Consider the following 52,483-nt stretch of genomic DNA (forward strand, 5'->3'; position numbering starts at 1 on the left):
TATTCTTTGCCTGGGGTGGCCGCATGGAGCTCTTTCCCGTGTGTCAGGTACCATTTGGTCACTAGAAGAGCTCACCAAAGTTCAGGCTGGCAACATATTCTTTGGGAACAGAGGGTAAGCCTTGTCCTACACCTCCTCCCTGCTGGTGAGACCCTCCATGAGTGAGTGTTGCTAGTATTTCAGAAAACCAGCTGGTCTGCACGTGCAGTGCTTTATCTGACTGCACTGATTTCTCTTCCCTGGATGCGGATGCTGTACTTCGATAAACCAGAAGAGGATGAAAGAAAAGTTTGGGGTTTTTTTTACCTTCGCCAGGTCTTGGCGTTAGCATCTTCCTAAGTGGGGTGAGCTGACCAGGAGATATTTTTGTCTCTCCTCTCCACTCAGCCCTATTCTCACACACTCCAATCTGCGGGACTTTGCAGAGCACACTGTGGCTTCTGTTGGTTCAGCCCGAGCTCAGTCACCCAAAACCCTGCAGGTCTATTTTGAACCATCATTCAATCTGTCCACCATGGAGTTTCTTTTCTTTTTTTTTTTTTTCCCCCCACTCTTGCTTCTGACATCATTTCCTGAACACTATATTCACTGAGCTCTGTAGCCAGATCGTCCCCTCAGCATATGATGCAAGGAGCTCTTTAAAATGGATTTCGGCTCTCCTTTTACTCTGCAGTGCTTGCTGGTGATAATAACTGTTACTCATGGTAAGTGGGATTTCTCTTTATGGAGTTGGCACGGATTTGTCTAGATGAGCAGATGCCTTAATTTTGCTCCAAGATCTTTTAAGGACTCCACCAGGTTTTGGGGAGACATCAAACAGTGTAACGGCTAATGCATGAACGGGGCAGTCAGACCAAAGTAAGACAGATTATTTTTTTGGTAAACGAACGATAACTGACAGAATTGCACTTTCCGGGTGTACTGCGTCCGTGAGAGCATCTCAGCGGAGAACGTAAAGTCCTTGTACAACACAGGGCTGGCTGGAGAGCAATGTGGTCCTGCTCCTAATTCTTGGTGTGACCTTGGGTTAGTCCCCGAGCTGCTCTTGCCCTGCCATTTACCCAGCTTTCGAATTTTAAGTTGCAGACAGCAACTTAATAATGCGTGAGGGGACTGTGAGACTTGTTCCGGCTAAAGCTGCGACCTTACTCTTTGGGGAAAAGCAGCTGTGCAGGCAGCTGTTGTTTCTGCTACCCTCTGTACAGGATCCATGGCATCGATGCCTTGAGGATCTTTCTTTGAACAGTCTCTCATCTCTGATGGGGGGTGGTAGATGGTCATGTTAAATCTGGGGAGAGAAAGGACCAGCTGTTCAGCCTTTTGCTTCCCTTTTTGTGCACACCATTCCTGTGTTATCGAGGTGGGGGGAAGCTGACCCTTACAGGAGGCTTCCCACTCCTCTGATTTTCAATCACTGGTGATCCAACCTGTCACTAGGGTTGGGTTTGTCCCTCTTACGTCTCACCTGGGCATTTGCCTTTTTGGGAGGCAGCCGAGAGGGGATGGGTGGACACGGCAAGCTTGCTGCCCACGCTCTGTGCCTCTCCTTTCAGGCTCTGCCACCCGGATCAGTGTGCTCAGCGGCGGCTCAGCAGTCTTTTCTGTGGGAAACCAAAGCCTGCAGACCCTCTCCAGAATGAGCAAGGGGGACGGGGTGTGCTCCACAACTGTCTTAAATGATGCTTTGTTGGCCAAGTGCGGCAATTCTGCCAGTAGGTGCCTGAACTGGCTGAATGGCTCCCTAGAGCTGAAGAGTGTGGAGAAAGAGGACGAAGGAAAATATGAATTTGTTTTTCCCAACGCCACCAGTTATTTTGCACTGGAAGTATTTGGTAAGTGGCCTTCTTAGCAACAAATAGCTTTTGAACTTGTGAGCCTAGTTGGAAGCTTGGTGCTCTGAAATTCCTCCTAAGAAATTGCTTGAGCCTGCAGGAGCTATAGATGCCTCTGGAAGCAGCTTTTTTTAAAGCTTCTGGCACACTCAGAGAGCAGTAATGGTCAGTGTAAAATAAGACGTGCTCTTTGCATCCTCTTTGTCTCTCCTGTCTGTTGATCCTTCCTTGAAGTAGCCAGTCCGTTGAGTTCTGGGCTATTTTCCATGATGTAAGAGGCAGCAGCATGAAGTGTTTGTAAAGTTGAGCTTACACTACGTAGACATGTAGCTGGAGATTTCAGTCTGTCTCCAGAGCACTATTCCTGATGGCTCCCACAAAAGCTCCCACTGACCAACAGCATTTTGCTGCCTGTGGACACGCTTCCCTAAGGAGTTAACCCTGCCTGACTTGGCTCTGAAAGTGGAACTGGACTTCTGTGCAGGTCTGGGTTGAGGTGTGCTGGGGTTTCCCCCTGCTTCATGCAGCTGAGGAAAAATGCTAAAGGCATCTGTGAGTGATTCTTAGCAACCCTTGAGCAGCTTGGAGGTCAGCATCTTCTGGGTCTGTCCGGAGACCTCACCCATGCCAGCCTCCCCACTGTTCTCCCTGCAGCCTCAGAATTCCTGCTCCCTTTTATGTGCCTGCTCATCCACCTGCAGGGTGTGAAGACAGAAAAAAAGTCGCTTCTGTACAGGATCCAGCTCATTGCTCGGGGTAATAAGGAGAAGGCTTAAATGGGTTTGTCCCCCTGCTGAACGATGCTCCAGGCAGCCAGCGACCATTGCTCCGGTCCTCATCTCCACCGTTCCTTTTGCAGGGCTTTCACTTACACAAGCCTCCAAGATAAATTGAAGCGTATGAAACTGTAATGAAAATGTCTGAGCAAACTGATCTCAGTGAAGACAAATGAACGCTCACCCCTTTTGGGTGCAAACAGGCGGAACCGTGGTGGAGAGCAGGTCAAAGATGTGACTCCTTGGCACGAAGATCAGGGGCTTAGACTGGAAGTAGGCAAAGACTACAGAAGTGTCCTGGGTTTAACCCCCATTTCAGTGGATTTGCTTCTGGGGGCTTTTGTCTCCTCCTTGTGTTCTGTTGGCACACCTAAGGCAGGGAAACAATTTCACAGCAAAGGTGTTCCTGGAAGCATGAGTTTTAACTGAAGATGATGTCCCAGTTGAAGAAAGCGATTTCTGAGCTTATTTGCACAGATGGATGTTCTCTAATGTTACTCCTGCTGTCAAAAAACCACACCACTTCTCTGTCTAGTTTGTATTTGCAAAGTGGCAAATGTAGGAAAGAGGTTTGCTCCTTGTAGTAGACTGAAAGGGAGAAAATCAGGGAAATGTAGTAAGAGCAATGGTGCATTGCTTCATTTTAAGAAGTCATAGTCTGGGTATCCTTTCTCACCGCAGTTATCTGGTGTTGGTTCCCATGTTGGGCATGATTTGCACTAGTTCCTCTCTACAATGGAAGAAGAGGCAGAATGACAGCAAAACTACAAACCTCTGGTGGAGGAAAGGGCTGACTCTGCTCTGAAGCTATGGTTATCTGCTGATTACAGAGAAAGCCTCTGGCTGGCAGATTCTTTGGATAGTTCCACAATTCTCTCAGATCAGTGGTTTTATTTTTGGAGGTTTTTTTTTTCAGTATCAGTAAGGAAAATGAAGAGACGCCAGATTTTTGTCGCATTCCCAAAGTAGGGACCAAAGAGTCACTAGCAGGGCTGGGGAGAGGGCACTGTTAAGCATTTCAGGGTTGAGAACAGGCACTGAAGGGTCTGGCTACTTACTTCTGTGCTTCCTGGCTACCAGTAAATGCAGTGGCACTGATATTGCTGGCAAGGGAAGCTCCTGTTCAGCTCGTGTTCGCTGCTGAGTGCACTCCTCACCTCTCTCTTTCCTCCCTGTTCCCATTGTGACCAGAGCCGACCATTGGGATCCAGTGCTTCCCTAATGGGACTGCAGAGTTGTCCTGCAATGCGACCAGCACCGAGAGCATGACCTTCCGGTGGCAGCTGAGCGGCAAAGAGCTGAGTGCCCCCGGGGCCTGTGTTAAGGACGGTGGGAGGAAGGTCCGCCTGGACAAAACCGTGCCTGGGGAATTTGTGTGCGTGGTGTCCCATGGGAGCAGCGTCACGAGGACCAGGCCTGTTGCACTGTCTTGTAGCTACGGTGAGTAACCAGAAAATCCTCCTCTTGGTCTCTTCCAGCAGCAAACTGAGGAGTTGTCGGTGCCCTCAAAATGCTGAACTCTTCTGTCCTCTGGCAGCTGCCTTCCAGACTTAGCACATCCTGCCTTCAGAAAGCGACCTCTTGACTTCCTTCTCCCTCCTGTGTCTTGGACTGACACAGCCTAAAATCACTGATGGGATGAAAGTTTGTTCAGGAGGTCCTTTTACCCAGCTCTGCAGCAAGGATGAATCTCTATCTGTCTGTTTTCCTGCTTCCCAGTGATAGAGACCTTGCACCCTTCTGTGCACTGATTCTCAGTGCCAGTTTGGAAACACATGCTGCTTTCTACTCTGACATTCATCCATGACCCTGATGGCCTTCCAGTTTCTGTGCATCCTTATAAAAACACCTCTGCTAGTTCAGCCCTGTTGCTCCTGGACTCAGCTAAGGTGTTTTGCCTATCTAGGTCAGAAACACAAAGATTTGTGAGTCTGTGCAAATGTTTCTCCATCAGCCCCACACCATCAGAGGTGGGTAGAGACACAAGTCATTTACTTACGGAATGTCCCTGCTCAGATATGTAGCACTGCGAGAAGGCTGGGACTTCATCCATTTGCAAACTATAAATGCTTGAGTGAGGCCATAGTTTAATGAGACAGAAAATCTGGATCCTTGGGTATAATTTCATTTGCACCTGCAGTAGAGAAGGTTATTCTGCTCTGTGGCAGCAAAGATGGTTATCAAGAGCTACATCAGAGCTACACGCATAATTTAACCACAAGGTTTTTGACTAATTTAGCCGTAATTAATTTAATTACCTGCTGCTAGAGAAATTGTACTCTCTAATGGCACCTAGCATTTTAGAAATTGACAGAGACACTCCAGTATTGCAGCAGATACGCAGATACTGTCTTTTCTTCTGCGGTTGGCATACAGTCGGTGTGAAAGCAAACTTACTGGCCCAAGCCCCTTATCCAGCGTGCTGGCATCCAGCAGAAACACCATGGGCTGTTTGTGCCTGGTCACACTGGCACCCCTGGCCAGTCTGTGCAGGTTTGGAGTTTGTGGTTGTGGAGCAGCGATCCCGGTTTTGTCCGGTGAAATGGGCCGGAGGCCGCTCGGCGCAGCTGGACCCGAGTTGGCCGTGGCAGCGGGGAAGGAGGATGTGAACGCCCGTGAGCTGTTCAGTCGAGCCCTGTGACAAACCATGTGAGTGCTGACAGTTGCCATCGTTGGTTCTGGGTGGCTGCCCAGTCCCCTGGGTGCGATATCAGTTCCCCATTTCCTCTCGAAGAGCCCCCAGGGGAACTCAGTGGTGGCTCCGTTGGGATGGACATGCTCATGAACGCGTATTTTGGAAGGCTCTGAGAGAAAGAAAGCAGCAGTGATTCTACTTCAGTCACCAAATGCAACCACATTTGTAAAATGTGAACTAAAGCAATTCTAAATACTAGTAAAAAGAACTGAGAAATGAGTTCACGTAAATTAATTAATGTCTAAGCCATTATTTTTGTGGGTTATTATTTCTTCCAGGCCAAGGGCTTAATTTAGTTTTTCCTCTGTATGTGTAAGATCTATGTAAAAACACTTATTTGGGCAACCTGTTGACTGATGATTAATTTTGAATAATTGTTACTATAAAACAATTTGGCAGAAGTTCTGTGAGCTTTCCAGGCATCAAAGGGCTCTGAACACTCAAGATCTAAAGAAGAGGGTTCAGAACTTAACAAATCAACGTATATAAAAGACATTTATTGATTCGTTACTTGTTTATTGTTTATTTTTGACACAATAATTTATCTCAGAAAGACCTTTTCAACAAATGACAAATTTTTTGGAAAAAAAAAAATTCAGGAAAAAAAATCCAACTAATATTCATGCCTTTGATAATGTTCTCTAAGCTTTTATCAAAAAGGGAATAAAATTATTATGGAAATTATTTCTGATTTGCTTAAAGTTTTCTCTTGAGTATGTTGGTTTTTTTTTTTTAACTTGGCAAAAGAGACTGGAAAAAGGACTCTGAAAATAACATGAGTACATGTGGTTTCACACACAGGAGCACACACTGTCGTTTTTACTGTCCTGGTGAGTTGTGTTGACTATGACAGCGTGCAGTATGACTTGGAACATTTGAAATCCTTCCCAGCCTCTGGAGATATGGAGCAATTTGTGCTTTGGAGGGCTTGAAAATAAGCTCCAAATGATCCTGTTGGTTGCTGCAGTGCTGTGCTGTGCAGGCACGTGTGCAGCTGAAAACAAGTTAAATGATTCAGGAAAGAATGGCATAGGCTTACCTAAGGAGTTTTAGGGAATTTATATTGCAGCAATAGTGGAATTGCATGGGGTTTTTTCATATGAGAAGGAGAGTTTTCCTCCTGGCTGCCCCCGGTGAAGGAGCAAGTCTGGATGAGTTTCTCTTTCCTGCAAGTGTGTGATGCCCCCTACCAGCTCCCCTGCTCAGCAGCAGCGAACGTGTGCAGGTCTGACCCGTCAAAGCAACCCTGAGCAAGGGACGCTGAGCTGGGTAATAATTACCACTGACTTGTGCGTGGCCTTCTGCTCAGCCATCTGCAGCCTTCGCCTCCTGCTGGGGGCTTTGCATCATCTCGGCTGGGCAGGGGAACAGACAGAAATCCTTCTCCGAGCAGCAGTGGAATCGGCTTCCTACAGCTCTGGCTCTGGTGGCTGCAGCCTTTGGTGCCTGAGGAGAGCAGGCTCTGCTCAGACCTGCTCTGAGGTTGGAGCAGTCCTTTCATGGCTGTCCTGAGTGGATTCTCTGGGCCTAATACAAGCTCTGAGGGTAGACTGCAGCTTTTCCTTCAGCAGGTGATGCCTCCCTAGGTCTCCCTCCTCTTCTCGGCTGCTTGTTTCCATAACACTTTTTGAAACGTACTGTCTTTCAAATCACCACCTTCCCTCTTAATCTTGATTAAAACTTAGAAATTATCTCAGATGTTGCTGATCAGAGCAGGCAGAAATAAGGCACACAGCCTAGTCACACAGGCCTGTTGTCCTAATGAAAAGTTCCACACCATACTTAAACACTGTGATGTAACTCATGCTCTGCCGCAGTTCACCGTACCAGCTTCCCTGATCCAACCCAGAGCAACAGTGCTGCCCACGCGCTCTAATCCAGCTGCAGGGTTTCTCCCAGTGGGAGAAAGAAACTTATCCACCTAACAATGCCATGTCCTTCTTGCAGGAGACCTGCTGCAGTACCCGTGGTTCATTTACATCCTGGCAGGGTGTGCAGTGGGTGTGCTTATCCTGCTGGTGGTTGTGCCCTCAGTCATATGTTGCTGCGTGAAGAGGAAACACAAGTTCATCCCCGTGCCCTCAGGTGAGTGGAGAATGCTGTGACGCCCTGGGATGAGTCTCAGAGAGGACTGTGTTTATGCAGGCTGGGGTTGACACAGCCTCAGAGTAAACTGATCTCTGCTGGGTGGTTGCTTCTCCTCCAGCCCGTCCTCCCTCAACCTGGTGGAGCAGTAACTTGCTTGCTGATAGGCAACTGTTATGGCCAGGGGGATCTTGAATTAAACCTTCCTTTCCCTTTATTCACCTCACACTTGCTGCCACGTGCTCCTGGCCAGACAAAACCCACAGCAAAACCTTTTCTATGGGCAAGAAAACGGAGCCTCATTCCGGTCTGATCCCGGAATGACCCGAAGGTTTCTGATGGCAGTCCTCTGTCAGCACCAGTCCCTGAGTGCAATCTGCCCATGCCCTGTGAGGCCACCTCAAGCTGTGAAGCTGCCAGCATGGCCAAGCTGGTCTGTGACAGGTTGGCAATGTCCCTCTGTCCTTGGCATCTGTCTGCTCTGGGAAGGGAGCCAGTGCTGCGTGAGGAGGAGGCACAAAGGTGTTGGTGGTCTGGCATTGCAAGGGACGTGCTGAGGCTGGAGGGCTGTGGGGGGCCTCTTTCCTTCAAGTCTCCAGTTTTGGCTTTACAGAGGAGGAGAAAGATGACGGACTAACCATGTCAGTGGTGTCCAGTGAAGGTGTGAAGAGCCCCCCCAATGGAGACCACGTCGAGGCTCAAGCTGCCCAAGCTGACCGCCCTCCAAAGCCTGGTGCGTCCAGCGACTTTTCTGAAGTGGGGCAGATACCCTGTTCAGGAGGATGAAGGACACAGCGTATGTTTGTGGGTGATGGGGGTGGAGGTGACTGTAGAGAGGAGTCTGGGACACAAGGAAGGTGCTGCATCTTGTCTGGATGACAGAAGCTGCAGCAAGTCATTTATCAGCACCTTACTCTCACTCAGCTCCTGCACAGGGGTAACTCTCACCCCCACCCAACTCTGAGATGTAGCAGCAGCCATCCCATAAGCACCCCACAGAGGGGACTGCCAGTAACTATCCCAGTATCACCTGTGCTAAAACACATATCTCAAAAACAGCAACCCCTCGAAACTTAGCAGTTTTCCTGCAATTTTATCGCCCCTCTCCCCTTCTCATCGGTAACATTTTATAAAAATCAGCGTTGTTTTTGTAAGCACTCATCTTCAAGACAGCATGAACCAAAAATGCTGAGCTATAAACACAGCTAAATCCCATCAGAGCCAGAGGCTTGTGTATTTCCTTAAATTGAGACTAAAGTGGGAACATTTTAAATTCTTCAAAGAAACAAAGCATAAACCCCCTACAGCTTTAGCACAATATGGTCAAGAGAGCGCGGCGATAAAAACCCTTCAGAAATCTCCTGTTCTGTAAGTGCTTGATATTAATAGTCCCACTTTTTGCATTATGTTTCCCACAATTTTGTTTCACAAACAAAAATGCTGGCAGCACCTTCCCTACTAAGGCACCGCCATGAGCCGAAGTAGGTTTAGCAGAGACATCGTGAACTGGAGCAATATTACACAGGTCATAGCCTGGTCTCAGCACTGCTGTCTCCGCTTCTGATGTCCTTCACTGTACTGTGCACAGCCTCCTGCAGCTCAGCTGCGCTTTATGGCTAACCTTGGATGCTGCTTTACTCTGCTTTCAAAATATTAAAAGCTACTCATGAACATAGAGCAAGAAAGAAAGAAAGAAAAAAAAAAAAGCCTTTCAGGTCACTGTTTAATATTAATATACTTCAAGTGTAGAACTTTTAATAAAAAATTAACACATTGTCAGTTTGACTAAAAAAAGTAGCCCATATTTAAATTTTTTACAATTAAGTAAAAAGTGGAGGTGCGTGTGGAAAGTAGGTGAGAATGTATTAAATGTGTGCTGTTAGCCACCTTTAATTATTCAGATGTAAACGAATAGATTTGGCTTTTTTTGGTACTAAAGGTTTGGTACTAGAAGTACTAAAGTACTTCAGTACTAAGAAGCTGGAGATCTTCAGTGCCTGGGTGCCTGGAGACACGATGGATAGCTCAGTAAATGAGTAGTTCCAGGACGGTGAGCCGTGGTGTGGGCAATAATATAAACCATTTCTCCTTTTTCCAGATGCTGCCCAGGCTGGTCAAGGTGTTGAGCCCCAGCCACTGGCAGAAGAAAACTTGGCAGTGCAGATAGAAGCTGAGGAACTGCCAGACCCTGAGGTCATAGTTGATGCAGAAAGCCAGGAAGATGCCTCAGACTGTTTCCCGGATCCAACTGATGACTGACCTGACATGCTTGCTGTTCCACCCTGAAGCCTGTGACACTTGTCCTTTGCACCCCATAGTCTCATTTGTGTGTAAGAATTGGTCTGGCAAATTTTAGCAGGGAAAAGGCGTGAGGTGTCAGACTTTCTAACCTCATTTAAAAAGAAAAAAAGGAAATATAAGGAAAAGCACACCTGTGGCTTCAAGGCCGCACTGCCACGAGCTGACAGGTTCACTAACAAACAAAACTGGGCAGCTCCTTGATGCTTTGCCTGATAACAGAGCTGCAGCTACACTGTGGAGCCCCAGGTGACAGCCTGAAACAAGCTGGGTGGTTCCTCCTGCTCCCTGCCCACCCAATGCCTTGCCATGTCTTTGCCAGCCAAGGACAGGCATGACAGGGGGATTGTGGTGGCCTGCCAGTCCCAGACATAAACCAAGGGCCTGCCAGAAATTCCCTGAGAAAGAAAAAAAAAATCTCCTCTTAGGAGATTTCAAGGCATTTTTTCACTGGCCCTGCAGAAGAAACTCGGTGGAGGTTTCAGCCAGGGATTTGTGTGCAGGGTGTTTATCCGAGCTCCACACCCTCTGTGATCTGGCCCTCACTGCTTGCTGCCTGGGGCCAGGAGCAGTGGTGGGGGCTGTAGGGTGATAACTGGCTTTGCTCCCCTTTTGATGCCCTTTCACCAGGGTCCTGCTTGGATTTACCTGTGAGCTAAACCAGCACCATCACCAGCTGGCCTCCTGCAGCAGGGGGGTGCCTGGGGCCTGGGGGTACAACTCTGGCAGAAACATTGATTATCATGCTGAGATTGTTTATCAGTGCAAGCATTAGTGCCTTCAGTGTAATGGTTTAGCTACTGCAAGCTGAAGCTGGCCATCTGCCTGTGCATGTAGGCTTGTCTGGTGCTGTGCTGTTTGCACAGACAGCAGCAATTTATAGCGTCTCTTAGGCAAGTCTTGCTGCTACGCATGTCCTGTTCTGCTCAGGGGAGGTTTGCACGTGGAGCAGCTGGGGTGGACCTACAGGGAAGAAGGATGAGGTGAGGAGAGGGCAAGGGCTCTGTCCCTGGTGGCAGGTGGCTGAGTCCATGGCACAGCTGCCCTGGGGCTGCAGGATGTGCTGCCGGAGCAAGGTATTTACCACACAAGACAACTTTGACAGTCAGAAGTGAGGCACGTTGGTGTTGAACTAGCCCAATGAGCTAGAAATGCATGGTAGAGTAACATATTTCGCACATGGTACATATTGGGATCAAAAGGGATGGGGAGGTGTATGTTGCATCCCTCTCTTGCCTTGTCATTTCGCCCCTGTTTGATATCGCGCTGACGCTGTGCTGTGAATCCCTCGGAAAGGGATTTAAGATGTGCCTTGTAAATACCATCCAACGAGGTCTGTGAGTACCCCAGCAAAATGCAGGGTGAACCGAACCCTTCTCTTCCAGGTGAGGGAGCTGGTGGGATGGCTGCACGCTTCCCTGGGAGTCCTTTGTCTCTGTGTTCGTGTCAAGGCTCTGCATCAGTGACACCCAACCATAGGTGGTTGTTCTTGTTGCTTCCTTGTCCTGTGATTCTCTTTAGAAGATTTTTGGATCTTGTGAGCTGCGTTGGTGGTGACTCAGCCTGTCTCTGTTTTTTAAGGCTGCCACAGGAATCGGATTTTCCACGGTAGGAGTGAGATGATAATTCTTTTCTTTATGGTGCTGCACTGTCTCCTTTCAGTACAAACATTCCTCAAAGGCTATGAGCTGAGTGACAAACATGTGACGCTGAGTGCTTGGGGTGGCAGCTGCCTGCAGGTAGCACAGGAGCAGCTGAGTGGAGACTGCCAGTGGGTCAGTGTCACCAAAATGGGGGGGCAGAGGCAGCTTTGCTTTACTTCTGCACATTCTGGCAGGGGCAGGCAGGGGACAGTCGACTCCAGCATATGCTTCAAAACTTGAAAGCATATGAATTTTAAAAGGCTGAAGGGTGCTCTGAGGTGCACTGGGGAAGGTGGCAGTGTTTAGGTGCTGAGGGGAAGAGAACTGGGCCAGCCTTGTCCTCCAACTCGCCCTAGTGCCGCCTTCCCGCTGTGAGCCCTGGGAGGGCTGGGGGTGCCTGTTAGCACCACCACTAGAGTAACCCCAGTCTGGGAAGGATTTTTCCCATTGAGATGGGAGTCTGAGATGCGAGAGGTCTTTATGAGGCAGATGGGACACGGCTGGTTTTCTGTCCTTTCCCACTGAAGCTGCCATTCAGCAATGGGGTAAAAGTTTTGTAACTCTGAGGTCAGGAGAGAAGTGTTGCAGCCTGTGCTCTTCCTTTAACTGTATGTGTTTGTGCCTAGCTATTGTTCCTTTCTGGTGGTTCCCCTCCCTTTCCTTGCCATGGGTTTGTTAAAAAAAAAAATAAATCTGTTTTCTAACTTGTTTTGGAAATGTTAAAATTTTTTTATTTAATAATTGTTTCTTTCTGGTTTTCACTGCAAGTACAGGCTGATTTTCAAGTTTTTGCACAGCCAAACAAAGGAAAGTTGATAACAAGTTACTGCTGACTAGAGCTGACTTGGGCAGTCTAGGGAACAGAGGCAGCCCAGAAGAAGCTGTAGGACAGTGGCATATAACTAGTCCCTGCTGGAGTGTGGGTGTTAATGTGCAAGTACATTTGTGTGCATTGTTAGCTCACCAAGCCCTGCTCTGGTGTCTTGCCTGAACTGTGAGGTGCAGGGAAGGGAAATGGTCTGGTTTTGCCCATCTTTATCCATCTATAATTTTTTTGTGACACCTAAGCCACCTTAGGTGTGAGAGAGGATGCCAAACTGCACAGCACCTTCTGCAAGGAGGAGGTGGCTCATGCTCACCTTTAGACAAGTGGTCCCCGATGGTGGGTAAAACCAAAGTCACAGAATCACAGAATCATTGGTAATATCAAATCCCTTGACTGTGCCATGGGTGTGACTGGACATGGGTGATCCTGTCCTGCAGCCTGAGAAGCCACACGCATGAATTTGCCGTTGTTTTCCAACCTGACTATGGCGCTGCATCACCCAGGCAATAGCTGGGACACTTTCCAGGCTGGGGCTGTCTGACAGTCATGGTTAAAAAAACCTTCTAGATTTTAGGCATTGTACATGGCATTGTACATTAGGCATTGTACATAGGCATTGTACATGGTAAGTTCGTGTCATTTTTTATGAATTATTGCAGCTCATTTCAAAACAAGCAAACAAGAAGTTTGTGTGTAACTCAGCTGTAGAAGGCAGTGTCACAGATAGATATCTTTAAAACCATTTCCTTTACATGAGCCAACAAATTCTGGTGGTGCTGTAAGATCTAAAGTGCAGGTATTACTAATACCAGGCAGGCAGAGGTGAGATGCCCCACAGATTTCCATAGGTAAACACTGGTGACAGAAGAGGGCAAGAAAGGCAGCATCACCAGTTTCTGTCTGAGGTGGAAGCAGACTTGGTGGTGTGTCACCGCAGAAGCTTGGATTAGCATTTGGATATTGCCTGTGCCTCCTACCGGGCTGCTCAGTGCCTGAGTGCAATCAAACCCTGCCTGTACATCACCACCCTGAGCATACGAAATGCTCTCCTCTTGTTCTGTGGTGTAAAGCAGTCTGGGAAGCAGCAACACGATCACCCAGTGTGGACCCTGCGACTTCTGACAACCCCGACTGCGTCCTGCATTGGTTTTGTTCACAATAAATGCTGCAGTTCCTTTCTGCAAGATTACATGACTCATGTCTCATCAGGCAGGGGATGTGGCTGGAGGCAGCAGGGGAGTCTTTACTGAGAACCTATAAGGCCCTTAGATGAAGCCCTTCCGAATATTTGTGTTTTTCCAGCAAGCAAGTCACAAAATCTTAGAATGGTTTGGGTTGGAAGGGACCTTAAAGATCATCTAATTCCCACTGCCCTGCAGCGAGCAGGGACATCTTCCACTACACCCAGTTTCTCAGAGCCCTGTCCAGCCTGACCTACTTCCAGGGATGGGGCATCCACAACTTCTCTGGGCAACCTGTTCCAGAGCCTCACCACCCTTACAGTAAAGAACTTCTTCCTGATATCTAATCTAAACCTACTCTTTTTTCAGTTTGAAGCCATTACCCCTTGTGCTCTCACTACGTGTCCTTGCTGGCAGGGGCTGTAGTATAAAGTGTGTATTTTATAGTTAATATTGGAAATTCGATGCAGGATTTTTAAAACTCACCTGAACTGATGAGCACTAGTGGTAGTTTTAGCATTGTCTAACGCTATGGAAACTAGATGTGTTACAGACCAAGAATTACTCGGAGGCACAATTTTCAGCAAATCTTTTGGAATTGCAAATGTGGTACATTAGAGAGAATTATTGTCTTCTCCCATATCGTATGCAAATGGAATAAAGAAATGCAGCTAAGTGTCTATCCTCTAGCCAGCATCGCTCTCTCGGCTTTGGTTTATAAAAGTTCCTCTTTGAGGGCAAAACGCATTTTTCCAAAACTAAGGAGAGAAGCTGTTTTAAAAGCTTTCTTTGATAACAGAAGTCATGTAGCAAGATACCTTCAAACAAACAAAGAAATGAAAGAAAAAGTTGTTGTGATGCTGGTTTTGTCTGTGCGAAGAGAACTGCGGCAGTGACGTCGACTGCATGACTTGGAGCGAAGAACACGAAAGCTTTCAATCACAGAGCAATAGGCCTCAGCTTTCTCCTCTGAAACAACAGACAAACCTATAGGGAGGGAATTTGGGACAGCAGGGCTGGGATTCAGAGATGTGTGTGAGTGAGGAGTCAGCTGCTTGGCAGTCAGCATCAATTCACCTTGAGCTGACCACGGGGGTGGGGGGGTGGAGGCTTTGCTGAGGTGGCACATGGAGCCTGGAGCAGGAGCTGCCTGCTGGGTGGGACAGCCTCTGCTGCTTCTGTGTCTGTCATGTCAGGACAAACTGCGACAGGACAGAGAGAGAGGGAGGATAATGATGAGATAGGGTGTCTGCTGTGGAGGATCCAAGGGGAAGAAAGGGTGCGGGCTCAGTGACTGAGGGTACAGAAGTGGTAGTGAGTAATGGCAGACGTAGATGCTGATCCTTCCCTTGATTAGGTGGGGAGGCTGCAGGGTCTGTCTTCCATCATCCTGCAGTATAAAATGTTGTCCTCCAGAAAGCTGTAGCTGCTGTTCTTCCTCCTCACATCTACTCTCCCTGACATTTGGCACAAATCCTGTTCCCTAGGCAGATGCACTTCCCTGCTGGTGGTAGATCCCAGCTCCCCTGAGCCCCTCAGGCAATGCTCTGCCTGGGGCATCAGGGACTTCTTAGTCCTCCCTGTTTTTCTCATGATGAGCAATTTGCAGGGAATGCATTTTTCTAGTTTTGATAAGCCTGTGAACGGGAGAAAACACAAGTATTCTGATAGCAGCAAACAGGAAATAACCTTTTCTTCTCCCCCATCTCCTCTCATTCTAGCCAACACTTGTCAGTATTTTTCTTCTGACATGACCTTCTGGTATAGGCTTTGCCAGATGAGATGGGAGAAGGATGATGGGAAGGTGGGACCCCAGCCAGCTTTTTAAATGCCCTGAATAGAGGTGAGAACAGGCCAGTTCCCTTTCTTTCGGGTGCACAAGCTGGATCAGGATTTCTCTTGCTGCCAGAGGAGGCCACCGCGAAAGCTGTGCAACTTCAGCTTCTGTTTGTACATATTGCTGCCCAGCTGCTGAGGGTTTGAGGCTCTTTTTCTTCAGATGATTTAGTTTCTGATAAAGAGTTTTGTTTCCTTGCCTTTTGTTGAGAGCTTAAAGCTTTGCTATTTGGCCAATACAAAGACCTGTTTATAGCTTTCTCCGGAGAACCAGACCATAGATGAAGACGTTCCTCTTTGCTGGAGAGAAGATCAGCAGGAGTCAACACTGCTGTGAATTTTATCTCACCTATCTTAAAAAAACCCAATGGTTAAACAGTCTCAGCATAAGAGGGAGATAGATGCCGGTGTTTATATCAAATTAGTGATACTGCAGAGGTTAAAGGAACATCCAAGATAACACAAGTAACCATGGCAGCTGTAGTTCCAACCCAGTGCATCTTACCCACGTGGGCACAAGGCATGCACAGGAACTTTCCATTGGGGCTGCACTGTAAACTTGCAGCTCTACAAAGCGTCCACTGAAGTTCAGCAAATCCTTTCTGAGTTGCTGAAAGCGCTGTATGTAGGCAACATGAGAGACAGGTAGTCAACAAAAAGGCCGCTCTTCCATGATGGAAAAGAGGCAGCTGAAAAGATTGGTGACAACATCCTGAGCCTGACCACTGAGACTCTGCTTGCAACAAAAGGTGCTCTGAAGGGAAGGTGCTTTTAAAATGGTGCTTTGTAGATAGGTAGTTGGGAGCCAGGACTCACCCGGTTCCAATTATTGGCTTTCTTTGGACTGGTGGGATGACCTTAGCAAGCCACATCAACCTCCTCTGCTTCATTTCCCCATCTGTAATCCTGGGATGATCACCTAGGCCTGCTCTGTAAGGTGGGCTCAATCCTGGCTGATCCACAGCAGCACCTTGTACCTGTGTGTGGGCACGGCTGGGAGCTGGGAATGCCCACAGGGTGCCAGGATCTGTGCGGGCTGCAGCGAGCACTGTGCTCCAGCTGCCACAGGATGTCTGACTGCCCAGGACGGGAGGAAGGAGGTTTACAAAAGATATTCCAGTGGATGCTGCCTCTGGTTATCCTTGCTAACTTGTGAGGTTTCCTTCTGACTGCCAGGAGCGCAACAGAAGGAGCTGGCTTGCAAGCATTGCCCTGGGAGAAACACCGTGGAAAGCCACAGCCTCCCTCCAATGGCCCGGTGCCCACGTGTGCTGCACCAAACATCCCGTGCCTGCCTCATTGAGGTCTTAAAAACCAGCAATTCTCAGAAGGGCAGTGACACAGCACCTTAGCCATTCATTACTCCTCCTGGCTGACAACGGTGGAAATGTTTAGAAACCCGGGCCTGTCCCTTCCCCTGCTGTGGGAAAGGCCTGCTCTCTGCCAACACCCCACTGCAGCCGCCCCACGCTTCCTGTGCAGGTGTGGTGTGTTGGCAGCAGAGCCGAGCCTGGCTGGCATGGGGATGAGCCCATCCTGCTGCCCTGCTGTCCCTGCCTGGCTGGGATGGGGATGAGCCCATCCTGCTGCCCTGCTGTCCCTGCCTGGCTGGGATGGGGATGAGCCCATCCTGCTGCCCTGCTGTCCCTGCCTGGCTGGGATGGGGATGAGCCCATCCTGCTGCCCTGCTGTCCCTGCCTGGCTGGGATGGGGATGAGCCCATCCTGCTGCCCCTGCACGGCGAGGCTGGCTAGCTGGCAGGACTAGGCGGGGTGGTGCATCGAAACGGCTGTGTGGAGGAACAGGCAAACATCAGAGAGGCCAAAAACAGGTTCACAGAGCGCAGGAAACTTGTGGGACCAGAGAAGGAGCAGGGGAAACTGAGCTGCTAAGTCAGGATCCGCACTGAGCAGGAAAAGTGTGTGCTGCACTGGATCTCGTGGCTCCAGACGTACGTAGTGCAAAGAGCATCTGTACAAGTGATGTGAAAGACACCAGAACACTTTTTTTCTCACTTCAGTGTGCAGCAGCAAGACTGTAGTGACAGGGCATGTGTATGAGGCCACACAGTGAGCCTTTATTTGCCATCATAGGTCCACTGTCTTCTAAATAAACTACAGGCACAGCTGACAGCAATTCTGGGATCCACAGTGATGCTTCAGACAGGCTTATCCAGGTCTTCTAGGAGAAGGGACATTTTATGCCTGCATACATGAATCCCAGGGACAAATGCCAACAATGTCTTGCATTTGAAGTGAAGATCTTCCTTTTTGTGTGGGAACTGCATAAAGGCTATTCAGGGCCACTCCTGGGAATAAATGCCTTTAGTACTGGAATGTATCATCCAGTGGTTTGTGCTCAGTCTCCCGGATCACTTCTAATCCTCCCACCTACCCATTTTGGACTGTCCCTCACCCCTCTCTGAATTTATAATACTATAATAGAATAAAACATTGTACAAAATATCGATTATACATGAATTTTTTAAGCTGATGATTTCTGGAGAATGTCAGATCTTGAGCAAAAGATTACTTAGATGGTAGTAAGAAGTTGTCTTTCCCGAATATATTTCCAAGAGCAGCTGTTCTTCTAATATTTTTCTTCAGTAGCTGCACTCTCCACTCTCTTGTGGTGAAGAAGCATATTGTAGTTAATACAGGTCTTCGTGTATTTACCACTGCTAAGACTGGAAGAGGCTTTTCTGTTCATTTATCTGGCTTCTTGTATAAAACAGATTGATTGCATCATGCCAGAAAACGTGCTTGGACTGCTTTGCAGCAGTAGTTATGTCACTGAAATTACTGGAACAAGGTGCTGAAAGTTAGATCCTAAATCTAGGATCATTATAGATGATGGAAATCATCAGCAAGACTGAAAGGCACCATCTGCAGGAACAATTGATGGGATGCTGACATCTGCTCTAGCCTCAGTCGTTGTTGTGAACCACAGATTGCCAGACTGCTTGGTCCGTGGGGGTTACATTCCTTCAGACCAGAATTAAAGTGGGTATCTTTTGTGAGGTTTGGCTGTTGACACATGCTTACAGGTGGAAAAAAAGGAAATGACTCTGAGAGAGAACACCTGGGGCTAATGCTTTAACGGCATGAGGCTGTATAAGGGAAGGTTTAGGTTATATATTTGGAAAAAAAGCCCTCCCAGAGGGTGGTTGGATGTTGGAACCACCTTTCTGGGGAAGTGACCATGGCACTGAGCCTGCCTCAGGCACATGGTGTGATTCTTGGGGTGGCTCTGTGCGGGTCCAGGAGTTGCACTCAATGTTCCTTGTGGGTCCCTTCCAACTCAGGATATTCTATGATTCTACGTGGGATTATGAACATCACAAGGGAGCCATTTCTCTTCAAATAACCACGTGAGGACTATTCTGCACGACTCGTGGTTTGAAAGCTTCCATTTACATTTCTTTAGAGAAGGATAAAACCGTTTGTGCAGGCAACTGTTTCACTGTTGGTATTGCGTGGCACTATTTCGGGGATATTTCCATTGCACACAGGCAAATCAGTGCTATCAGTTTCCATGTAACAGGCTCTGAGTCAGCATCCCTGCCAAAACCTTGGCCAGAGCTCTATTTTGAGCTCATGATATTCATATTTGCACCACTTCATTCAAGCTGGAGTTTTTCCTTTCCTGGCCCTGCGTAAGGCAGAAGTGAAGAGGAAGGAGTATGTGTCCTTCATCAGCCAAATGGCTGAAACTGCCTGTGGAAGCCAGCAGTTCCTTGGCATGTCATAGTGCAGGGGCAACTCCCCTTGCCAGGACTGACTTTACTTCTTCCCCACTCCAGCCACTGCCTGCAATTCCCCCTGTCCTGCAAAAAGCTACAGTAAAGGGGAATGTACCATTGTGAAACCCTCAGCTACCAGCCAGGGTAACCCAGCCAGGGCTCAGCTGTTAGTCTTGCAGGCTGGGGTGTAAACCCAGGAGAGCTCCCAAGAGTAAGGTTACCCTAACCCAAAGCTTCCCCTCCATATATGTCCCGTCTGGCGTTCCAATGAGGATCACATTCGCTCTTCTCCTCACACACTGTGCCTCACCAAAGGCCTGTCCTTGTGAGAAATTTAGAAGTATGAATTTACAACATTCCTGTCACTTTTCATGGTGAAGGTCCTGGGTGGTCATGGTGAGTGCGAGGTGTCTAACTCTGGTGCAAATGCCATTTATTACAACCTAAGCTTCATACCAGAGGAGATGCTGCAAACTATCAGAATGTGCTGTGTATTTGTAGTCTTCCTTTTCTAGTAGATCAAATAACAATCTTTTTTTCTTTCTCTCTCTTTTTTTTTTTTTTTTAAATAAGCCTCAGGCATGAATGTTTATTGGCTCATCACTAAGTTGAAGAATTAAGAGTTGGGAACAACTGCATGTTGTCTCTCGAGATGTTGCCTTCAGATGTGTGGGAGTCTGTCACTTTTACATGGAAATGTAAGTATGATAACTTACATTCCCTGTGAGGAAACTGTGTAGTGTATTACAAAGAACAGAAGAGTAAAAGAGAGAGAGAGCAAGCCACAGAAGCAACTGCATATGACTACAATGCTTTGTGGCTTTTGCAGTGGAAACAATACCACAGTGCTCGCAGTGCCTGCAAAGTACCAGCCCACTCTCAAGGCTGTGCTTGGTCCTCTGCTCTCCTGTGTGTCAGAAGGTGGAGGTCTCTAGCAAAGCAGTGGGGTAAACAGGGGTCAAGTATCCTCAGCTGACAGGTCTAACTGAAGGCAGGTCCAGCACCACCGCACTGGGAGACATCTACTTTTGTACCAGTGCCCTGGTTTTGCAGCTGGTGCTTGTTTAGCCCAGTGGTGTTACTTCCTGTGTGAGGGGTGGGAGAGAGGGTGTCTGCAGCGAACAGAAGAGTGTGAGAGTGCAATTATCTACAGGCCTGGCAGGAGCAGAAGAGTGTGAGAGCACAGTTATCTACAGACCTGGCAGACCTTGCCTCGTCCTGCCCAGCACAGCCTGGGGCAGTATCTGGGCTGTGGCCACACACAGATTCAGGCCACAGCTCTCTCCACACCTGTCCCTCTGCCTTGGGGGGGATCACCAGCTGCTGTGGCAGGCTGCTCTGCCAGTGGTTGCTGCTGTAGATGCCTTTTCAGGATGTGCATCCTGTGCCACGTTACTGAAAGTCCACACTGGCTTCCAGAGCTCCTTTGTGGCAGTAGCCCAAAGCTGCTGTGCTTTCCAGAGATACCCGCAGACACCTTCTTCTTAATGCCTTCCCTTGGGGGGAAACAGAGGCATCAGTGCATGGACTTAGTGTTTCCTTCCCAGTAACGTCCAGAAAATCCCTTCCTTCTTCTAAAATTGGAATCAAAGCCCAGTCGGGACTGCAGCATGGCACTGTCTTGCTCCTCAAGGGAGGGAGGGTAAAGCTGGCAGGATATTGCCATTTCCCCACTTCTCATCTGGCAGGAAGACTGAGGTTAGAGACATGGGCTGCTTTCTCCTTGTCCAGCTGGGTCTGATGGTGCAGGAGGTTTCTGATGCTGGTTAGAAAAGGGGCTGCTTGGTGGGATGGACCGTGCACACGCCAGGACCTCCCAGGGAATCCTTGCTGCAGATGAGAGGTGTGCCCCTGTGCAGGTCCTGCTGTGCTTTTGTCACACAAAATCTCTAAGCAGGTTGATTTTGTGCATATGCACCCAAGTCCTCAGAAATATCAAGGCCCGGCGTCACTTCTGTGACTTCACTGCTCGTAGTAAGCTCATTTTTGAACAGATCCTTCAGGATTGGTTTCTTGCTCCAGTCTACCTGTTGCTCTGACAGAAACAAGGATGTTTGGTGTGCCGTAACTGGTCTGCTGGAGCACAGGGGCTTTCAGTCTGACTCATTTCAGCTGTCATTTTACAAGAGCATGAGTGGGCCTGACAAACTGACTCGCTGGAAGTCATGGCCTTCATTGTTAATACGGGGAATCCTTTTACACCTTGTTCTGCTGCCATGGAGCTTTACCTCACTTTCCTCTTCACGCACACACGTGTCTTTCCATTTGTGTTTGATTTGTACCAGTCCCAGTTTCTGCCTGCACCTCCACAGCAGGCAGCTTCCTGTGGGCGAGATGGCACTGAGCAGGCTGTGTGTGCTCAGAGCAGAAGGACAGACCCTGCCCCAGCATGTTCACAATACGAGCATGTGACAAACAGACAACGGACGGGGGGTGGGGGGGTGGGGGGGTGGGGTGTGGAAGCCGGTGGTGGCTTTGAGGGATGTTTCCCTGAGGAAGAAAGGAGCTGAACAAAGTGTGGGCAGTGGTTTCAGCATGCTGGGGGCCTCCCTCCACTCTGCTTGACGGACACAGTGAAAAAAAAAAAAAAAGAAAACAAAAAAAAGACAGGAGAGATTGGTGTTGCTGCCTTAGCCTAAAGTCATTTAAGCACTTGGGCTGGAAGCAGATGTGTCCAAGAGATCGACACAACCTTCTTGGCTGGGGAGATACCTGGGCACGGCAGCCCCTGCCCTCAGCTTGCTTTTTGCCGCAGAGGATGGAGGTCAGGCACAGAAATGTCATCTCATTCCTGTTGTTTCCTCTCTCCTTTTGCGTGTACCTCTGTTTTGCGTTCTTTGTGAGGAAATAATAACAGAAAGAAGGAAGAAAAGCTTGGTTTAGAGGCAGCAATACTGTGACTTTAGTGCACTTTACCTTAGATAAATTTTTCTCCTTTTTTTGCAAAAAGAGGTGTTTTTTACCTCATTAGTAGCGGTTAAAAAATGATGAAGCTGGAGAAGAGGAGGTGTCTCACAAGACCTTTAACTTCAAGGAAGAAGAATGGCATGAATGAACAAGAAAGATTTATCAAATATTGTACATCTCCAGTGCCACAGCTGTTCCTCTGTCTTCTTTCTTGGTCTACACCTGTGATAAAAAGCTGGACGATTTCAGTGGCCACTGTAGCCAGAGGAATTGTGCTGAGGAGGGTAAGATTCAAAATCCTCACTACTCCATCTGTTTCATATTGGAATCAGGCATAAAGATTTTATTATCTTCTCACGTGTTTTTGCACCTAGCTCCCCTGCCTCCTCACAGCTTCTTTCCTTGTGCTCCTTCCCACACTAGCCAGCTTCAGGGATGGTTTATGGCTACATCCAAGGCTGTGTTCTCATCCCTTCCATGCTCATCTGTCTCTCACAGCTTGTCCAGATGCTGGCCCTGACTGCAGGATGCCTTTGTGGCACTGGCAAGCCCCTCATGGATCAGGTGCTGATGTGAAGCTGATTCCTGATGGTTTCCAAGAGAAGTGTATCTCCTTTGCAAACGCTGTCCAACAGCCAGCAGGCACCTGGTCCTCATGGGGGGCCCTGGGCTTGCTGTCCCCTTGCTGCTAAGACTACAGGGGAGAAGAAGGGTTTCCATCACTACCCGACCCAAAAACTGCATCCATCTCTTGAGGATGGTGGCACGTGGATGCTGGAGCTGAACTCTTTGGGTGAACAGTGAAGAGGACAAGGGCCCAGCTGACCCTCCAGCTGGGTGGGCAAACCACAGGGGCGTTCCTGCCTTGAATGTACATTTTCTTTGTTGCTACACATTGTCCCCATCCTGACAAAACCCTCCTTTGAGAGGTAATTCTGCCCCCTTTTTTTTTTTTTTTTTGTGTGTGTGTGTGTGTCTGTGCTAGAAACAAGAAGTGCCGGGGTGAGAGCTGGAGGAGGGGAGGAGGGCACAAGGGCTGTACTGACACGTCCCATGACTGCTCACAGCAGACAATCCTTTCACCTGCCAGGAGCTGTCATTAGACAAGGAGACAGTGGATTTTTTTTTTTTTTTTGACCCTGAAAATGAACTTTGAGAGGATTTTCCTAGTCAAGTGCTTGCTGCTTTTATTTTCCAGTGTAAAATGTGAGTTTTTCCTACCCTTTTTTTCTCTTTTGGGCTAACGTTAAAACTGCATTTTAAGCCATTTACAACTTGGTGGGCTGTTACTGATAAGAAACTAGTTCCACTTTTCCAATGAGTGAAGACATCAGAGTTATTGCTGTTATTATTTGATTTAATTTTCAGCCGGGGGGAGGGCAGGACCTGAGTTTCATATTCCAGTTATAATAATAAGCTGTAAAGAGTTTTGGTTTTAAGTTAATGAGCCTTAATTTGACACATGTATAATGAGAAATGTCAGCATGCAGTTTTCTTTCTGCCCTCAAGGTAGCTTGTACTACATTAGAGATCCTCTGTTCGCTGTGCATTATCGCATGTAATTTCCTTTTCTTATCGAAGATGCGCAAATCTTTTGAAAGCGTAATTTATATTCTTCCATAAATATTAACAGAGTGATATATTTCAGTGTCTTCAGTGGAGCTGAGGTCTAAAATGTGAAAACAGCAAGCAAATACATGTATCTTTTATATATTTTGCACATTATTGTTCTCATTATTTTTTAAAATATTAATCTAAAAACTTAATTAGGGTGTTAACTCATAGATTAGAGAAGGCTATAAGAGATGGAGACAACACAAGCATGCATAACTTTTTTTTCCTCTGTTTCATTCCAATGCAGATTGTATGTATGGCTGTTTAATGCTTTGCTTTTCCTTCAGAACAAAATTAATAGATAAATAAGGATTTTTTTTTTTTTTAATGTACATGATCTATGAAACGTTCCCCAGCAGAAATGATGACTATTCCCTTGAATGGAAAACTTGTTTCAAAGACTTCCTTCCTTCTCTATAGCTACTATGGGAACTTCTAGCTCTTTCTTGTGATCGTGAGTGAGCTCTGGGCTCTCAGTTCAGATCTTTCTGCCCCTTGGAGCACATTTTAGTTGGCATTTTTTTAACAGAAATATTTCATTAGCTAAACAGATTTTTAGTATATGTGTGGGATACTCAGCCTTCCGCTAGCAAAACTATAGGGATCAGATAGTTGTGTCTCGGTGGTCTGTTCACAGAGGTGCCATTGAATTATCTTTGAAAACCCAGATTACTTTTTTCCTCTACTTTCAGAGAGAAAATATAAGTAGTTTCTGTTATGCAAAGAAATCCTGTTACTAGCTCTAAACAGCTGTTCATGAGTGAGCAGAAACAAATGTCAGAATTCAAATATTTGGGTATAATCTGTAGTGTCACCTACGTGGGTCATAGCTGTTTCCAAGGCTGTTTAGTCGATAGCTTGATTTCAGGATATTTCATTAGATATGTCAAATACTTTGTAAGAAAGGCAATGCTGAAAGAACAGCCTCTCTTTAGACTGAATTTAGGTGAATGTGCCCAGAAGCACTACAGCATTAATGTTCTTGTTGCAGAGGCACAGCATTTTAGTTCTTTGATTCTATCTAATATTGTTGGTTTAATGAAATAGCCGCTGGATTTCAGTTTCCCCTCTGTGGGGCAGTTTGTCATTATCCCAGATACCAGGAATAAAGCACTGCAATAAAAAATATGCGAAAGCATAGTTTTTCTCTCTGTGGGGAAAAAGTGCTTAAAATATATAAAATTAGAGCAGAATCAGCTCTTCCTGCTGATTGGCTTCATCCCGTAAGTTGAGGAGGAATGAGCATGAGAAAATGAGAAATGAAATAATCCGTGGCCCTGAGCGCACGGTCGGTTGCTGGTGAGCTTATCCCACCTGACACTTGCACGCAGGTTTCTACCTCCTCCTGCAGATTTTCCACCTGCCTCGGGGGTGGGGACAGTACTTGAAATGACCTCCCAACAAATTTTGCACTCTGTGGGGTGGGTCCTGCAAGGGCCGTGTGTGAAGCAGCCTGGAGGGGAGCGGGCAGGGTGCCTGGGCACGGCCTGAAGGGCCTGTCGTCCCCTCTGGTGTAGACTTTTAGCATCCTTGGCTTTCCTGAATACCCCCTTTGGCAGCCCCACGCTCAAGTGCTGCCCAGTCCTTTGGGAAGCTCCTACTCTGAACTGCTCTGGAGAAGGCAGCTGTCAACAAAGGAGACCCGCAAAGAGAAAAGGGTTTTTTTCGCCTTTGCTTATCTCGTAATGTTTCCAGCACCCTGTCACTTCACAGAATGTGAGTGGCTGCTTGTTTCTGCCTGCCTTACTTGCCCCACCAGGGTCGAGTGCCAGGAAAATCAAGTGGATACATTCCAGTGGGGCAGGGTGCCTGGGATGGTTGAGGAGGGGGCACTGCAGTGGGTCTGCCTTCCGTTCAGTGCCTTACACTCACTCACTGCTTGACACGGGCCACTATTGTTATAATTATTGTTATCACTGTTGTTGCTGAACAGATCCTACGTCCAGGGACACTGCTGGTCTGTGTTCTTGCTGCCTGCAGTAATGTTTGCAGTGGTGGGTGCTCTGGGTACCAGCGTGTGCCACGTGCAAAACACACCAAAGCGACCTTATTTTCAGGAAGGGTTAAGTTCAGGGTTAAATACGTAGGCAGCCATGAATCTTTGGCATCCAGAGTCACTCCAAGTAAGTCAGCCAGAGTATAAAAAGTCACCTTTTGGAAGCTGGACTCCTAGCTTTCTTGCCTCTTAGAATTAAACTGGATGCTGACACTTATCTAGTGAACAACCAAGAGGTGCTTTGGAGCAGGGGAAGAAGATGGCAACGGTAATGCAGAGATGCTCAGGCAACCTGGGGAGGAGCAAATGACAACCTTTTGGGTGACTGCTGTGGCTGCTGAGCATGGCAGCGAGGGCTGCTGGAGACCACTGATGGGCTGCTTGTGCTTCCCTTAACAGGCTCTGTCGTCAACCGGCTTTACAAGGCAGTGAATGAGACGGTTCTTCTCAACATCACTGCTCCTGGGAGCATATACCATGCCATATGGCAGAGAGAGGGACAGAGGCTGGTTCAGCTCAAAGATAACGATGTTAAGTACTTTGTGAACAAGGACCAGTGCAGGTGTAAGATACTCCAAAATGGGACTCTGCAAATACGTCAGGTGGTGAAAGGGGACAGTGGAAATTACACAGTGACTGTTCATGAGCGGGATGGAAAATGGAAGGCAGAAGAAAAGACAAGCTTCTTTGTTCAGGGTGAGTTTTTGCTCTTCCCATACCATTCCCAGCAGAGCTGAATAAGATTTGGTCCTTTTTTTTTTTTTTATCTCCTGCAGCCTTTCCTACTCATTGCCCTCCTTTCTGATTTGGGGGCAGGGGGACTTCTGTAAGACATACCTTCTTCCTCCTGCCACTGACAGCAGTCTGCCTCTCTTCTCCCTTCTCCTGTTCTTATGGACAGCCTGAGACTCCTACCTTCTTTCTGGCTCCCCTGCTTGTCAGCCACCAGATTTCTGCTCATGCCCAAGAAAGCAGCTGTGAGCAGATTTGTGTTGAGAGCAGGGTGGGTGTGGTCGGCCCTACTGCAGCACCACCGATGGTGCTGGGACCCTGGGCTGGGCTCCCAGCAGCATCCTGCTTCCAGAAACCTCACGTAGGCTGCTGGGTTCCCACAAGAGGTTTCTGGAAGCAGGATGCTGTTCAAAGCACAATTAAGCACACACCTGGGGATTTCAGCTGCATGGGCTCAAGGCACGAAGGCAGCCTTTGCTGAATCTTGTCCTTAGGGATCAGAGCAGTAGTAGCCCAAAGTTTTTCAGATGAGCAGGGAAGATGGGGAATGGTTATTCTGCTCCTATATGGCTGCTGCCACATCTCCAGGCCTCTAAGCTGTAGGACAGCATGTATTTTTTCCCCAAAAAGAAGATAGTTTTGCTCTGTCATTCTTCAGCCAGCATGCACACCTTTGCCAACCTCTCAAGTTCCTGGGCACCAGCTGGCACTACAGAAATGATGTCCTGATGATGCAGCAACAACAGCTGGAATGGTTTTAGCAGGGTTTCTGTGCAATGGGAAGCCCTGTGTCTAGGGGGCTGCTGAGCAGTGAGGGTGTCTCATTACTTTGAGAACTATTATTGCAAACAGATTCAGAAAGTCATCAGGGCCTGATGCTGTTTGCTCATGTTTTAGGCCACTGAACTGTCATTGGGGTGTCCTTGTTTCAGGTTAAGGTTAATGTTCCAACCTAGCTGTGTGCTGCATCATTTCCTCCACTATGCAGCAGTGCTGTGCAGAGAGGTTGCCTTACCTCTGACACACATTTTTGGAAGTAAAGTCCTGTAGTAACTCTTGGGTGCTGGAGTAATTTGGCAGCGAGGTTACCCTCTTGTTACTAGGGCTGGGCAAACAGCTGTTAAAAAATCCCAAAACACAGTTTCAATGATATCCTGACACAACTCCATCACTAGCACCTGGACTCTAGTGTTTCACGCTGGGATGTTCCCCTGAATAACTGGTTAGAGTTTGCAGAAGAGGAGTGGACTTAACAATGAAAGCGTGGCTACAGATTCATGTGTGAACCCAAACTGCATGTGCCATGAACAGCCCTCACTGGCTTTAAAATTTATGATCTCCATAACTTACACTGCCTGTAACTAGAGGTGACCCTGGCAGGTTTTTATTTACTTGGTCTAACAGGTGGACTCTGAGATTAGCTCAGTTGATGAGAGCACAGTGCTAACAATGCCAAGGTTGTGGGTGTGATCCCTGTAGGGGCAATTCACTTATGAGTTGGACTTGATGACCCTTGTGGGTCCCTTCCAACTCAGAATATTCTGTGAAATATCTTTTTTTCCATTTGCTGCCCCTGCCAGTTGCCCCTAGTTGAGGAAAACCCCACAGGCTTTTCTGGCTCTTTCAATGCCACCAGTGATAGAGAAACTGGAACTAAAACGTAACTGGTTGTTTGCAGGGCGTAAGAAAAGACAGAAATCAGTTTTCTCTGTCACAGCCTCACTGAGAGCTGAGGTGTCTGTTTTGTGTTTTCCATTCTGGTTTGATGGGCTTTCATGCTGTGGCTGTTGAGCTGGCCGAGTGCTGTTGGTAGTACACGGAGCATCATAAGCAGTTGTTTTTCCTGCTTTAGAGAGAATCTGTCCTGATGGGCACAGGCAGAGCAGGGCCAACTTCATTTTCACCGAGACACGGGGGCTGGAGTTGGAGGGGGCTGTGGCTCTGAGCCTCTGCCATCCACTGCCTCCCTGGAATCCCAGCTTCCTCCCTTCACCTGCCTGGCTGGCTGTGAGCCAGGCTGAGACTGAAAGCAGCCCAGCCACAGTGGTGCAGCTCTGCTTTGCTGGGCCAAATATGTAGGCTACTGCACTGCACTTTCTTTATTATGGCCATGTGACTTCTGCAGTAGAGGCCTAATTTGCTCTTCATTCTTCTGTTAGCAGGTTCATTCTCCTGTTAGCAGGTTCATTCTCATTATCTGGTTATTTGAGGTTAATTCTCTGCTCTGCTTAATAATGGAGGTTTTCAAAAGGAGAAACCATCCCAGATGTGCCTGTCCCTTCTCTTCTTTTTCAGAGCCGGTCCCTCAGCCAATCCTTAGCACTGAATGCATGAATAAAACTGTATCTGTCAAGTGTGAAGTGGACCACAAGGCTAAAGGTGAAGAATTTACTATAGAACTGACTCAACCTAGTGGCAGAAAAATCCAAAAGAGTGCAGCCATGTTGGAATTGCAGACACGGCATTCTGGGACATTCAGATGTGCTGTTAAGAACCAAGTCAGTGAAAAAATGGTTGAAAAAGCAATTAAGTGCTCAGGTAAGAGCTTTCTTTTGTCAGAATCTGCTAGGGTGGACCCACACAGCCTGATGCAGTTGCACATACACGTAGGACTGGTCCAGGTGCCAGGAGCACTGATGGTCCTGGGTACTCGGTACTGGGAGCCTAATGTTGGCACAGTTACTGGGAGCTGATGCTGCTGTGGTAGTCGGGATGTGAGTGAGGTCTGGGGGTTGCAGGAAGGGTGGGACAGGTTTTTCTGGAGTCAAGAGCCTTGTGGGTGGTAATGAGGTCTCCAGGGTGCACTGCAGTGCTGCTCCCACTTGAGGTGAAGTCTCCTGAGGGAAACTTCAGTCTCCCAGGTAGATCAGGCTGTCTCAGGGTGAACGAATCAGAGAGAGATCCTTGGTTATCCCATCATTTTCTCCCTCCCCTCCATCACTGCTGACTCTTCTGCCAAAAGCTGCCAGAAGTACCTTAACAGACTTTTTGGTGTCAGCTTCCTTGATAGACTTGAGTGGTGTCGGCCACCACTAGTGGTAGACTGAGGAAGTAAAGAAGAAAGCAGGGAAGTGGGCCTGAAAGTGTTTTAATGACATAAAGCAATCTGCAAGAGGCAGAAAGCACTTTCCTCTTAATTTTTATCCTCCTTTATTCCTTTAAGACTAATGGTGCTTCCCAAAGGTTGACTTCAGTCAAGTGGTCCAAAGCCAAAGAGTTGTCTTCAGTAATACAGCATAAAACTACACAAACTACCACAACATAAATTAACAGTTTATTTTTGGAAAAATATGGCCTGGGATCTTCTCGTGTGTATGCGGAGCCACAGCATTGATTTCAGAGGATTTGCTTTTGATTTACATCCTCGTAATGGAGAAATCACCTGTGTGTTTTCTCCTCTGCGTAATCATGTCTATGAAGGTTGTGGTTGCCTGCCACATGTGGATGTGGAAGGGTGCTCTCACAGGGGGAAAAATAAGCTGCTTGAACCCTCCAGCTTGGCCTAGAAATCAGGAGAGAAGTTATGGAGAATTTAGCTAAGCTTTGGGGTTACATGGCTCAGATGAACACGGCTCAAGCGTACCATGGTTTCTCTCACTCAGGTGAAGTGTGATCTTTCCATGGTTTTTCTTACTCAGTTGAAGTATCATCTTTCTAAATCACAGGTGCAGCAAAAGGACTGAAGGAACTGCATTTTAAATGGTAGGGGTCATGCTGAAAAATTATTAAATAGGCAAAAGAAGTCATCGTGTGATTCATCTCCTCCCCCCAGTAAAAGCCCTGAAAGTTAAGGCAGAAACAAAGGACAGATTATACTGGTATGACACTGGATGTGGTGTTCCGTTCAAAGTTCAGAAATCCAGTGCATAACTGGGGAAAAGTCCTTGAATTTGCTGGGCTTGGGTTCATCCCACCCAATCTCAAGGGCTTTGCTTGAAGCATTCCCTGGCTCCAGATTCCTGCTGGAGCTAGTGGAGTGGGGTGGGGGGCAGGCAGGCTTGAGAGAGCTGGCTCAGTATTTCCAATATCCATCTATTTCTGCCACAGTGAATTGAGGGAAAGTCCAAATCTGAAGGTCAGCCCATGGTGTGAGGAGGGAGGGAACAAGCCCTAAGGTATATAGGTTTTACAGCTGAGGCTGACTGAAGGGCACAGAGCTGAGGGACAGGGTGGTCTCTGCTCCCCGGTGCCGCCCTTGCCTCCTGAGAAACCCTCCTGATGCCTAATATAGCTGAACAAGGTGGGTTTTTTGCTGCTGCATGAGCTGCCTGACCTGATGGACTGCACAGTGCTAGCACTGGGAAGGGACAAGAGGAATGAGTGTGTGCCGCTGGATTAGGGCTGTTTACAGCAGGGCAAACTATCCCAAACACCTGGTCTTAATGAGGAAATGCTGGCAGAAGCTGGCTATGCCAGGGCACAAGCCAGGCAAGAACAGGCCCACCTGTACTGCTGGTATAGGCAGACATTAGCCATCAGCTAGATAACATAGATTTCACCTCTTCTCACCCTTGAAAAACGCTCTTCTTTCACAGGGTGAGTTGGGTGGGAGGGTTTGTTTTTTCTCACATTATTAACAGGGAAATGAAAGGTTTGCCACACCGATCTTTAAGGTACAAATATGGCATTTCTCAGACACCAAAAAACCTCTAAACCCAGTTAGCACTACCCTCCCTCCTCAAACTAAAAACCCCTCGAACCTTTCTGTGTGGTGGCAGGAGTCTGCCAGATCCATAGTGGATTAAAAATCCCTCACCTTTCAGTCGAACCTCTTTCCAACCCTGCTATCCTCTTTGAATACTTGGCCCTGCAATTAAAGCCAATCACCCTGAATTTTAACTTCTAGCAAGCAAGGCATGCTTCAGGTGGGTTTCAGCTCAGCTAACTTTTCATACAAGTGTATGAAAAGTGTATGAAAATATATTAATCTGCCTGGGCTCCTCTTACAGTCAGCTGGGAGGAACAGGCACAGAAAGGGCAAAATACACCTCGGTGTCTTTTGGAGCTAAAACAAGTGAGAAGAACCACATCCCTGAGGGTACTCATCTTTTTTTTTTTTCCACTGGGGCAGCCCAGGCTGATGGTGTGATCTTTATAGTGCAGACATCTCAGCTTTGTGTCCTTGCTCTTTGCCCTCCATGTGCACGCCCACTGAATGATGAGGGTGGTACCAGTGGTGGTCTCCCCTTTGGAGCTTTGTCCCCTAAGAAGCCAAGGAAGGTGCACTTCTGCTGGGTTCAGCTCCATGGCACCTGTGCTCCAGTGTTATCACTGAGTGCCAGGAGGACAGCCCGAGCAGGAGGTGGTGAAGGAAGGCCAGCATCCAGCAAACCTTTTGTGGTGAAGGAGCAGGAAGACTCATATAAATTTTTGCATACAGGCAAACCAAACTCTCGTTTTGAGACTGTGATGTATTTGGTTATGTTCTTTTCCTTTTCACTGTTTTTTTTTTTTTTTTTTTTAATTTGTGTACAGCCAAAAATTGAAGAGGAAGTACCAAAATACTGTGAAGCGAGCTGGTCTCAGTGTTTCCAGCTCAGTAGAAAGTACTTAAGAAGTTTATTTTTGTTAGATGTTGAGTACTGCCTGGATGCTCATTGTCCGTAAATGGGTCCATCGCTAGCAAGAACCAGGCATTTGTGGTAATTTAAATAAGATGAGCTGGCACACATGAATGCTCTGGTTTCAATTTTCTGCAGAACTTGAATCCATTATGGAGCAATCAAAATTCTCCAGAAAAGGCATGCTCTGCCTTTGCAGTCAATGGAAGAAAATACAGAATTCTAAGTAGATGTTGTGCAAGTTATTTCCTTCCATCTAACCTCCTCTTTCATCCTCTTAACTAGGCAAGCTGGACCTTTATCTCATCTTAAGCATAGCGGGCGGTGCACTCGTTTTTGTCATCTTTGTGATTTGGCTTATTTATTGTATCAGGAGGAGGAAAGCAAAAAGGCGTGAAGGTGATGGTAAGTGTTCAAGGGGCTTTATGTTGCTACCCAGACACCTAAAATCCTAGAGCTTCCCGCTGAACTTTCCCGTGGTCAGGAGTGTGCTCTCTACCTTGTCATGAGCAATAACCTGATTTTAGCATATGGTGAGTCTGAGCAGATCAGCTGGCATTGCCAGTCTCACTTTCTGATAAATGCCATGAACAAAGGACTTCTTGTTCTCAAGCCCTTTTGTTTATTTGTGGCCAAGGTCACCAGTCAGGAGCATCCATGGGGCTAAAATATACACTTAGATAGCCTGTCAGCAGGTTTTTTTTCATTAAATTTATGTGGTATAAAATTTGGATCCTTAACAACACTAGTAACATGCAGAAATAGTCTAGATAATGAGGAGGGGCAAGAAGGGCTCAGCTTTTCTATGTGTTTCCTCAGGCATCTCACAGCACTTTGTCCCCTCTGCAAACAATGTCCTTGGAGGCCTGTCAACACTGGAGGTCCGACTTGGGGCACTTTTTAAGTGTTGAAGTTTTCAGAGTGTGCAGAGGTCTCATCTGTTGTCCAAAATTCATGCCTCTTTCAGACCACAGGAAATACTCTGCCAGAGTCCTCTCTGAGAGTGGGCTCTCACACTTGACAGAGAGGTTGCTTTGAATTACACATGGCCTGGGCATTCCTGCTGGTTTGGGTGGGCAGAGGACACTGGGCTCCTGCTCAGGAAGAGTCATCTGGCCTACCTGGAGGCTAAAGCAGGAGGGAGGTTGCCCTGGCAGAGGCTGTTTAAAGGCTTTTTTTCTGAGTTCTTCCCTCACGCACTGTGTGAGGCTTCCTTTGTGGTCTCAAAAAAAAGCTAGTCTCTGTGTCAGTCAGTTCTTGAGTTACAAAATGGGAGTAGAAGCTGCTCTGTACACCACAGCAGCCTTTGGCAAGATAAAGAGGGCAATTCCTGAAGGAAACCTCAGCTGTACCTCAAAGATGCCAGTGGTCAGGCTGACAACAAGGGTGAGCATGATCAGTCCCATGGCTGAGGTGAGAGCAACCTCACCACACCTGAGCACGGGTAACTTTCCATGGCTCTCCTGCTTTCCCTAAAGCTATGACTGTGAAGAACAGGAAAGTGCCTTCCTATTTTCTGGGAGAGCTCACAGCAGTGCAAGCACGGGATGTTGTCTCAGAAGGTTTTCTATACCTTGTGAGTTCAATGCTGGGGTGAGCTCAGCCATCTGAGTGTTATTTTACATTATAGCTGTTTCCATTTGAGTGGTATAGATTATTCCTTCAACTGTGCAGTGACACCACATTCTCAATTCTTGGGTCTGGACTCAGCAAGAATTAAGAAAATAAGTTTGGGAAAATGAGAACTAATGTAAGAGGGTGACCAGCCTCTTTGAAACAGTTTGGTGTGTGCTTAAGGCCAACTCAGCCTCCCAAGAGGTAAATCCCTCAATCCCTAAATTAAGCTGAGTGACATTTCAGAATGACGAGTCAGTGATCAGAAGTCAGCTGGCATGAATTTACTTCTTCTGTATTTGAGAAAATTGATGATAAAAGGGATTCCTGGCTTCCAGGTGTCTGGAAATCCCAGCACGGACAATGGCAGGGCAGAGTGCTTTGATGTTGCCTCCTGGTGTTACATCTCACTTTCCCTTCAGTAGCCTCCAAAAGAAGACAGAGCAGATAAAAAAAAGTTTCCACGTTTTCCCATGTTGTGCAGGCAGAGGGGTGATTTTTTTCTTGTTCACTGGGATAGCAGGAACGCCTGTGAGAGCGGCAGGTTAAGATCGACACTTGGCCCTTTTCCTGCTTGGGGCCAAGGACGTTTCCGTGGCTGTGTGACTTCTCAGCGTGTGCCTGAGCGCGGGGTGCTTCTGTCGTTGCAGATGAGCAGCGGATGATGCAGACCCTGCCGGCGGAGAGCGACAGGGCGATGCGGGAGCTGCCCCCGACGCCCTACGCTCCCACCCCGAAGCAGGTGCGGGTGCAGCAGCGGCCGCTGCCGCAGCCCCAAGGGCAGCAGCAGCCACAGCCCCCGCGGCCCCGGCCCCGCGCTCAGCCCCGGACTGCGAACCACCCGAAAGAAAGACCTTAAACGTGCATCCCGGGAGGAGGGATGGTCGCCTCTCTGCTCCGCCGTTCACCGGGGGAAGGAAGTTTCCAAAAGTCGGGAGCGCCTCCCGCCCAGCCTTGCGTAATGCTCAGCTATGAAACAACAGCTTTTGTTGCAGAAAATTAGAGAGAGAGAGAGAGCAACAAATGGAGATGAAGAGACCCGGTGGAGGAGATTCAAGGTGATGGGCATTCATCCCTGTGGCCATTTTTCTTCATGTGTCTCCATGTTAGGGTATGGAGCATTGAGCCTTGAAGCCTGTGTCTTTCTGTGGTTCACTTGTTTCTACCACTCTTTGTTATCTTCGTGCTTTTTGGATGGTTGATACCAAGAAGAAGCGAAAGCTCTTCTTGATAAAAATGGACCCATGGATCTTACAGGGTTTTGTCATGTATATTCCTCCTGCCACTCATTAGGACAGCTCTCTGGCTTCAGCATCAAATACAAATATACGGCCTCCTGGACCAAAAAATAGTTGTCTGTAATTAAATGCTTGCCTGAAGTTGAAAGAATCAGTGTCATCTAATGCAGAGAAGAAAACACTGAAAGGACATAGGAGAGCCTTGAAGCACCTGCGTGGGAAAAACACAAGTGGGAAAGGAATAAGCTTTTCCCTTTCTCCACTGTGTTTAGAACAAGAAACCATGGGCTTAAACTGCAGCAAGGGAGAGTTAGATCAGGATATTTTTTTTCTAGATGAAACACTGAAATAGTGTTTCCTCTGGGAGAGGGTCTCCAACCCTGGGGGTTTCAAAGGGTGGATGAGACAACTGCCTGTGAGGCATCCTCGTCCTGCTGAGGGCCAGGAGAACATGCTACAGTGCCCTTCCAATGACTGTTTCAGCTCAGTTTTCTGTGACTTGTTGGCAAATAAAACAAACTTTTATTCTCAGCATGCCTGTTTAGCTATCCAGACAATTTTTTTTTTCCTCCTAGAAGAGTTCTGGTACCTGTTGGCTCATGAAACAAGCATTATGAACTGCCAAGCAGTCTGATCACTGGTGGCATTGTCTGAATTCTCATGGCTTTCTGGCATAGGTCCTCCTGCTCAGGGTGAAGAGACCGTGTTTCTTGATTTTGCTAAGAAACACCTCACATACAACAAGGTGATGACAGAGAGCTGCTGAGAGCCTCTCAAAAGGGAGAAGTTGAACTGTGGTAGCTGTACCTGCATCACCCTCTGTGTGCTGGACACTGCTAACTCCTCTGGTCCTTGGGGATGTTTACAAACCTCCTCTACAGCTGAGGGGCCAAGAGAGGACAGCCCTTTTTCAGAGCAATGACTGAATGGATACACTGGCCCATCTGGTGTAAGAGGCAGTGCAGGTGAAGGAGGAGAGAGCTGTGAGAGACACAGAGTATGAGACATCCAGCTAGTTTGTTGGTATTAGGCAGAAGAACACATAATACCTCTTGTAGGTTTGACTATCCTACACATTCCAGTGGAGATAAACCAGCCATCCTTTGTTTCTCCTCAGAAATCTGACTGGTATACCCTTCTGGTATAAGGGAAGGGAAGTAACTTGTCAGGAGGAGGTGGTCTCTGCCTCTTCCAGAACTCAGTCACTTCTCTTGAACTCTGACACTGGGCGCAGCCCTGGGAGTCTTACTTGCTCTTACCTTAGCTTCCTGCAGCTTGTTTTAGGGCTTTCACTCGTTAAAGTTGCACCTGGTAAACATTTCATGGTTTATTTTGTAACATACCATAGGCTATGTCCCTGCAGTGAATGAATAAAGAAGAGACTGGGTGGAGAGGATCTTAGTCCACACCTGTGCTGGTTGGTGCTTTAGTATCTGTCATCTCACTTTGACACAAAGGAGGCAACAAAACCATTTTGGTCCCCGGGCCACAGAATCCTGGTTGCAGGAGGTTTCACATCATCCCTGGGAGGTACTGGCTGCCACCTGAGTGTGGGGCCCTCCTCTGCCTGGGACTGGTGGGGTGACACCAGCACAGCTCCTTGTGGGAAAGCACCACTGTGTGTGTCTGAGGTGATGTCAGGGTGACTCTGTCCCAGCACAAAGCTGTGCTTGATCTTCCAGCGAGGAGCTGCAGCACAAAGCTAAGTCATGCTCAGGGTGGGAATGGGAGGCAAGAAGCTTTTCCACTGTAAGTCACAAACTGGGTCTAAACCTGCCTTCAAGACTGTGCTTGAGACAACCCCATGAACTGTGGAAACCTCTGTTGTCTCAGCTTAAGACATAGAAGGGATGAGCACACCCAAGAGCTGCCCTTGGCTCACCTCCCTGGGGAGCAGGGCTGCCAGTGGGCACCCTGAGCACAGGGCAGGACAGAGGCCACAGCAGTGGGCATGAGTGAAGTGTGGAGGTGTGTGTCTTAATGCTGCCCTCCACCCCGTTGCTGTAACCAGCCTCAGCCAACTCACTGAGGACTCTTCTGGGTTATGGGACTTTTTTTCAGCTGAATGTTTCCATCTCACATGCCAAGAGGCTCGAAGCTAAACAAAGAAGGGCTGAATTTAACCCTGTTGGGTGGACTTACATCAAAACACAGTCCTTGTCACGCAAGAAAGTGCTACGAGCACTGAGTATGCCTGTTCTATGGAAAACTCACCAGGGCAATACTTATTTTTGATGGATGCCTTTTTCTTTGATAGCCACCACTGCTTTTGTGATGCCTCATATTTGTTCCTGACATGCTGCAGCGGGTGATACTTGTACAGTGTGAATTCCACTTGGTGCATCCTTGATAAGTCAGCAATTTTTCTGAAATGTGTGTCACGGAGTATTCAAATCTCAGGTTTTATGCTGTAGAGGATGTTTCAGTTCTGGAAAATCAGCTGACATTGGGACCTAAGAAATAACAGGAAGTGCTTGGCTCTGGTGGTGCTTGCTGTAGCATTTCTTGGTTCTTCTTTCATAGATGCATCCACCAGTGAGTCACAGGAGGTGAGGAGTTTTTTCCCGTTCTCTTAAGGGGGATGAGATGAGATGACTGACATCCTTATCCATGTGCTGCCTCATCCTCCCTGTTCAGAGAGATGCAGTTCATGCTGCCTGGGTATTAGCAGGGGACAGTTTTGCTTGGTGGTGTGCTGCAGAGCCAGGTGCTGAAGGAATGGGAGGGAAGTGCAGACCTGCGACCAAAGCAGGTCTGTAGTTGTGCTGTGGTCCTGCAGTGCTCACCAGGTGGACAGGCACACACAAAAAAATGGTTGGTACTGTAGAAGATACAAATTTTCTACCCCAGTGTTAGTCCATGTGGTATCAGCAGCACTTGCTGCCCAAACTTGGTTTTTCTAGTAAAGCAGACAAGACCTGCTTGTGTGTCAGTTGGGTATTAGCCTGTCCAGGCTGAACTAAAATAAAACTCTGAGCCCGTCAAAGGTCAACAAGGAAACCATAGCTAGTACAAATGTCTTTTTGGGGATGTTTGCCAAAATGATGCTATGGGGAAAAGACACTGACTTGCAGTCCTGGAATGTGTCTTTCCATGCAGAGCTCTCATCTGAACTGCAATTTACCCTTTGGGCAGGGGCACGCATTGCATGCCTTGCTGGGCCTCCTGCTTCCCCCTCCCTTTTTAATCTGAGGACCAGCTGCCTTGCTCTCACCTCCTGTTACCCTTCCCCAGGCAGCACCGTTGCAGCAATACTGTCTGTTCTAGCTTTCCTTTCCTACAAAACACCCACTCTGAGCAGTTTATTTTTCCTCTTCAAACGACACCTCAGGACTCCACCTATGCACATATCAGCCTAAGGGAGGAGAGGGGACTTCCAAAGTGCCCTCTCCCTTCATGGCTTCAAAGCATGATCATGATCATGCCTCCTGATTGTGCCTACCCCGAGAAGCCCTGCTCCAGGTTGCTTTGCTGTTGGCAGCCTTTGCCAGCGCTGTCAGGAGTGATCCCTGGCTCTGACAGGGCTGAAGAGAGGTACTACACCTCTTTGCTGCCTTCTGGCATGGGGGGTGCACAGCTGATGCCAACTCCCCTTCTTTGAGTCTCTCTGGGCTTGTGGTGAGTGCCATCAGCCCAGAGCCCACAGTGCTGGCAGGCCCTGCTCTCCCTCCCTGGCCACTGCATCACCAGAGTAATCTGCCAGTTCACACCTGCAGAGGGAAGGAGAAAGCAAAGACTAGGGCAGACAAATGACTGGGGCGAGGTTTATCCTGCCCACCTGGTGTCAGCAGCACTGAGGAGCCGCTGCCTGACCCGCCTTTGGTGTGGGTGACATTGTTTGACAGTTTGTGCCTTCGGTGTATCCGAAATGTAGTTTTGAGATAACAGGAAGAGATAACCCCACAACAGAGATGCTCATTGGTTGCATTTCCCACACGCTTTCTATGCCCACACAATAACAGCAGGCAAGTGTTTCGGGCTGCTGCCTGGCCTCCCACACAAATACCTGCTTTCCTTCCCAGCCCTTTCCAGTGGTGTGGGGCAGGCGAGCGAGCACAGTGCAAAGCAGAGGGGTGTGAGCAGAGATGTGCTGGGCATGGCAACTGCAAACCCCTGCAGGGGAACAGCTCTGAAACAAACCTGCCTGCGGGCATCCCAAAACAGCATTTCTGTGCTTGGCACTCCCTGGCTGAACACCAGTGAAATGGGGACAGGTGGTGAGGCTGGTGCATTAGGACAACTAGCCCTTGAAGAGCCACAGGATGAAACATCCAGGACTGCTGGAAAACCCCCTCTTCTTCTGTTAAAGGCAAAATGAGCTTTCCTGTGAAGAGTGGGAATGAAATAAGGGAGTTCTTGTTTGCCAACAAGTTCCTATGGAAGGGTGCCCTGGTCTCCAGTTTTTCTTTCATGAAACATGCATGCACCTCAAGGGCTTCCATGATGGGCTCTTCCCAAAGCCTTCTTCAGCCCACTCCCCATTTGGCTGGGTGCCCCAGAGCCCCCTTGTGTTTATTGGCAGGTTTTCTGGAGGATCCTGCTGGAAAGAAACTCACTAAGCTCCTGCCCTAGAAAGAAACTCTGTGCCAGGGGACCAGGGGCTTGTCCTGCTCTGCCCCTGCTCTGTTCTTACTCCTGATCCCTCATCTCACAATGATGGTGTGTCTTGCCTGTCCCTTGGTGGCTTGCCCTGCCCTGGCAAGTAGGAGAGCAAGGGTTGGTCTGTAGGCCTGAGATGCTCCCGTGATGCTCCTGTTAATATTCCTGCTGGGAGTGGGATGCTAATTTCTCCACTTGTATGAGAAGGGAGTACTTGTAGGTTTATGCTGGCACCGCTGTTTTCTTCCATCCCTGCTTTCCTGGAGGTTTTACAGCTGTAAAAGGCACCACCTGAGGGAGCTGTGTCTCCGAGAATGGCCGTGCACGAACGGCAAGGGTGACTGCAAGGCCGGTGTGCTGCAGACACACTGGTCACTGTAGCAGCCAAACCTTCCATTGCAGTTGGCTTCGGTGATTTCAGTAGCCAGGGCCATCGTGAGTGAATGGCAGAATGAGGACGTGGATCCTACTCTAAAAGGGAAGAGCCTGTACCTCAAACCCAAAGCTCAGCCAGCAAAACCTCTGAAACCCTTTTGCTGAGCTTACGGTTTCTATAGACTCTGTTTTTCTTTCAGCCACTTGTAAAAAGGCAGGCTTAGCCTAAAGCCAGCCACTGCAAAAGGGGAACTGGGTAACATGGAGTTTTTTTAAAAAAGCGCCGTCGGGAAGGAAACTTGTCTGCACAGCAAGTGAACTTGTAGGAGCCTTTAGGCCTTGCAGTGGAAATTAAATACTGAATATTGGAGGAGTTACTAGGAATCCACGCTTTTCCAAAGGAAAGTCTGCTTAATAAGGGAAAAGGGGTGGAAATAAATGGTGTCCCCATCCTCTTCCTTTATCAGACATCTCATCTTGCCTAGAAATTTAGGCCACATATGGGCTGCCTAGTCTGATGCTGCTGAGAATGGTAAATATGTTCCTGACTGTTGCTGCCAAACTACACTCTCTTATCAGGTTAGTTCTTGTCCATCCCACCCCTATTCCATGGCATCCCTGTACCACAGGTATATTCTAGGGAAAAGAGGCTGGATATATTATGTGTCTGAATATCAAATGTTACCTGCAGTAGACCTCTCTGTTGATGTTGGCAGCATCACATCAGGAAAACTGGATTTCCCTTACACTGGAAAACCACTAAATTGCATCTCTGAAGAGCCACAGGCGCCAGGGTTAGAGGGCATGTCAACGTGTGAGGAGAGGCAACTGTAAAAGAAGCAGCTGTGAATCTCCTTTGTCTCAAAGCATCTGTGCCAGAGAAGAACATCTGTGACAGAGCACCTTAGGCAAATGCAGGCATGATATCTTATCTGGAGATGAAAAAGTGCACCACTACTGGCAGGCACCAAAGCAGCTGTCTCAACTGAGCCAACATATGTACACACATGTTAAGCAGCGAGAACTGCTGGACCTCTCCCTCTCCTGGAGTTTTAAAGGGCACGAGCTGCTGAAGGAAATAGTATAGAAGAATGGTTTACAGGCCTAGATTGACCAGAAGGGAAGCAAAAGCTCTGCTTCTCCGAGATATAAAAGGAAAATTCTTCATCCTCTTGGAAAAAACCCCTCCTGTAGGAAGGTGGGATGAAAGAAATGACGTAGGTGATACTTCACTGTGGGACAGGTGAGGCTTAGCCCAGCTCTGCAGACTGCACTGCAGGCACTGGGGACGGGCACAGCTGTCTGAGCCTGGAGCACTTGGCTCATCTCCAGTATGGGACGGCTCCGCGCCTCGTCCCAGCTCCGAGTGTCCCGTGGGCGCGTGAAGAGCGAGCGGACAGTCTCATGGGGCAGTCGCGCCTTGGAAGCAGGAACTTGTCTGCAGATGGTGTGGCAGCCAGCCAGGAACCCAGGCCGTGGATCTCTGCCATGGGTCTCTCGCCAGCTTCGGCAGGATGGACACCAAGCCACCACCACTTTAGGGTCAGCCTTTGGGTCAGGTACAGCCCAGAGTGGGCCAGGACGGATGCCTGCCTAAAACATGCCGCTGAAGGCATTCCCTGAGGTGAGGTGTGTGCATGAAGCATGGGAATTTTTACACCCAGAGCTGCCCCTTGGGCTAAAGTCTCTACCTCGGGTGGTGAACGGTGTGGCTCGAGGAGGGGACACAAAGCCAGACTCATGCCCAAGGGGCAGCTAGACCTTTGCTACTCAGGAAACTGATGGCTTCTTGGACTCCCTGGAGAAGGGGAATTTGTGGGCTGGCCATACAATGAAGACAACAGTTTAGGGATACAGCACACAGCTTTTGGTGCACACCTTTAGGCAGGGAAGGCAGTTTACAGCACAAAACTATCTAGCAGCTCCCGTGCAATGCCCTGTCCTGGGAAGATTTGGCACAAATGCTTCCTTCAGCTGAGCTATCGACTGTCTCCAGGGTCAAGGAGAGGAGGCAGCAGGTGTCCTGCCTGCAGCAGCCTGCTTGGTGCTGGTGTGAGCACGGGGTGACAAAAACATGTTGGTGCTGTCATCTAGTGGGACCACACGAGCACAGCTCAGCCACGGCTCTGTGCCCTTCCTCCCATGCCTTTTACGCCTTCCTTGCACTAATTTACATCCCGACTAATAGGCCTGGGAGTATTTTGGGGCCATAAAGCTTTTCCCTAGAATAGGCAGTGGAAAAGCTGTTATTGTTACAGGCTTTATACATAGTTTATGTCAGGCTTGTTTATCACAGGCCAGGCTTAAAGGGAGCTCATTCAAACTCATGAACTCAGATGGCCCTCATGAACTTTCCCCCAGGAGAGTGTATTTTGTGACTGTAGAAGAGATCAGCCCAATGCACAGACAGAATTATGGTTAACTGCCCATTTAATTTAGACCTTGTTTTGCCCCCGAGGAGAGTGGTCATTACTAGAGACTTCTCTTAAACTCCTGATTTCTGTTATTTGTGTTTGAAACACAACACGAGTTGCTATTTTCTGTCTATGATCTTCCCTACAATCAGAATCAGGTTTTTGTTCCTCTTGCAGCTGCTCAGATGTGTTCTACCACTTCCACAACGTGTCAAACCTCCCTGTCCGCTTCCTCGAATTTTCCCAGAGAGTGCATTGAGAAAACTTGTTTTCTGAAAGTCAAAGCCCAGTGTCAGAGACTCGGCATTCAGGATGTGTTTGGGGCTGAGTGGCAATGGAAGGGCAGAGGTGAGAGTAGGGCCTTGCAGCTCGTCTTAGGTCTTTCCCAGCTTCTACTGGTTTTGTCCTGTATGTGCTTCCTTGTTCCTCACGCAGCAGGAGTGCTGGAACATCTGCAACTGCTAATTCTGGTGGAGGAACTGGAACGGGGACACCAGACGGGGGGGGGGGGGCAACAAGGAACCGAAAGCACTCTCCCAAATGAGCAGCACTGGCTTGCTTTTGTTTTTAAGGATGCAAGGATTTCCTAACCCTATTTTAAATAGAACCATAGAACAACCCACGTGCTGTTCTTCTCTACCCTTCCTTCTTGCCCCTCTCCTAGTCTTTTTTGGGAAGCACATTAACCTGCAGGTTGCATCTGCATAAATACATTTAAGTGTTTAGTTTCTAAAGGACTCATAACTTTATTTTTCTTATTCTGTTCTGCTGTGTAAATCACTCCTTGCCCCCTGGTTCCAGCCCATGGTGTCAACTGTGGTGGCTACAGAAGTTCAGTGATACAAGCTGATGGTGAGCAGAGGAAGGTCCTGGTAAGATTCTGTTTCCACACGTGGGGATGATATGGGTGTTGGGAAAAAGAAAAAAAAAAAAGGCCCAAAGACATTTAGAATCATAGAATCATTTAGGTTTGGAAAGACCTCTAAGATCATTGAGTCCAACCACAAACCCACCACAAAACCATGTTTCTAAGTGCCACATTTACATATCTTTTAAATACCTCCAGGGATGGTGACACTACCACTTCCCTGGGCAGTCTATTCCAATGCCTGACCATCCTTTCGGTGAAGAAACTTTGTCTAATATCCAATCTAAACCTCCCCAGGCACAACTTGAGGCCATTTCCTCTAATCCTGTCACCCGTTACCTGGGGAGAAGAGGCCGACCCCCATCTGGCTAAAACCTCCTTTCAGAGAGTTGTAGAGAGTGATGAGGTCACCCCTGAGCCTCCTTTTCTTCAGGTTGAGCCTCCCCAGCTCCCTCTGCCGCTCCTCATCAGACCTGTGCTCCAGACCCTTCCCCCGCTCCGCTGCCCTTCTCTGGACACGCTCCAGCACCTCAGTGTCTTTCCTGGAGCGCGGGGCCCAAAACTGTACACAGGATTCGAGGTGCGACCTCAGCAGTGCCGAGGATTTGCCCGCGGAAGGCTGTTGTCAGCGAGAGCTGCCCGAACGTGACCGCGCCGCAGCAGAGGGCAGCCGGGACCGAGCCAGAAACACCGTGTCGGAGCCCTGAGGGCACCAGCAGCCCTCCCTGCCCCTGTCGGCCTCCCAGCACCCCGTTTCAGCGCTCCAGCCCGCCGGGAGGTGCCCGATGCCCGGGGCGGGGCTGCCCCGGTGCCCCGAGCCGTGCGGGTCCCGAGGAGAAGCTCCCGCAAAACCAGAAGAGGGCACCTGGAAACAACTGTTCTGTGCACGGCCGTGCCTGTTTCTGCTGTGGGGCTCTCGCCTCTCCTTTTTTTTTTTTTCTTTCCTCCCTCCCCCGTCTCCTCTAATCCCGTTTTTCTTGCATGAACCCTGGAAGCCGTTTTCATTTTCCTGGGAATTCGCAGCCTCGTGCCATGGAAGGAGAGCACAAAGCCCCCGCTCGGCGTGCGGGCAGCAGTCGAGGGCGCCTCTCCCGCCTGCATCCCGCCGCCGTCCCCATCCCCTCCTGCCCCAAATTCTCTCCCCCTCTCCACGCACATGCCCATGCGGGCCCCCAGCGACGTGCTCATGTATAAAACACACGGGCACATGCAAGTGTTTTGTCACCACGCAGCCATTCAGGGGCCAAAATCTGATCTGATTTTTTTTTTTAGTTGTTTGATTTTGGTTTGTTTGTTTGTTTGTTTGTTTGTTTTGTGTTTTTTGTTTTGTTTTTGTTTTTGTGGTTTTTTTTTGTTTGGTTGGTTTTTGTGCTTTGTTTTGTTTTGGTTGGTTTGTTTGTTTTGTTTTGTTTCTGAAAAGCTTCCTGAAACGTGCAGATTTCAGTAAAGTGTTCAAACCACGGTAGGGCTTGCAGGAAGGAGGAAAACACCCCACCTCAGCAAACAAGAACGTCAGGCTGAAAGCAGTGCCGGGCTTGGATGTGTTTCTGAGACACCTCTACACTCTGGCCTTCTTTAGAACAGGCTGCCCGGGGAAGTAGTTGAATCGTCATCCCTGGTGTTTAAAAGATATGTAGATGTGACACTTAGGGACATGGTTTAGTGGTGGGCTTGGCAGCGCTGAGTTAATGGTTGGACTCGATGAGCTTAGAGGTTTTTTCCAACCTAAATGATTCTCTGACTCTTATTCTTTGTGCTAATACTTGAATGTTGCTCCCTGAAAAGCCATGTTTTCTGAAGGCTGGGTGCAACATCAATATCAGTCAGATTATAAAGCTCCTGGCATTCGTTTAGAGTGAATTTTGACACATACAATCACATTGTAGCATCCCTGCCTTGCTTCCCTTCTGGGACCGTGAGCATCCCATGGTCTGTCCCTCTCTCACGTGTGCAGAGTTGGACTCTTTTCACCCCCAGCCCCCAAACACGGGCTGTTTCCTCCTCACTTCTCATGGGTGCTTGCAGAGTCATGCATGAAATCTCTACCAACAAATGCTTTTTACACGCTCTGCTGTGTGGCTTTGCTGTATAAACTTACGCCCTAATTGCATCACTACCCTGCAACTCCCTTCCTCAGGTGAGCACCCCCTCTCTTAGTCAGCGCATGACGCAATAAACATTTCATCCTCCATAGCTGTGCCCAGATAGCACACATAAAACTCACACTTACGTCTTCATCTTCAATGATTAAGCACAAAGACACTGACTGTTCTGTAATAAATTCATACTACAGACTGTGTGTGTGCAGGCGCCTTTCCCACATAGTCCATACAACTTCAAGTAAAAAAAATACTCGTTTTCTTTGCACATGCACACATGCACACACTTACTTTCCTTTCTCCAGAAGAGACAATCCTTTGTGGTTAGGCTGTCTCTGCTCCTCTGGTCTTTCTTTCCCCCCTTGTTTCTGACTCTGTTTTCCTTAATGCCTGTCTCTCCTGCTTGTTCAGGCTGTCAGCTGAGCTGCAAGGTGCTGCAGATGTGCCACTCGAAATCAAGTTAGTCCAGGGTATTTTCCTAGGGCGACGTGTGGCTTGTTAAACTGGGCTCTGTGTGTGCTCCCTCAGTGAGCCTTCCTACCCCATTTTAAGGGTACAAAATGCAGCGTTTTGATGAAACATTTTCCTCCAGTGGGATGCTCTGTGCTGTAGGGCCAAGGCACTGGACCTTCCCTGGCGGAGGTGCAGTATCCATCCCCCCTGCAATAGCAAAAACCCTGACAACTGCTCTTGCAAACACCCTGCTGTTGCCAGGATGGACCAGGTGGCCACATCCAGCTCACCTGCACACCCTGGCCCTGGGTGATGTGCTCCTGCCCCAGTTGTTGGGCAGGTGGGGTGGGTTGTTCCTATGCCAGAGCTGAGGGAGCAGTGGAAAGCTGGGGTGCAACAAGGTGATAGCAGCGAGTGATGTGGGTTCTTGAGTGGCCAGGAGAGGCTCTTTGCTGGCATCAGCAAAGGTTTGTGGCTTTGGGGAGGGCACAGCTTGCAGTAGAGGGGCCCAGCTGATGGAATGGGAGCAGGAGGCCAGGCTGTGCTGCGCTGCAGCATCAGGGAAGGGGAGGTCATGAGGGTCTCCCCTCACCCCCACGCTGAGTGTTAAGCACTGCACTCCAGCCATTCCCGGGGAGCTTTTTTAAACCTGACTGCTGCCTGGTTTGCCTGGGGGCTCTTGAGGACCAGCCTTGCTGGGGTTTTTGCAAGTGCTGGGGTGTTCCTGCCCAGAGCCGTCAGCCTCTGCATAGGGGCAGGGCCCGAGCCCTGGGGCAAGGGCTTCAGCCCCTGCCAGATTTCAGGTGCTTCCCCAGCTGTGTTCTGTGTTTAAATAACAGCTTCCTGCTGCTCAGAGTGAATCACCTCAGACTGAGAGACCAGGGCTGTGAGGAGGTAAGTGGTTTGCCTGGTGTAAAACCAGCTTTTGACTTTGCACACCCAAATGTTAGCGGTGTCCTGTCTTAATGCTCAGGCAACACGCAGCAAAAGCACTTGTGCTCTTCCCTGTCTTCATTGACCCTAAATGTATCCATGTGTCATGGGAGGCTCTGCTGAAGGTGGATGAATGGATATCAACTCGCCTGAAAGGGATGTGGTGTGATGTGACGTGGTGTGGAAGGGAACGCTGAGTTTGAGGATGTCTCTGACACGGCCAGGACCTGTAGTGCCCCAGAGGGTGGCAGCATCTTGTACTAAGCACCATCTTTGCCATGAGAGTTTTCCCCGTACCAGGGAAAAAAACCTTTGAGTGAAATACGTTCAAAGACATGGCTTGTCCCTGCGGTGCTCTGCCAGAAGCCCCCTTGATACCCAACCCGACCTCCTCCACTACTGGTCTCAGTCTGCTGGGTCTCTCACTGGGGTTAGGGTCCTAAACTGGGCATGTGCTCTTTGCTTATTTCTCCCTTTCTTATTTATTCTTTTCTGTTCAGAACAGGCATGAGGTAGGAAGCAGTGTCTAGCAGATGTACTGCACGTCCTGCATGGTCCAGGACAGCCTCCTCAGAGCAGTGACAGCAGTGCTACTTCCACTTGCTTCCCTCTTCTCATCCCTTCATCACAAACTTGTGGTGAGTCACAACAGTTATATGTATGTCTAACAGAGCCAGGTTTTGTGTAAGCTGTTTTTTTTCTCAGCGAGCTCTCTCATCTGCTCTGTCAGGGGATGGCAGCTGGTGCTGCCACGATGGGGGGAGCATCTCCAGCTTGTCTTGCTCTGCTGCTCCTTCTGTGTGTACAGTAAAGCAAAGGCTCTGGCTCTCCACCCCCAGCAGCCTCCTGACCTGGAGACCTCTGGGCATAAACAAAGCGCAGTGTTAGTGGAAAACTGGTGCAGCCCCCCAGAAGGTCCTTAGGAAACATGTCAGATCGGATGGAGCCAGCTGTTCTGCGTGGGAAGGCAAGAGGTCAGCCCAGATGATGTGGAGGGGAAGGGTGAGCCAAGGCTGGAGCACATTGTTTGTCCTGTGGCCGAGAAGATGAGCGGCTGGGGCTGGATGTGGGTGAATGGTGCTCGGTGATGTTTTGAGGAGTGACCTCCAAGGCAAGCTGAAAGAAAAGGAAAAGGATGTTGGAAACCCCACAGCCTCAGGAGCCTGATAATTGCAGCATATTGCTATTTGTAAGCACTGGCTGGGTCTTTGCACAAGCTTACTGTCACCTGCAGTTCTACACGCACTGCGAAAGGCACAAACCTGGTGAATGGGCAGCTGCACACACTGTCCAGTGCACAGCTCCTCCCTTTGCTTCTGGACTGACATTGTGTAACAGGAAAGCATCCAGGCTACCCAAGGAGAGAAAAATCTCTTCTGTACAACCCCCTGCATCCTGAGGAGGTGATTCGGATTTAAAAGGTTGTTTCTAGCATAATCTGTGCTCTGGGCTGGATGTGTGTTAAGCAGGGTGATTTCTTGATGCTAATGGGGAGGCCACAGCTTTTTAGCCTTCTTATGAAATCCAGTTGGGCTCTGCATGTGTGTGTGTGGGGTAATCTGGCTCACACACTGAAAGCCCTCCTTCATACCACTGCCATGGCTCTGAAGCCCAAAAGCAGAGGGTGAGGCAGCATCCTCTTAGTGAAGTGAGTTGAAATGGTTCAGCTTCCCTTTAGAAGCTTCTGGGTGACCAGCCATGTTAACACAGCTGCAGCTGTGTCTCCACAGGGATGTTGTTTTTACAAGCTGAAACCAAGAACAATTCCCTCAAAGATGCACTGAGGATAAAAGTAATTATGTGGTGAAGACCAGTGTTGTTGCTTGAGTGGTGCTTTGGCTCAGATATCTCCCTTAAAATTGGAGAACTGCAGGATCAAAGCTTAATTTAGGCTGAAAGGGACCCCCCTCTGGAGGCCATCTACTCCAATCCCCAATGTACTCCCAAATGGAACAGGCAGACTGCAAGGCATTGTCATGTTTCTGAGTAGAGAAACTTTGGAAACAAATCTTGGCTTACTGGGGGGTTCAGTGGGACTTTTGTGGTAATTTAAGAGGGGTCAGAAGTTTGGTTTGTTTGAGGACCACATACAGACTCTTGTATGTGCACGTCACCCTCCAGAAGGGTGGGGGTGCTGGTCCAAGCATGATCCCTCACTTTGTCATGGATAACTCTTCTACCTTCATCATTCACTGCTGTATCTGTCTGGGGCAATGTGCTCTCTGCCTGTCATAATGGCTGTGCTCTCCCCACTTTGGCTGGGTAAATATTTGCCTCTTTCCCCCTCTGCAGTGCAGTAAAGGAAGCACAAACACCACACACTGTTTGGCCCCTGTGGTGAAAGGGTGGTAGAGAATGTAGTGTGTGAGGCAGCACACATGGAAGCTGCGGGGAGGCCACCACTGCTGTTTGTGGCTTCACGTGGGTGGTGGTTTTGCCTTTCTGCTGCTGCTCCCTTCTTCTGACGGTGTCCTGCACACCTCTCCTCCCACCCTTTTGCAGCCAGGGAAGTAAAGCAAGGCACTTAGAAACCTGCTTCTTTACAAAGCAAATGCTCCTACTAGGTAGAAGCAGCTGTGTCCTCGCCCTGCCCTTGGCAGGAGGTGTGTCTTGTCGCACAGAAGGTTAATCTGTCCAGCATTTCTGCTCTCTGGCTCCCAGGGCACATGTGCTCATGGAGCCCAAACCCTTCCCCAGACCTCCCAGGTTTGCATGAGTTTGCAACTGTGCTTCCTGCTACTGGTTGGTGCGGATGTATGAAAGGAACAAATGCTGGATGTTATTTAGCACTTCAGTCAGGTCGTGCTGCAGCCAGGAAGCGCGAGGGTTCGTAATGGAGAACATCTGGGATCTCGCACAAACACCCTCACTCGCTCCATTCTTGTTCCCCCCGCCTGTAAAATGGAAATAATAATTCGGTACCTCAAAGAAGAGCTGCGGGCCTTGTCTAACAAATTAAGGTTTCCATAATGCTCACAGACCTTCACCTAGAAGGGGCAGCAGGATTGTGTTGTGTTTTCAATGGCAGGAGCGTTGCCAGTCTGTCTTCTTCCCCTGCACTTGGTAGAAAGGAGATGCTGGGTGGCCTGTTTGGATGGCAGGGTAGTAAAATAAAAACCAAGGGACTATTTATTTATTTTATTTTTCTCTTCCACCTCCTTTTTTTTTTTTTCCTTTTCTTTTTTTTAAGTGAGACTTTTTATTTTGCCAATTCATCTTTATCTTAGAGCTGCTTTTAAAAAAAATAATTTTCCTTTTCCATACTGACCTTTCTGAGGAAGATGAAAAGAACAGCCTTTAGAGAAGAGAGCTGGGTAAGACAGAAACCTGGAAGTGTGAGAACTCAGCACAGAAATTTTCCACAAACATCCAACTGCTGCTACCTGGCCAGGGAAGCCAAATGGCTGGGAGAGCTCCCAGGGTTGATAGCACAAAAGAGGGTCCCTGGCGCTCCCCTGAGGATCAAGGATGGGGCCGGCACTGTGACTGGGCCAGGGATTCATCCTGGCAATCCTGTGTGGTAGCTGGTGAAAAATCTCTCAAGCTGAGATGCACTGAGCAAACCAACTCACCAGCAAATGAAGTGGCATTTTGCCAGACAAATTTTCACTCAGCAGAAACTGTGTGGCTGCATCTGATATGGACTCCGTAAATGGCCATTAGACTGTTGTGGATGAGAGCGATATAATTGAATTTAAGGAAAAGGTTTAGGAGGGGAAAAAACTTTTTCTTTTGCATAGTTTCCCAGAAACTCCTTTTTTTTTTCTTTTTTTTTTTTTTTTTTTTTCCTCCAGCTGGCAGCTTAAGATGTCAATATGTTGCAGATAATACACGGAGACAAAAATAAGAAACAAATGAGAAGGAAAACTAGGGATGTCCATCTTCACTAGAGCTGGGTGTATGTAGCAATAAACATTCACAAAATGTGCTTGTGAATAAAACATGCAGCCTGTCTTCCTTAGCGATTGTGACCCATTTTATTCCCAAACACTCTGTTGAAAAAAAAAAATAAATTTTCTACCCAGAAAGATGTTCACGAAAGCAAGCTATCCTTTAGAGTAATGTGAATGAACACAACAGAATGCTCAGGCTGGTGTTGTTCCCAAAGCCATCTTGAAGAGCCCTATCAGTTGCACAATGGGCTGGTGGAACAATTTGCAAATTGCAAATAAACTCGAGGTGAGGAGAGGATGCTCCTCCCGTGCACGGAGCACGGCGCCTAACTGGGAGCGGCGCGGGATGACTTACATGACCAACGGCACGACATAAATGCTGAGTGAGGAGTAGGATATTTTCAGCGAGGGGCCCCCAACTAAGCCATATGTTAAAATGCCTCCACGCAAGCCGCTTGTCACAGCCGCTGGAGCAGCGAGCCCGCCCGCCAGCAGACAGGCTGCCGGCTGATAATTCGGGGACGGATAACGGGGCCGCGCTTGTCGGGGGATTTATCTGCAGTGAGCAATCTGATCAGCTTTAATCATATGTGACAGCGACGTGAAGTCTGAAGTTGTGGTCAATCAGTTTGAATTAATACCTCCATCAATGTCACCGAACCGAAGATCAGGGCAAGTCGGTGTTATTTTCTCACTCAGCCCCGTCGCCAAGAGGAAGGGCTCTCCCTGCCCGCAGGTGTCCCCACCTCTCTTGCACTGGCCTACATTTCTCTTTGTGAGCCTTTCCTTGCCCACGGCATCAGTGATGGAGGTGGACATGAGCTATTGGTTCACACAGAATCTGTTCACCTCTGGCTGTTGCAAAGTCCTCTCTGGTGGGTTTTTCGTTTTTTTCTATGTGTTGCAGCAAGTTGCATTTCACACACCCAAAATGCCTGGGCTTTCCCAGCGTCTCCCAGATGGCTATTACACATTCAACTATAATTGCACCGTCAGGGAGTTTTCCTTTCTGATGGTCTGCCAATGCACTCCTTTTCAAAAAAGTTGCATCTATTGAGGTTAGCAGCTTGGGCAGGAAACAATCCAGACAAATGCAGGCTGCCCCATCCTTGGCAATTAATCTGAAACAGATACCCAGCGAGAGGGTGAGGGTGGAAATGCTGAATGAGATCTGTGGGGAGTGCAAAGCAATTTAGGTGGGTTGTAAACTCGCAATTCAGATGCTGGCAGTGGTGCTTGGTGATTATGGGCTATGGAGAGGGGCGGAGGAGGACTCTGCTGCAGTGGGCAAGGGAGGGTGGGTTTGCGGGCAGCCCCTATGGTGCTGTGTGTGTCAGGCATCCCAGAGCCAGCTCCATATTGACAAACTGCTCTGTGTTTCTGGAGGAAAGGCCAGTGAAGCTACTAGGCTAGAATAGCATTCCAGTGGGAATAACCTGTTGGTGAAGTGCAGGAGAGGAGCCTACGTTGCTCATACCCTCGCCGAGGAAACAGTTTTCTTGTTCAGCACAGCACTGGTTAAAGGGCTGCCCCGCACAAGATCTGTGGAAAAGTAAGAATGGCACTTTTGGGGCAGAAACACCGGTAGAAAGCTGGGGAGCTGCCTGGATGGGGCAGTGTGGGCTGCAGCAGAGCCCACGGGTAGCAAAGCTGTGAGCAACTCATTCCTCTGCTCTGGAAACTCGGCAGGATGCAGCAACTGGCAACTCCTGGTAACACCCTGTCAGGACAGTAAATTAGGAAAACATGAACTAACTTGAAACATGGCAAAGCAAAGAGGAAAAGCCGTGTATTTCACTTTCTTTATTCCATCTACGAGGATTTAAGACCTCTTGGCTTAGAAAGAAATGAAAAATTGTTCCAAATGCTTCATTTTGACAATACTGAAATGAAATTTTTTGGCTGCCTGAAGAGTTGATTGGTCACCCTTTTTCTTTTTCTTTCTTTCTTTTTTTTTGTAACATGAATAGCTTTGCAGGCTGTGAAGATTCTGGTACCATCACATCTATTACCAATTGTATTCAGGTGCAGCATCAGCTTGTCACCAGTAGAAAAGAGGGGATCATGGGGTGGGAGCATGACTTTCTTCAAGGAGTCTGTGAAGCCTGTGATCAGATTTGTAGTAATCTGATGAACATTAATCAAATGGGGAGAAATGTGCCTAAGAAAAGTTAGATATTGATGTCTAATAGAAGGAGATTATCCTGAATAATAAATGCCTTTTCACTACAAACTGATTTAGGGAAAAAATAGAAAAAGTTTTCACTCATTCT

At 48.3% G+C, this 52,483-nt stretch overlaps 2 protein-coding genes across 4 annotated transcripts; both read left to right on the forward strand.

The window, feature by feature from the left end:
* The first annotated feature begins 600 nt into the window (after positions 1-600).
* Positions 601-20,786, forward strand: LOC116782144. Of its 3 annotated transcripts, none has more exons than XR_004355150.1 (7): positions 601-704; positions 1,554-1,832; positions 3,800-4,048; positions 7,251-7,388; positions 8,002-8,121; positions 9,487-11,666; positions 20,774-20,786. XR_004355150.1 is itself a non-coding variant. In XM_032678333.1 (6 exons), the coding sequence occupies exons 1-6, from the start codon at positions 644-646 to the stop codon at positions 9,645-9,647; spliced, it is 1,008 nt and encodes a 335-aa protein (XP_032534224.1). In that variant the 5' UTR covers positions 601-643; the 3' UTR covers positions 9,648-12,042. The 3 variants fall into 3 exon arrangements, 1 of the variants encoding a protein (XP_032534224.1); XR_004355151.1 differs by having other exon boundaries at positions 8,005-8,121; XM_032678333.1 differs by lacking the exon at positions 20,774-20,786 and having other exon boundaries at positions 9,487-12,042.
* Positions 20,787-22,900: 2,114 nt separating this feature from the next.
* CD2 (CD2 molecule) lies at positions 22,901-35,960 on the forward strand. The gene is made up of 5 exons (XM_032679455.1): positions 22,901-23,027; positions 25,831-26,127; positions 28,459-28,701; positions 32,010-32,129; positions 33,989-35,960. The coding sequence occupies exons 1-5, from the start codon at positions 22,967-22,969 to the stop codon at positions 34,195-34,197; spliced, it is 930 nt and encodes a 309-aa protein (XP_032535346.1). The 5' UTR covers positions 22,901-22,966; the 3' UTR covers positions 34,198-35,960.
* The last annotated feature ends 16,523 nt before the right edge of the window (positions 35,961-52,483 follow it).

This window comes from Chiroxiphia lanceolata, chromosome 2, assembly GCF_009829145.1.
Source record: "Chiroxiphia lanceolata isolate bChiLan1 chromosome 2, bChiLan1.pri, whole genome shotgun sequence".
NCBI classification, from domain to species: domain Eukaryota; kingdom Metazoa; phylum Chordata; class Aves; order Passeriformes; family Pipridae; genus Chiroxiphia; species Chiroxiphia lanceolata.

What these genes read in the sequence shown, in the direction of transcription:
- LOC116782144 (XM_032678333.1), top strand. Translation starts at nt 644, where the DNA reads ATGGATTTCGGCTCTCCTTTTACTCTGCAGTGCTTGCTGGTGATAATA. An exon ending in TGCACTGTCTTGTAGCTACG is followed by an intron (nt 4,049 to 7,250) that starts GTGAGTAACCAG and finishes TCCTTCTTGCAG; the next exon opens with GAGACCTGCTGCAGTACCCG. An exon ending in TGACCGCCCTCCAAAGCCTG is followed by an intron (nt 8,122 to 9,486) that starts GTGCGTCCAGCG and finishes TCCTTTTTCCAG; the next exon opens with ATGCTGCCCAGGCTGGTCAA.
- CD2 (XM_032679455.1), top strand. Translation starts at nt 22,967, where the DNA reads ATGAACTTTGAGAGGATTTTCCTAGTCAAGTGCTTGCTGCTTTTATTT. An exon ending in AAAAGCAATTAAGTGCTCAG is followed by an intron (nt 28,702 to 32,009) that starts GTAAGAGCTTTC and finishes CCTCTTAACTAG; the next exon opens with GCAAGCTGGACCTTTATCTC. An exon ending in AAAAAGGCGTGAAGGTGATG is followed by an intron (nt 32,130 to 33,988) that starts GTAAGTGTTCAA and finishes CTGTCGTTGCAG; the next exon opens with ATGAGCAGCGGATGATGCAG.